We start from the raw sequence: 71378 nt of genomic DNA, 5'->3' as shown, positions 1-71378 counted from the left end.
TTAAGCTGTCTACATAAGTTATGTTAGGAAATGCACTAGTCAAAATATAAATTTTGTACAAATAAATATTTTTTGCTTTAGTCTCACACATAAGTTAAAACTTTTAAATATTAATTACCATCTATTTTCAGCACCCTGCAGTAATGACATTCCTTGGTTCTTCCTCGTGCAAAAAATTTTTTAAATTTGTACATTTAGTCACTATCATTATATACTCTAAGCATTCCTAGGTTATACCATCTCAGTTTTTATCGTCTATCTTTCTTTCTGATTTCATTTGTGCCCCCAGCCCTCCTCCCTCTATCATTCTCACATTCAACCTCATTCAGCATTTATACCATTTTTAAGAGTGCACTTCAGCAGTATTAATTCACAGTGTTGTGCTAAAATTACCACCATCAATTACCAAGACCTTTTCATGACCTCAAACCCCAAACCAGTACCCATTAAGCAATAACTCTCTATTCTCCCTTTTCCCCAGCTTCTGATAACCTTTAATCTACTTTCTGTCTCTGTGCATTTGCTTGTCTAGATATTTCATGTAAGTGGAATCAGACAATTTTTACCCCTTTGCATCTGACTTAGTTCACTCAGCACGATATCTTCAAAGCTCATGCAGGCAGAGTTTTATTGTTAAACCAATCACAAGCCACCAATAAATTCCTACCTCTGGTATCAAGGCCTGCATTAGCTGCTCCCTCGTCACCTCCAAGACTTCGACCCTTACCACCTGCTCTCTACGCTCTGGCCACATGGGTCTCTGCCGCTCCTCAGAGCGTTTGCCCTCCTGTTTGCTCAGCCTGTGCTTCCACCAGATCTTCATTTGTCTCCCTTCCCCATGTCGTTTAAGTCTCTGATCAAACATCGCCTCCTCAGAACAGTCGGCGTTGTCCACTTCATGGAAAGTCTACTTGAACCCCCTCTGCCCTTACCCTGGCTTATTTCTCTTCATAGAATTGATGACTATCTATATTTAGAAATCATATATTTATGCATTTGAATGTAAATATACTCTTGTCTCTCTCCCCTGTGAGGCTCCAGGATTTCAAGGGCTTTGTTATCTCATTTGTAACAAGCTCTCGGTAAAGCTCTGTTGAGTGCATGAAAGAATGCATGAATGAGAAAATGAATGAAGGGGACTGGCTGATGCGTTTCCCATCTCCGGTCCCTAACACTGAGCTGCACAGGCCAAGAAGGGAGGAAAAGGGTCGGGGATTGAGACTGGGGCCAGACTCCAGGTCTGAGAGGGGAAACAGCCAGACTCCAGAACTCACGCGCAACCACCAGATCACCCCAGTGGAATCTGGTCCCTGCCCACCTCTGCCACCCAATCACCCACCACTCCCCCCCACTCTGACTCTTTATGTTCCAGCTACAGTCGCCTCCTTTCTTTTCCTCAAACACACTCTGCTTAAACCTTCCACCAGGCCACTGCTTCTGCTTGGAATGCGTTTTCCTTCTCTTTTTTTTTGCATGACTGGCTTCCTCTCACCCTTCAGGTCTCAGCTCAAATGTTTTTGAAGTCCCTGCTCTACCAGGGAACGTCACTCTCCCTCCCATCGCCTTGTTTCATTTCCTAGCATGCATGCTCTCTGAAGTCATCTTGTCCCCTTATTTGCTTACTTTGGAAGTTGCAGCTTGGCAGTCTGCAGACCAGTGGTGGCCAAGAGATGTCCTTTATTTAGTGGGCAACGTTTAAAGAGTTCCCTGAGCCAATATTTGAAGATTGAGAGCATTCCCATGAAAATAATAATAACAAACATTCTGACTAGTCTCGAAAAAATTCAGAAGATCTGGGAATGTGTGGCCCCCTTTTTCTAAAGGTCTGCAGTCAACTGACGCCATGTTGGCTGTCCCTTGCCACAGTCCCTGATGAACCTGCCTGCTTCATTTGTGCATACTTTCTCATCATCCTTACAGGCACTTGAGTTTCACAGTCTCTGGTTCACCTGCTTAGCATCTGATGAGCTAAGGACAGGGCCTTTATCTCGTTGCTTCTTTATCTCCAGTTTCCCAAATACTGCCTGCTGTACAGTGTATGCTTAGTAGGTGTTTATTGAAGGAATGAGTGAGTGTCATGGGGTCCTTTGGGTTTCTTGTTTGATGGGGTGTGTTGGGGAGATGCTCCGAGCCGAGCTGAGATGCCCAGGGCTGCGTCTTCTCCCCCACAGGCCTGCTGCTTCTGGCAAGCCTGGAGGTGTTCCGCCTCTCCGTGAGAGCCCTGCTGGAGAGAGTCAGCCCTGAGCCGGTCCCGGACCTGACCTACGAATATTCCTGGTCTCTGGCCTGTGGAGTGGCTGCCAGCCTGGTCCTGCTGCTGGGAGGAGGCTGCTTGCTGCTGCTCACGCTGCCTCCCTGGCCCTGGGGGACACTCTGTCCCAGGCAGGGCCACGGGGGCTCCTAGGGACAGACTGTGCTTTCACTGAGCTCCAGCCCAAGCCTCCTCCCCAAGGCTCCCCTCAAAATCTTCTGCCCCATCTCCAGGAGAAACTGTTTCCTTCCTGGGGCCCACCTTGTTTTCACCAATGTGCCTCTTGCTCCCTCGTCTTCTCCCTCTATAAATATGTTTTTCTCAATGGCCGAGTGTGGGTCGCTTGGGGGTGGGGTGGAAAGAGCCTTTTTTTTTCTTCCCTAACGAGGGTCCCCTGGAAGACTGGCGGGGGCCTGATGGGGTAACTGGGGTGGAAGATGAGGGCGGGGTCTTGGAAGGGAATTGGGCCTCTTCATTTCCCAGGTCTGGATTGATTCACTTGGGCAAGAGACTTCTTAGGACTAATCTGCAAATGGGGGTTGGGTTAGGGTTGATAAGGGATGGGGAGAAACTCTGGGTCTGACCACCCCATGGTCTGATTTGGGATTAAAGGTTCGGAAATTTAAAAACCTTGATTTGGAGTCCATTTGTGGTTGGTTGAGCACTCTGGGGTATTCCACTTATCAGTCTCAGGAGTCACTTGTAAATGAACCCATGGAAAGGACGCAACAGTTTAGAAACACAGACATTAAGGTGGAATAGCAGCAATGCTAACAGTTATTGCGAAATGAGGACTTTGTTTCTGGTCTGTGAGTCCCTTGGGCAAAAGAGAAGGCTGGCTTAAACCTACCCACACACCTGCTGTGCTTAAAATTCATCATCGTTCTCAAATATCACAGCACCGCTTAGCAGCCAATGGTGCAGGTAGGCTCATTTGACTGATACAAACCTGGAGGCTCAAGGAAGTCAAGTGAGCTTCTCAAAGAATAGAGAAGGCAGACTTCAAATCCAGGTAAAGATACAAACATAAATACGAACATATTGATACTCTGAGCTTAAGCCTCTTAAACATTTCCACATTTAATTATGTCATTCCATGATTGAGACAAATAATTATGTCATCTAGGAAATGTGGGGGACCCTTTCTCAATGAACTGAGATTGTACCCTATCTCAGATCCGGTGGAGTTCAGTGGTGTGTTCTTTGGCACTGCACATTTTCTGCGCTCCATTTCTTATTGAACTTCTAATCCACATTGTAAGGAGGTGGGTGGGCACCAAAGTGGGTTAATTCAGGGTTCTCCAGAGAAACAGAACCAACAGGATATATCTCTATCTCTATATTATCTAATCTAGCTATGAACAGATTTACTACAAGGAATTTGCTCTTATGACTATGGGTGCGGGCAGGTCTGAACTGAGAAGGGCAGCCCACAAGCTGGAAACACCGACGTCCTCAATCTGAATTCAGCAAGGGAAGCTGGCTGGAAGTTCTGGCAGAAGCCAAGGCAGAAGCTGAAACCAAATCCTTCTTCTGACCTCTAAAATCTGCAGTTCTGGTTTTTAAGACCTCCAAGTCATGGAATGAGGAGACTCCCTGGCAGTGCTGAGGGCAATCTCCTTTGTTGGTCTGAGTTGCAATGAACTGATTATACATGCAAATCCCTTCTTGGAATGTCCTCACATTAACAAGCAGGCCAGCACTTGGCTTAACAACTGGACACCCATAATCTAGATGCATTGACACATGAGGGAAGGAGCTGGGGCTATGCATTCCCTTCTTTCAGCAAGTAGGCTAAGTGTTGGGAAATGGCTGAGGGTGTGGGCCCTGGAGCCAGCCCGGCTGGAAACCCTGGCTCCACCGCTTAGTAAGCTTGAGCAATTTGCTTACCCTCTTTGTGTGTCCCTTTCTTCAGCTCTGAGGGTGGCTTGTAACAGTACTTACCTCATGGGGTCACCGCAAGGAGCAAATGAGGTAACAGTTGGCAGAGGCTCCTAGCAGAGTGTCTGGCCCATGGCCAGCGCCATGGGAGTCCTCGCCGTAGTCATCATTTATGGAATGGCACTTTGAGCTCCAAACTCAGGGGAGGGTCAGCGGGGCCCTCAAGGAGCCGACAGTCTGGAGATGGAAATGGACATTGATCACACAATTATACTAATGAAGGTGTTAATTGTAAGCTGAGATAAGTACTAGGAGAAGAGATCATCGACATTTCTTTCCTATTTGACTTCGTGCCCAGCCGGGTGGGGGAAGCCCTAATAGATGGCTGCTTTAGGATGGGGGGTGGGGGGCTCTGGGTTTAGGGGACTGACCCTTTGCCCAGTGGGGGTCTTCATTTTGCACCCTCCTTCCGGCATGTGACAAGGCCTGAGCTAGAAGAGAAAAAGGGACTATTAACCTCTCTCTGACCCACTCCAGGGGAGAGAGGAGAGGGAGGCCAGGAACTCAGAAGTGGGAGAAGGAAATGAAACCTTCAAAGACAAGTAACCGTTGGAGTCACGTCGTACCACATGGTAATGTAACGACTTAGTTACACTAGTCTGTATGTCTTCACCCTGTGTTTTCCCCTTCTCCCATTCTAAATAGGCAGCCTGCACATCAGTGTTTCTTTGCATCCGAAATCTTTGAATGGAGGAAAATAGAAGCTGCTAAGAAGTCTACAACCCTTCCTTCTTGTCCTTTTTTTGCATAACATTTGTCACTCTTTTTGAACCTAATTTTTAACTTGCAGAAAAGTTGCAAGAGTAAAAATCGTGCAGAGAAGACACATAAGCCTTTTGCTCAGATTCACCCCTATTGTTAACAGTTCTCCTAGATCCACTTGTGTCTTTTAAAAATTCAGCAAAAATTTCTGTTTGAAATGTGAAATAGGTTATACATGCAAGAGCGTATAAAAACTCAGCATCCATATGAAGAATGAAAAGAAAACAAGTGCTCATTTTCGCAGAGCCCAGGGTGAGAGATAGGACTTGTATCTGGACGCTCCTGGGTTGTCCTGGGGTGTGACCCTCTTAGAGGCAACCAATCAACCCGAATTCTAAACAAATAACCCCCCTGCTTTTCTTTATAGTGTTGCAAACTATCATTCTACCCTTAGAACAGATTTTATTTTTTTTCAGGTTTGCCTATTTTGAGCGTCATATAAATGGCATCTCATTGTACCTATTTTGTGTGTGTATTCTCTTCTCTCTTTTTTTAAGTCCAAAGCAGAGGGATCAAACTTAAGGCCAGATATGTGATATTCGACCTTCATATAGTCAAAAAATTTTGAATTAGTTCCCCACTTATAAATACCACAAGATAAAAGAAAATCTGGGTCCAGCCTCTGTGGAACTGTGGGTGTCCTGGGACCCTGGGCTGAGCCGAGAAGGGGCTGCCCCCTCCAGGCGGACTGGCTGAACTGCAGCTCAGTGCAACCCACCGCTCAGGGTTTGCCGTTTGTGTTTGCAATGGTAGGTTCAGTGTGTCTGGCGTCTCTCTTGCCTTCTTGGTTCTTGCAAGTATCTAGTTTCTGACCCCATGCACACTGAAGAGTAGTGTATGTTGCTTCCAGAGAGGAAGGGCAGAGAAGAAGTGCATTTGAAGGCAAGGAGAAGGATGGCGGCTATTTCCTGGGGCTGAACAGGGTGGGGGGACCCGAGTGCTATTTGGGGGTTGTGCTGCCAGGAGGAGGATAGGCTCAGGGAGGCTGGGTTCCAGGTGCAAGGATTCCTGTGCTCTTTGATGACCCAGAAAAAGCAGGGCGGTCAGACCCAGCGAGGTCACTCAGTGCTGGGACAGCAGCTGTCCCTGGGAAGAAACCCAAGCCCGAGCAGTGTCTCTGATGCCTTATTCTTGCCCCCGGAACTTTGCACAACCCACCAGAGAAGGCGCACCACGAAGACCAATGCTGAGTTTCCCACTAGCCCCACTTGCCCTAGCTGGGCACTTGGGATCAATTTTTAAGTTGATTAATGAAAGTACATGATGTTTCTCGCTCATCTGAGCTCAGGAACCATGATTGACAAGATTCGTGTCGGCTGTAATAATAATGAAGGCGACAACCACAGATACTTGCCAAAGTCACATTTGATAACTATGCACACGTGTGTGTGCTTATATATGTGTGTGTGTATGTACTTGATTCTCACAAAATCCCTGACGTAGGTGCTGTCTCCAGTTTACATAAGACCCAGTCTCTGACCCAAATGCTAACCCACAGGTTCCTGCCTCCCACGGGAGGGTGTTAGAAAACCTTGACCCCATCTCCGTGGCCACCGCCCACTTGCAGCATGACCTGGAAAATTCTTTCCCCTCTCTGAGACCTGCTTCCGTCTCTGTAAAAAGAGGGAACCACAAGGGAAACTGAACCCTGCAAAGGATAGGTCAAGCCTACTTAAAATTAGGCCTAAGAGTCACCCCCAAGAGAGCCTCTTTTGTTGCTCAGATGTGGTCTCTCTCTCCAGCCAACACAACAAACAAACTCACCACCCTCCCCCTGTTTACGTGGGACATGACTCCCAGGGGTGTGGACCTTCCTGGCACCGTGGGACAGAAATCCTAGAATGAGCTGAGACTCAGCATCAAGGGATTGAGAAAACTTTCTGGACCAAAAGGGGGAAGAATGAAATGAGACAAAATGTCAATGGCTGAGAGATTCCAAACAGAGTCGAGAGGTTATCCTGGAGGTTATTCTTACGCATTAAGTAGATATCACCTTGTTATTCAAGATGTAATGGAGAGGCTGGAGGGAACTGCCTGAAAATGTAGAGCTGTGTTGCAGTAGCCAAGTTTCTTGAGGATGATTGAATAATGATATAGCTTTCACAATGTGACTGTGTGATTGTGAAAACCTTGTGTCTGATGCTCCTTTTAGCTACCTTATCAACAGATGAGTAGAACATATGGAAAAAAATAAATAATAGGGGAAACAAAAATAAAAAATAAAGAGGGAACGAGAGCTAGGATGCTGGTCCTCAGGAAATCAACAGGGATGTTTAGAAAGATGTGGCCAGAAAGATGTTCACAGTGGAATTGTTTATAAGGGCAAACACCAGACAAAAAACTGGAATAGCCATCACAGCGTCAAAGCAAACAAAAACATCCACACATCTAGCAGCAGGGGAGTGGTTAAATCCATCACACCCAGAGAGGTATTTATGTACCAACACAGAAAGGGAGTCTGCATTCTGTTGTTAAATGGGGGGGGGGGGGGGAGCACACATTGCAGGAGAGAATGTAGCATTCAGTCCTGTTTTAATAACAAATATTATGGAAATATGTTTATGATTTTTGAAAAGCCTGAAATGCTATATGCCTTACAAATAACTTTAATTCCCCCCAGGAGATTTTTAAAAAATATTTTTATTGAGAAATATGCACGCATATACAGTCCAACCACAATATACAATCAGTGGCTCACAATCTCATCACATCGTTGTGTGTTCATCACCATGATCATTTTAGAACATCTGCACCACTCCAGAAGAAGAAATACAAAGGGAAAAAAAGAACTCATCCATTCCCATGCCCCTTGCCCCTTCCTCTCGTTGGCCCACAGTCTTTCAATCTACCCAATTTTTCCCTTCATCCCTCCCTCTTCTTTCTTTATTTTTTTTTCCCATATTTTTTTTACTCACCTGTCCATTCCCTGTGTGGAAGGAGCATGAGAGACAAGATTTTCACAGTCACATGTTCCCAGTGTAAAAGTTAATATCTTTATACAGTCATCTTCAAGAATCAAGGCTACTGGAACACAGCTCAACAGCTTCAGATACTTCCCCCCAGCCACTGCAATACACCATACACTAAAAAGGGATATCTATATAATGCATAAGAATAACCTCTAGGAGAACCTCTCGACTCTGTTTGAAATCTCCAGCCACTGAAACTTTATTTTGTCTCGTTTCTCTTTCCCCTTCTGGTCAAGAAAGTTTTCTCAATTCCTTGATGCTAGGGCCTGGCTCATCCCAGGAATCTTGTCCCACGTTGCCTGGGAGATTTACACCCCTGGGAGTCGTGTCCCACGTAGGGGGGAAGGGCAGTGAGCTCACCTGCCGAGCTGGCTGAGAGAGAGGCCACATTAACAAAAGAGGGTCTCTGGGGGTGACCCAGCCATAATTTTCAGTAGGTTTAGCTGTCTCCCCAGGACAGTTTTAGTGGGGCCTCTTGTAGTTTTTGTGAGATGCTATAGTGAGTGTTAAGGAGCCTGGCTCCTGCGTGTGATCTTTCAGCCCCAGTGGGAGGCAATTACAGGGTCCACCTGTCAGACCTCGGACAAGACACTTTCTCCGCTTTGGTTCACTTTCCCACTCCTGACCTTTCCTCCTCTCTTCCTCCTGGCCCACTGGCCCCATAAAAAGGCAAACTCTTTTATCTGAGCCCCACACAACCACCTGGCCCTCCGGGGAGCTGTTTCTTGGGGAAAAGCAGAACCCTGAGCAACCAACGCCAGTTTTTGCCTCTCGCTCGCGCTGTCACATAAGTGAACAAGGCCTTGAGGGTCGTTTTCAGTTTGCCTTGTTGACCTCAGTGACCACCTTGAAACCTGATATATGTCATCAGGCAGAAATATTTAAAAAAAAAATTTTTTTTAAAGCAAACACAGTATTTGCATTCTGGTTTTGTTTCGTCATGTGAGCTGCCATGCTGGAGGGGTTCCCCTCATGATGGAAAGGGTTTCCGGGATGCCCGGCAACTTTATTAGACCCCCTCGAGCTTTGTACAACCTGACAAACGGCCCTGTGATGACCCTATGCATTTCCCACCAGCCCTGCCTGCCTGGGGTGGGGCTCACGAGACAGACTGTTTTATACTTTGCTTTTTTACTGTAAAATTGCTCCCGTGTCAATGGTGGCAGCCCACCTCCAAGATGGTCCCTGGTGGTGTCTGGTGGTCCCCAGTGATCCCAGGTATTCCCTGGTGGTCTCTGTTGGTCTCCGGTGGTCCCTGGTGGTCCCTGGTGGTCCCCAGTAGTCCCCAGTGATCCCAGGTATTCCCTGGTGATCTCCGGTGGTCTCTGTTGGTCTCCGGTGGTCCCTGGTGGTCCCTGGTGGTCCCCAGTGGTCCCAGGTATTCCCTGGTGATCTCCGGTGGTCTCTGTTGGTCTCTGGTGGTCCCTGGTGGTCCCTGGTGGTCCCCAGTGGTCCCAGGTATTCCCTGGTGATCTCCGGTGGTCTCTGTTGGTCTCCGGTGGTCCCTGGTGGTCTCCAGTGATCCCAGGTATTCCCTGGTGGTCTCTGTTGGTCTCCGGTGGTCCCTGGTGGTTCCTGGTGGTCCCCAGTGATCCCAGGTATTCCCTGGTGGTCTCTGTTGGTCTCCGGTGGTCCCTGGTGGTCCCTGGTGGTCCCCAGTGATCCCAGGTATTCCCTGGTGGTCTCTGTTGGTCTCCGGTGGTCCCTGGTGGTCCCCAGTGATCCCAGGTATTCCCTGGTGGTCTCTGTTGGTCTCCGGTGGTCCCTGGTGGTCACTGGTGGTCCCCAGTGGTCCCCAGTGATCCCAGGTATTCCCTGGTGATCTCTGTTGGTCTCTGTTGGTCTCCGGTGGTCCCTGGTGGTCCCTGGTGGTCCCCAGTGGTGCCAGGTATTCCCTGGTGATCTCCGGTGGTCTCTGTTGGTCTCTGGTGGTCCCTGGTGGTCCCTGGTGGTCCCCAGTGGTCCCAGGTATTCCCTGGTGATCTCCGGTGGTCTCTGTTGGTCTCCGGTGGTCCCTGGTGGTCCCCAGTGATCCCAGGTATTCCCTGGTGGTCTCTGTTGGTCTCCGGTGGTCCCTGGTGGTCCCTGGTGGTCCCCAGTGATCCCAGGTATTCCCTGGTGGTCTCTGTTGGTCTCCGGTGGTCCCTGGTGGTCCCTGGTGGTCCCCAGTGATCCCAGGTATTCCCTGGTGGTCTCTGTTGGTCTCCGGTGGTCCCTGGTGGTCACTGGTGGTCCCCAGTGATCCCAGGTATTCCCTGGTGATCTCCGGTGGTCTCTGTTGGTCTCCGGTGGTCCCTGGTGGTCCCCAGTGATCCCAGGTATTCCCTGGTGGTCTCTGTTGGTCTCCGGTGGTCCTGGTGGTCCCTGGTGGTCCCCAGTGGTCTCTGATGGTTTCCGGTGGTCTACACTGGTCCCAGGTGGTCCCTTGTGCTCTGTCTCCCAAACTGGATTACCCCGTGCTTCCACCTCCGCCCCCGTGGAGAGGCCCACTCTGGGGGGAACAGAAGCGTCCTGCTGTCCGCTCGGAAGCTGAGCCCCAGCCCCAGTCGACCCCCAGAGCCGCAGCCCTGGCCACCAGCTCCACCGAGACCCTGTGCCAGACCCCCAGCTAAGCCTCACCGAAAGCCGAAAACCCCAGTCTTGGCTCGTAGGCGGTACAAACACGGGCTGCGGGCTGGATGTGGCCCGCAGCCATAGTTTGCCGATCTCGGGTCTGGCTCCCAGAGGCTGACGCTTGGGAGATGACCGCGACGGCCTCATCCTGCTCCCAGCCCTACCCGGGCCGGTCCTGGACAGAAGCCACCTCTGTCACCGCTGCAGTTGTCCCAAGGCTGGACTCATGTTTCGCTGTACACGCGCTGTCTGTGTGTGCGGACCTGCATGTGCGTGCACAGTTCTCTGCGTCTGTGCGTCTGTGCGTGTTTGTGTGATGCCGTGGGTGTGCCATGCTGTACCTTGTCCAGGGCTCCCTGTGTGCGTCTGTGTGCGTGTGTCCCGTGGAGGTCTGTCTGTCTCCACGTAACCGAATTCATCTGAGCCACAGTGTTTGTGTCTGTCCCGGCACATCTGTTTCCTTGTCAAAATCAATTTGTGCACGCCCTTCTCTGTGCTGGGGGCCTCTGAGCATGTGTGGCTCTCTGTATTCACGCCCCTGTTTGTACAGTCACGTCTGTATGTGTGGGTTTTGAGTACGTGTGCCTGTTTCTGTGCGCCTGCGTTTGTGGGTGCATTTGTGAGATTCCTGGGTGCAGGTGCGTGGGGGTCCCTGTGAGGGCGTGTGTGCATCTTTTGGTGGGTGTCTGTGCATGAGCCTTTGAATTCGTGTCTGGGGTAGGTGTGTGCCTTTGTTTGTGTTTGCTGAGTCTAAGCGATCTGTGTGAACTCTCCATGCCTGTTAATCTGTGTCAATTCCCCTGTGTTTCTTCACAACTTGGAAAGAGGGGACAGCTTCTCTCTCACAGTCACCTTGGCGGGGCAGGAAAGGGGAAGTGGTGGGGCTTCTGGTGAGGAAAGGAGAGGAACTGGTGTCCTGCCAATGAGTCACTTCCTAGCTGTGTGACCTCAGATAAGTTGCTTCACCTTTCTGTGCCTCCATTTCCTCATCTGCTCAGTTGAGATAACATCCCCTACTTTCCAGGGTTGTTGGAAAGATGAACGAGTCAACCCATGAGGGATGCTTAGCACAGACCCTGTCCTATGGTGAGTGTCAATAAATGTTCGCCGTTAACGGTGATGGTGAGACACAGAGCTGCACAGGAGTACTCGTTCCACAGCCAGTAGTTCATTAAGCAGTAGTAGTGGTTTCCAAATTTCTCATTTAACCTCTCTTACCTCACCCTGTTCTCCAAGGGTTCTGACAAGCACCAGACTTTAGCCAGGGCTGGACAGAGGCCTTACGCTCCGCAGGGCCAGGGAGCTGGAGATGTGGTAGCAGGATGTTTGGAAACAGAGGAATTAGTTCAGCAATTTCCTAGGAGAAGGGTCGAACCAGGGGGCAAGGCAGGAGGTGACAGCTGCAGCCCAGATAATCCGCCTGTGGGTTTACATCAGCCCTGCTTCCCAAAGCCTCTGGATGCAGCCCATCCCTCTCTCCCTCCCTCCTTCTCGTCTCCTCCTCTTCCTTCTCTCCTACTCTACACCTATTTCCTTCCTTCTCCTCCTTCTCCCTCATCTGCTCTTAATGTTACTATTGATATCAAGAACAGTTACACTCATGTTTATTAAGTGCCTGGACTTAAACACAACTTAATAAACTTAACTGTCCTACATGTTCTGCATGATTGAGCACATTTAAGCATCCAAACCCTACGAGACACCATTGCTGTTGTGTCATTCAACACATGAGGGAAACCGAGGCACAGGGGCTTCAAGTGAGTTGGCCCAGTCGCCCCAGCTCGGCGGCGTCAGAGCCGCACGCCAAGGACTCCCAAAGCTTTCAAGTGTCCCAAGCATGCGCCTTCCTGGAAACCCCTCTGGCTTGGGTTCTCATCTGCAGACACCTCTGGGCCCCTTTGCCGGGCTTGGTCCCACCGTGTGCAGAGCTTTCAGTGTCAAGGTGCTGCTGGTGAGCCTGGAGAGAGCAGTGGAGCAGGAACCAGGAAAATATCTACTGCTCCTCAGAGGCAATGACTCTGGACAGTTGTCTGAGTCTGCGTCCTCCCCTGCCTGTGCTCCCTACTGCACACCTGCTCTCTCTCCTTCCTGATGGCCTCCCTGTGTCCAGGCAGGGGTGGGTCCTGCCTGCGTGGATGACTCGTCGAAGCCCGTCTTCGCAACGCCACTTCCCTTTCCACATCTAAGCGTGGTTTCTACTTCCTCCTTCCAGTTTTTGTGAAATAGTGTCCAAGTTCTCTTTTTTAAACAGCCCACAAATTAGCCCAGCCTACCAAATACAACCTTATGCTTCCTTGTTTTCCATTTGTTTGTTCGCCTGCTGTTTTCTGTTTGGGTAAACTTTTTTGAAGGCAACTTAAAGTTTTCTTGAACTGTTTCTCTGCGGGAACTTCAGCACAGCTTGACTTTTCAGAGAGGCTGGAATTTGGATGAGAGATGGAAAGAGAGATGAAGCGACAGAGGCTCTTTCACTCAATCTTCCTGGGGACAGCAGGATCCAGAGGTGTCTCGTTTCTCCCACACATTCCACCCCGGATCCCGGCTTGTGCCATCCAGGGACTGTCTCAGCCGGGAAGAGAGCTGCCCTCACCACGCAGCTGGGACTGGGGGGTCCTTCCATGGAAAAACGCGCCATTTTTGCCTTTTCTTCCTTTTACCCCTAGTCTTACCTGAAAGATATTTCTTGGGTGGTGGAAATAAAATCTAAAATTGTGATTATTTAAAATAGAGGAATGGCATTGCTTATACTTGCATTCCCTATGAGGGCTGGACATTTTGCAGAGTCCACTGAACTTTGAACACCCCTGTATTTATCACTCTCGTTCACTTATACGTCTGCACGCCTTTCGAAGGAGGGGACAGCAGCCACCACACATAATGCCGAGCGTCACTTTGGCATGCCTCTTTACAAAATGCCATCCTTCCTTCCTATGTGGGGCTGTGTGTGCATGGCTGAGGGTTGGTTTTGGTGCTGAAGCCTTTGAACAACTCTTTAGAAAGGAGCTTTCCTTAACTGTGATTCAATCGAGAACATAGGAACAGAAATGACTTAGCCTCTTCCATTCCTTGTCCCGAGAGAATGAGTCAACACCACGAAAAGCCCCCAAAAGTTGACCTTTCTTGGAATGAGTATGATGCGTGCCTGTCACATGCATCATTTACTAACCATTATATTCAGCTCATTTTATTGTACAGTTGATTTTTTTTATAGAAGAGTCTATCCACATAATTTTAAAAATAATTGAAGTTACTTGCCTTTCTAACCATTTTGCATATGTCTATTCGTGAACTTCTGCTTTTTGATGGAAATGGTTTCGTGCTACCCATGCTGCCTCACCACCAGCTCATGTACAGTAGTCCCAATGCTTTGCACACATGCACGATAGAACGTTACAGCAGAATCACCGCAATTTCAGTTTTGCTCCAGCCCAGAGGCTATCGTGACAAAGGAGGCCAGATTCCAAAGTCACAGTACCCAGGCGTCACTTCAAAAGACCTCTTAGCTTCAGGGTGTGAATCTCCCTGGCAACATGGGGCCTGACCCCTTGGGATGAGCCAGGACCTGGCAGTATGGGAATGAGGAAGCCTTCTTGACTGGGTAAGTGTGCAAGCTGCTGGAATGCGATATACCAGAACTGGAATGGCTTTTAAAAAGGGGAATCTAATAAGTTACAAATTTACAGTTCTAAGCCTATGAAAATGTCCAAACAAAGGCATCTAGGGAAAAATACCTTAATTTAAGAAAGGCTGTTGCGTCTGGAACTTATGTCAGTTAGGAGGCACGTAGCTGGCATCTGCTGGTCCGTTGCTCCTGGGCTCCATTGCTTTCAGCCTCTGTTCCTTGGGGGCTCCTCACTTTTCTTCTCTAGGGCTGGCTTTCATCTCTTGGCTTCCCCTGGCTCTCTCCAGGTTCTGACTTGCTTAACATCTCACGGTGATGTCTGCTGGGCTCCAAACATCTCCATACATCTGTGTCTCTGTCCTCCAAGTGTTGTCATCTGTGTCAGCTCTGCTCTGAAGTTTCTGTCAGCTCTCTCTCTGTCGGCTCTGAGGTTTCTGTCATTTCTGGCTTTCTCCAAAATGTTTCTTCTTTTAAAGGATTCCAGTAAACTAATCAAGACCCACCTGGAATGGGTGGAGTCCCATTTCCATCTAATCGAAGGTCATACCCACAGTTGGGCGTGCCACATCTCCGTGGACATAATCTCATGAAAAGTTTCCAACCTACAGTGTTGAATCAGGACTAAGAGAAACAGCTGTTCCTACAAGATTGACTCAAGACTATAACATGGCTTCTCTGGGATACATAATACTTTCATGTCAGCACATTGACCAAAGGGGGAAGAGAGAAATGAGACAAAATAAAAGTGTCAGTGGCTGAGAAATTTCAAAGAGAGATGAGAGGTTACACTAGAGGTTATTCCTATGCATTATATAGATAACCCTTTTTAGTTTATGATGTAGTGGAGTGGCTGGAGGGAAGTATCTGAGAATGATGAGCTGTGTTCCAGTAGCCTCGATTCTTGAGGAAGACTGTATAACCATTTAGCTTTTACAAGGTGACTGTGTGATTGTGAAATCCCTGTGTCTGATGCCCCTTTTATCCAGGGTGTGGACAGATGAGTTTTTTAAAAAAAAAAAAGCTAAAAATTAAATAAATAATAGGGGGGATAAAGGGTAAAAATTGGGTAGACTGAAATACTGTGGGTTAATGAGAAGGAAGGGTAAGGGGTGTGGGATATATGAGTTCTTCTTTTTTCCCTTTTTATTTCTTTTTCTGGAGTGAAGCAAATGTTCTAAAAAGATCACGGTGAAGAATACACGACTCTGCGATGATATTGTGAGCCATCAATTATATAATATGGTTGGACTGAATGTGTGTGGATATTTCTCAATAAAAATTAAAAATATGCCTGAAGCCCAATTACTCCGTCCCTGGTCCCTTGTCTACCCAAAAGTCCAAAAGCAAGGTTGGATGAGAAAAGACTTGTTTTTGTTGTTTGTTCACGTGTGAGGGCCGGGCGTGCAGGGGGAGCCACCTCCTTGCACTGCAGGGGCACGGCAGAGAAAAAGTGTCCCTCGCTTCACCCAAGAAGGGCTTCAACCGGACCACGGAGAGTTCTAGATGCGAGTGAGGGGCAGGGGCCAGAGAGCAGCTGCATCGGAGTCAAATGCGGAAAATCTCCAGGCTCCAGGTTGTAGTCAAGGGCGCTGAGCACAGAGCAAAGGAAGACAGCTGCACGGGGGTAGGCATGTGGGAGGTTCCTTGAGACCAAATGCAGCCTGTGTGTGTGTGTGTGTAAGGGGGCACAGATCAGGAGGAGTTGTCTCAGTATGTGTGTGTGTGTGTGTGTGTGTGTGTGTGTGTGTGTGTTTGTGTAAGGGGTGCATGAACCAGGAGGCGTTGTCCTATATCTTTTCCAAGAGCACCACCTGGAGATGGGAGAAAGCACAGATCAGAAAGCGGATCAGAACCCTGCAGAGAGAAGCTGGAAATGTACTGACGGACCCCCAGGGACCCCCAGGGATCCGGGACAGTGTCCTTGCGTGACAGAAGGAGGCAGGTGCATTTGACCGGCCTCGGGGGGACTGCAGGTTAGGGAGCGGCAGCTTGTGAGGGGGGAGGAGGAGACGCGCCAGGTGAAGAAATAAAGAAAAAGCTGACCTTGTCCACCCCGAAACTGCAAGCGAACTGCCACAAGCATTTCAATGACTTTGGACTTACTTTTTTTTTTTTTTGCATGTGACAAAATAATTAAATTAAGATTAATTAAAAAATTAAAAAAATAAAATAGTAAGCAGAAGTCTTTATTACCTAAGATGACTATAAAGCTCGTGACCCTTGCCTTAGATGTAAGAATTAGACCTACGCAGGAGATGAGACGGACAGCGGGGGAAAGGAATAAGTTGTTTTGTGATTCGATGTAATAATCACACCAATGTTTACTACCAGGCTTAACAGTAGGGAGACTAACTCCTCCTGATTTGTCCAGGACTTCCTTAGCTTTAGCCCTGAAATTCCTGAGTCCTGGGAAGCTCCTCATTCCTTTTAAAACAAAAAGCTTCCCACATCCTGGGAACCCCTCAGTGCCACGAAAACTGAGTTGGGCCATCACACTACTTACAGCAACCCTATTAGATTTCTACCTCTCTATTTGAGAACTTGGAGACACAGAGACACTAGGAAATCTTTCCAAATTCACACATACTGAACTTGTCTGACGACAAAAGTCTCTTTCAATAATTACAGACATTTTCCTCCAGCAGGTTCTAAGTGGAAGATAAAAGTTAAGAAAATAAAACTGGCCAAAACTTCCTACTGCATTTTCATTTTTAGAAAATAAACCGTCAGGAATTAAAATTCATTAAAATCATCAATGCAATAGGAAAACAGTCAAAGATGAAAAGAATTGTTCTTCTGATCCATATCAAGTTGAATTTTGTAGGGATTAACTACAACTAAAACCTCAAGCTTATTAATTGATCTTTCATATCCAGTCAGATAACTTGAAATTTTCTTATTAGCAATTGAATTATGACTCATATGATCAATTGAGCAATGCTTCCAAAGAATCGAAATATCTGTCTTTAATGTCTGTTCTAGTTTGCTACCTGCTGGAATGCGATATACCAGAAACAGAATGGCTTTTAAAAGGGGGAATTTATTAAGTTGCAAGTTTACAGTCCTAAGGCTGCAAAATGTCCCAATTAGAGCAAGGATATAGAAATGTCCAATCTAATCCCTGGTTCAAGAAAGATTTATGAAGTTCACGGGTTCTCTCTCAACTGGAAAGGCACATGGCAAACATGGCGACGTCTTCTAGTTTTCTCTCCAGGCTTCTTGTTTCAAGAAGCTCCCTCAGGGGCATTTTCCTTCTTCATCTCCAAAGGTCTCTGGCTGCATGGGCTCTGGTGGTTCTTGTGGCTCTCTTGCTCTCTCCAAAATGCTTCCTCATTTAAAGGATTCCAATAAACTAATCAAGACCCACCTGGAATGGGTGGAGTCCAATCTCCCTCTAATCAAAGGTTAATACCCGCAATTAGGTGAGTCACATCTCTGTGGAGATAACCTAATCAACTTTCCAACCTACAGTGCTGAATAGGAATTAAAAGAAAAGGCAGACTCCGCAAGATGGATCAGGGTTTAAAATATAGCTTTTCTAGGGCACATAATACTTTCAAATTGGCACAATGTTCATAACAGAAAATTTAAATATTAAATGTATAGCACTATAAGAATTCTTATCATCCTTTAGAAAATACTATTGGTTGCCTTTGGAACATAAGCTAGTGTATAAGGAAGCTGAGGACATTTGCTTTGGATTTATTTTTAACGGTATGGATTATAATGTGTAAAGGATGTCTACCATCCTTTCAGGGGAAACTCCATTTTCTGATCTGTGCTTTCTCTGAATTAAAAGAGTCCTATATTTCTTTCTGACATCAGGAAGGGACTCAGCTACTCAAACTCTGCTTAAGAAGCTATGAAATCCCATATGCCTACCCCTAAGCTGTTTGGGCAGGCTTGTGTCAATGCCCATCCCTGTAGCTCCACCGAAACTGAGCACCTCTAGGAAATTCTGGAAAATGTTATCAGAAGAAGGGGAGAGAGATGCTGGGAGGGCAAAAGCAAAGAGCATTCACAACCAGCTCTCTCTATATATATCATTTCCAGACTGATGAGACTTAGCAGGGTCTATGCATCAAACACTTCACTAAAGAAAGATAGAGATCTTTAAAAAATGCCAAAAGATTTTGTCCATCTCTTCTACTTAGAATGGAAAATTGAGGTCTTTTAGCTATTAAAAAATAGCCTTTGTCATAAGATTATTATGTATAAGCATGGTGTAGTGGTTTGAAGCTGTGTGTACCCCAAAAAAGCATGTTCTTAAACTTTATTCATTCTTGTGTGTATGAACCCATTGTCAGTAGGACGTTTTGATGAGGTGACTTCAGTTAAAGCGAGGCCCAGGGTGGGTATTAATCCTATTACTGGAGTCCTTTATAGGAGAAGGAAATGCAGACAGAGAGAGAAGCCATGGAAGAAGCTGTACATCAGGGGAATCCAGAAGGGAAGGGAGGGACCAGCAGACGCCGCCATGTGCCTCGGCGCGTGGCCGAGGAGCCACAGATTGCTGGCACCCAGTCTTTGGGAAGAAGCCATCGCCTTGATTTTGGACATTTTTCCACCCTCAAACCGTGAGCAAACAAGTTCCCATTGTTTAATCCAACCCATGTCATGGCATTTGCTTCGAGCAGCCCAGGAAATGAAAACACATGATTTCTTAAGCAGAGAATCTTGAACCTGAATCAAATATTTGATGTTTCAAACTGAATGTCCTTGAACCTCAGTGTTCTCACCCATAAAAATGGGATAATGATGTAATCAGATTTGTCTCTGACATATTTTCCCACCACCTTTTTGTCAGGAGTGTTCTTCGGTTGCTTTCAATTTGCCGAAGACTTTAGGGCACTATTTTCCCTTGTGTGCGTGTGTTGGGTTGGGTTGTGGATATTCAAGGTGATCAGATAAGTGAACTCTATGTGTCACCATAAAACTAAACCCCAACGGGGCTGTTTTTATACCCCCTTGGCTCTCGTGACACCGTCTCCTCTCTGTCAGCCTCGTCTCCCCTCAGCTCTACCTTCTACAAAGGATTCCCTAAAGCCAACAAGTATAGCGGCTGGCTTCCGCGGCAGTCTCCCGGAAACTCATCTCCAGCCCCCCACCCACTCCCCCAGAGTCCATTCTTGAGTTTCCCCCTCTCTTCCATAGCTTAGGAATCTGGCAGGCTGCCGTCCTTGGCCGACTCTGGCCAGTGCATCGGTGTTGCACCCTCAAGAAGAACATGTTGAACAGAGAATGAGGTGGGTGGGGCTGGGGTCTGCTCAGGTCCAATGTCCCCCATGATTCCTCAGCTCCCACCCTCGTCCTTCCTCCCACTGTCCGATAATTCCTTCTCCCCACAATACAATGCTGGGCCAAGAGAAAGTGTTTTCCTTTTCCCAGCAGGAAAGTGAGAATTCCCCCCAGACTGCCTCCCCCCAACGCCTTCCAGATTCACGCAGAAACTTGATCCATCAGCAACAGTCTGGAGGTCTTGCCCAGGCCACATGCTGGGGTGACCCGCTTTCTTTTTGGTCTTGCTTAGTATACGCCCTGCCTTCTGGTTATAGGGTGGAGACCTCCACTGACCTTCAAGGTTAGACCAGCCTTTACTTAATGTCCATTTTCCAGGGACCCAGGGTGGTCTCTAGAGCACAGAGGAGCCACAAAGCGAATTAAAGTCCTGCCCAGAGCCTCCCCATAGCGCCTTGTCCTTTTTCCCACTGCCCAACACAAATGGCAGCTTTAAGCCATCCAACTCATCTTCTAGCTGATGGGTAAGAATAGACGCTTGGAATAGGAAATACTTCCCAGCCGTTCCATAGTTAAGTCCTAAAGTCACAAAAGCCAGGACCAGTCTTGGTTCAGAATTCCATATAAAGAAATGTGATCCAGCATCCAAAGGTAATATGCAATAATGCAAACACTAATGTGCAAGTCTACAAATAGTCAACAGAGGTTTTGGTATTCCCTGAATTTGCTTTATCTCAATCGCTGGCTCGCACATGCCCAACACACCTCAAAATCTCCCTGTCTTCAAGCTCCTCTGATTATCAAAACTTCTCTCAAAAATCAATGAACAGGGCAGGCCATGGTGGCACAGCAGGTAAAGTTCTTGCCTGCCATGCCAGAGACCCGGGTTTGTTTGCCAGTGCCTGCCCATGTAAAAGAAAATAAATCAATGAACATGGTTCTTCTTTATCCTACTTCTCTCCAATTCTTTAAAAAAACTTATGCTATTAAAATGCTATATATTTCTATAAGCAATTAAAAACCTATTTTAAACTGCAGGAAATGGTACAGTGAATCCCCACACACTCAACAACAAGGTTCAAAGTTACCAGTTCATGAACCAGTCTTCTTTCATCTCTGTCTCCACCCCTTCTACTTTACATTATCCAAGCACCATGGTTTAGAGATAAACTGCGAATTTATCTCTAAAATATACAGACTCAAAAAGTAAATCAATATCAACATCACATCTTAAAAATTAATGATATTTTTGCTTATGTTATTCGTTTTTAAAATTAGAACAATAATTTAAAAATATCAACAAATATGCAGTTAGTGTTCACAGTTCCCTATTATCTTAAGATGATTTATTTTTATAATTTATTTTTTGAATAGCAATTCAATTAAGGTCTATGCAATAGTGCTTAGTTGATATGTCTTTTCACTGTGTAGAAATACATAAAGCACCCATCCTACCCCATATCCTCTTTTCTCTCTTCTCTCTCTCTCTCTCTCTACAACTTTTGGACCAAGGTATCAGGTTATTTGTCTCATAGATTTTTCCAGTCTGAATTTGGTTGATTGCATCCTGGTAGTGTTATTTAACGTGTCCCCACTGTACTGTCTGTACATTGTGGAGAATTTATCAGTCAGGTTCAGTTATTTTGGCACAAGTGCCTCATAATTGGGCTGTGAACTTCCGTCAGGAGCTAGGGGACCCATGAATAGTCACTCCCCATTCCCCCCAGACCAGTCTCCGGAAACTATTAATCTACTTTCTGCCTAGATAGATTTGTCCATCCTGGACTTTTCATGTAATCAGAATCATGCAATATGTGACCTTTTTTATGTCTGGTTTTTTCTACTTGGGATGATGTTTTCAAGGGTTTGTCCATGTTGCAGCATATAACAGTACTTCATTCCTTCTAATAGCCGAATAATATTCCATTGTTTGGATAACCACTGAATTCTATACAGTAAGCAATGGGCTAAACCTATAAAAATCATGTAGATGAATCTCAAAAGCAGAATGGTGAGGGCAGAATTATAATATATATAATATTACAATATATATGTACATATGATTAATACATATTAATTATATTATATATAATTATATAATTGTATATTAAAATATAATACATACATACATATATAAGCTAGTAACATAAAATATTGTCATGTATTGATCATCAAAATATACGCCTATTTAGTAGAAGCATGAAAAATACATACGGAAAAATCTATGTTACTTTGGAGGGTATTTACCTCTGAGGAAGGAGGAAGGAGAATAGATTGGGAGTGGTAGAAGTAAAAAAATAGTAAAATGTTGATATCTAGAAAACCAGATCAGTGTATATATTTCCGTTTATAGTATTTGGTGTTTTTCTTTATGGTCGAAGTATTTCATAATTAAACACGTTTTAAAAAAACAATTTTAATAAAAATAATCCAGCATATGCTTATGAGTTAAGTATATATTTACACATTCAAACTCTTTACACTGTCATTCAATACATACTAAGAAAAGACTTTCAAATCTAATCCAATGGCATAACCTGGTAAGCTTCTGGTTGCTCATAAGTGATAATTTGGTACTACTGTAACAAAAAAAATTCACATTCAGAAAAGTCCTCACAACTATATATTACCATAAATTAATTAAATTATATAGGCACAAAGTGACAAAATTCATATATATTCTATGTCTAGTCCCAATGCATCCTTTAGGTTTTTCGAAGTTGTAAGAAAATGGCAACATACAAGGTCTTCATTATTTAACAAAAATTTAGGAAAAAGGGGGAGGATTTTTCTCTTTAGGAAAGAGGAATTTGGATTCCAATTTCAACACTTGAGCCCTAAATTTCACTCTTCTTTGGGGCTCTCCCCATAGCGTTTTTCTCCTAGCCTGGCCTGACCCCATGGAAAGATGAGTGAAGAATGCATTCAGTGGGAAACCTGAGACCTTGTTGCCTACATGGTCACAGGTCAGAGAGCCAAACACAGCCTCTGCCTCCTGCCCATAGCAAGACACACCTGTGTTAATTAGGAGACAAAGACTCTATTCCAGAAATCAAAGCTACTCATGCCCCTAAACTTCCCGTGACTCTCCAACAGATTCTGAGAAGCTGGCTGGTGCCGGTACTCAGGATGTGATTTTACGTGGCGTGTGGCTGGTCTACCAGGAAAAGGGAGATCACTAATAAATAGCACAAACAGAAGTGTAAATCCACTAAGAAAACGCTCACACTCATGTTGGAGAGGGAACCACTCCTGACTTGAGACCAGCATAGCTTGAGGAATCATTAACCAACAACATTTAGCTGCTTACCTGGGGGAAAGCTAGACTTTGGGTTCCAATTGTTAGCTCACAGTTGAATGTGACCTTTAGTTTTTTTTAAATCATTGTGAGGGTTTGCCTCATCTGACCTGCACTCACAAGGACTTCTCTGGAGGACAATTTCTTCTAAGTGCTAACTTCTCAGAAGAATATTATGATTGCCACCAGCCTCAATATTTTAAAACTTATATTCTTAGCCTATGTTTTAAGTCATATCATCCTAAACTCATACTCCAGAGCTCGTGAAAATGGACCCAGTCATTTCTGAGAGGTGTGGAAACAAAATGAGAGAAACTTAACTTTATTAGTGAGGGCTGTGAGTGAGGGACACAGGGTCATCTGGATTTCCACATTTCCAGTCACCTTGGCCACCTGAATCCAGTCACTCCTTCCCACAGAAGAAACCCTTCTGCCACCGGCTCCTGCTAGCCAACTCCTACACGTTCAGGACTGCAAGCTCGCAGGACTCTGGGAGCTCCTCGGGGGACACAGAAGCTGCCTCAGTCCTTGCTTTTGTGTTCGGCTCGGCACTGGTCACTCCCTGGAGATCTGCGGCCTTTGGGGAAGAGAGGCCCAGATGGGCTGTTGGAGTTGTGCAGTCCAAGATGGTGGCCGCCAGCCACACGGAGAACTTACGTTTAAATTTGGGTCCTCAGTCACATCAGCCACATTTCAGGTGTGCAAAAGCCATACCTTGCCAATGTCTCTGCTATTGGATAGCACAGACACGGGACACTTCAATCACTGCGGAAAATTCTGTTGCCAGCTCTGTTTTAGAAAGACTACCCTTGAGGGAGGAGAAGGCTTTCAACCAAGGTAAAGTAAAACAATATCAGTCACCAATCGTAGCTGGGGTTCGTAGTAATTAATGTGAATGTTTGGTTTTGAGAATAAGAACTACCAACATATAAGAAAAGCTGATGCAGTTGTCACGTTGTTGTATTATATTCGTATAACATTTTTCATTATCAACAAATGAACCCATACCATTCATAATACACCAGGTCAGCAGTTTGTTAATCAATGCTTATAATTTAACACTTGATGTTGGCCAGATACTCTGATAAGTTATTTTGTTTTAATTTTTTTAATTTGATAAAAGTTCTTTTTTTTTTAATTAGAGAAGTTGTAGTTTTCAAAAAATTCGTGCATAAAATACAGATTCTCCACATACCAACTTGCATTGGGGTGGTACAATTGATGAAGGAATATTTTTGAAATTGCGTTATTAACTATGATCCGTCATCTACATTAGGGCCTACAGCCTGAGTTGTACAGTCCTATGCTTGTTCTTTTAAAAATATTTATTCCAGTGACATATATATTAGCTAAAATTTCCCCTTTTAACCACATTCAAATATATAATTCAGTACTGTTAATTACTTTTAAAATGTGTTACTCTCAGCACCATCCATTACCAAAACTTTTCCATCAACCCAAACAGAAACTCTGCACAATTTAAGCACTAACTCCCTATCCCGTACCCCTATACCGTCTCCTGGCGACCCACGTTCTAGTTTCTGACTCTATGAATTTGCGTATTCTAAGTATTTCATGACAGTAAGATCATATAATATTTGCCATTTTCTGTCTGCTTATTTCATTGAACGTGATGTCTTCAGGGCTCACCCATGTTGTTGCACATATCATAATTTCATTTCCTTTTGCAGCTGAATAATAGTCCATTGTATGTTTATATCACATTTTGTTTATCCATTTACCTATTGATGGGAACTTGGGTTGTTCCCATCTTTTGGCAATTGTGAGTAATGTCACTATGAGTATCTATGTGAGAACTATTTTCCTTTTTTTTTTTTTGAAATTTTCAATTCTATCTGGAAGTGGGATTTCCCGGTCATATGGTAATTCTATACTTAGATTTTTAGTGAACCACAGACTGCCTTCCACAGTGGCTGCACCTTTTTATATTCCCACCAGCAATGGGTGAGTGTTCCTGTTGATAAATTCTTTGTATTCATTGTACCCCTTAATTCCCACAACAAAACCTTTTTAAATAGGAGCTTTACGCCTGGTCGGAAATGAAGTGACTGCAGGGGTTTAGTACTTGTCTAAGACCACGGAGATGATAAATAGTAGGCGCTGGGAACTGGAATCCAGCCACTCCAAGTTCATAGTACACATTCGTAACCACTGTGCTAACACACCTATGCCAACTGTAGGTGTAGGAGGCATAGATAAAACTCAGAGGCCAGAGTACGGACAAAACCAGGGAGGCAGCCACGATGAGTCTATGGTGATAAGGGAGCCCTTGTGAGAATTCCTGAAGGGAGACTCACCGAGAGGGATGTCCTTTCCTGCTTGGATAAAGCACCATCTGAGAGAGAAAGGGAGAGAAAAAAAAAAATCAGTTCCCAGGTTGCAGAATCAGATCTTGCTCCTTCCAAGCCATGATTCTCCCTTAATTTCTTCCTTTGTCAGTGACCTCTTGCCTCCCACTTGGGAAGTTTGGAATGGCTGGCTCTGAGAGAGAAAAATACATTAAGGTTTGGAATCTGGAGATGTTAGGGCAAGAATAAGGGGATTGGAGAGGTGGAAAGGAGAGGGGCAAGAGCACAGCAAGGCTGGGAGGTCAGGGTGAGGGCCACGGTGGGGCTGGGTGTGGGGTGCACTCGTGGCGTGGGACTTAGGGGGGCCCGAATGTGGCCTCTTGGTGGATTTGTCATGTGCTGAATCTCGAAGAAGATGGGGAGGAATTTAAGGAGAAAGTCCATCCTTCTACTTCTCCCCTTCCCGGAGCTGTTCCTCTATTCTCCGCACTCACCAGGCTTAAAGCGTCTGTAGATGAGGAGCACCGAGAGGAAGAGGAGGATGATGACGAGGCAGCTGAAGGTCATGAGGAAGATGACTCTGGAGTCTAGGGGGAGAGGAGCAGGTCAGCGAGTCCGTTTGGATCCTGAAACGCACGGAGACAGCTTGGCCGAACAGCCGAGAGAAGTCTGACTGCCTGGGTTGAAATCTCGGCTCTGCCACTTCGGAGCTGGGGCTTCCAACCACCTTAGAGAACTTACCTAACCTCCCTGCACTCATTCCCCACCTGTGAAATGAAGTTATCAATGGTACCTACCTTATTAGATGGTCAGGGGTCAATACGTTCATGCCGATGCGTTTACAGAAGGTTAGAAAAATGCCTCACACTTGGGAAATTCCCAACAAGTCTTTAACCAATAGCAAAAATACTGATCATATGCTGAGAGCTGACGCTGCAATACCTGCCTCCTAAACACTCTTTCTCATCCTGACAAGACGCAAGCAAGATGGATTTATCATCCCCATTTTATTCATAAAATAAATTCCAAGACTTAAAGCGAATGGCCCAAAGTTGCACCCCAGGTTGGATTTGACCCTGAGTGTGCCCAGCTTTGTAAGAAGAGTCGCCCATGAGGTCTGTGTTGGGCACGGGGTATGGAAATATGAGATAAATGATATTCTGAAATGTTCCAGGTAACTCCCTAATCCAGTGTGCCAGTTTGAAAGGATGTATGTACATCCTTTAATCCTAATCCTATTTTGTAAAGTCAGCCATTTCTTCTAATCCCTATTCAGTACTGTATGTTTGAAACTTTAATTAGACCATCTCCCTGGAGATGTGATGCAATCAAGAGTTGTTGTTAAACTGGATTAGGTGGAAGACATGTCCCCACCCATTCTGGGTGCATCTTGATTAGTTTACTGGAATCCTATAAAAGAGATTCAGAGAGAGCAGAGAAGGGTGACAGAATGCCACGAGAACCATGGAACAGAGAGTCCACCAGCCAGCGAATTTTGGAGATGTAGAAGGAAGAAGGAAGAAGAAAGAAGTCCCAGGGAGCCGGAGAGGAAGCTAGCAGATGATGCCGTGTTTGCCATGTGCCCTTCCAGCCGAGACAGAAACCCTGCCCATGTTTGCCATGTGCCTTTCCACTTGGGTGAGAGACCCTAAACTTCATCAGCCTTCTTGAATCAAGGTATCTTTCCCTGGATACCTTAGATTGAACATTTCTATATCTTGCTTTAATTGGGATATTTCCACAGCCTAACACCTGTTAACTTGCAACTTACTAAATTCCCTTTTTTAAAAGACATTGTTTCTGGTATATTGTGTTCCAGCAGCTAGCAAACTAGAACATCCAGTGAGATAAACATTTGCATAATTAACTGTAAAGCTAGAGATTGAAAAGGCTAATAATAGATTAAAGTCCAAACTCCCACTCAGATTCAAGGATTGTTTTCTCTCCTTCTGAACTCAAAATGACACATTGAATCCATTCATTTACTTCTCTCCACCCCCCCCCCCCCAATCCTACTAATATTAGGAAAAAATGTGCTATACGTGCTGGTCAGATAATGAAGTGGACATATTAACCGTTCTAGCTGAAAATAACTGAAATTCTTAGCTAAAATGTTTTCTGAGTTTACGTAAATGCAGCGATGGTCTGTCAATAAAGTCAGAAATTCATGGAGGAAAAATTGGTCGAAGGCATGAGACCGGACAACAGAGCAGAGCCCCAGTTTACTGTGGCCACGAAGACATTGCCACTGCTTCTGTGTCATGACTTCACAGGGCACGGGGAATTTTGTCGATAAAAAAGTTGGTGGAAATTTGTTTCCTTAGCTCTCATCACATAAGTGCACCCCATATCCTCAGGTGTGTCGCTTGGCTCACAGAACTAAAATATTTACCATGTGGTCCATAACAGAAAGTTTGCTGAACCAAGAGTTAACAAACTTACCGACATCAGCATCTATTGTTTCTAGTCAGAACTGAGAAAATGGCTTTTTCTCTTCTGAGTCTTTAATGTCTAAACTCCTACCCAAAGTAGAGATAATCGTAACTTTTATCATAACCAATGAATCGATAGGACTAATAACCACCAATCACTATTTGCTTCCTGCTTTACATATCTTGTCTTGCTACACGTATGTCATCTCCTTAAATCCACACAAACAACTGCGTAAAGTCAGATTTTTCATTTCTTCTGCAAAGAGAAGATTGAATGGGTTCAGAGAGGTGAGATAATTTTGCTGACGGTCACTCAGAAGAGAAATGAGATATAGAACCTAAGATGATCTGATTCTAAAGCCCATTTTTTTTTAAAGTAGCAATTGTCCCAGTGAGACTAAGAAGCAGGGATTCTATCTCAGCCCGGATTGCACAGTTTATTTCAGGACGCTTCACATTTCCTCTTAGACCCGATGTCATTACCTTGCTTTGAGGATATGATGCTCCCTCCTTTATCTCCATCTAGAAAAGAGATTACGTTAGAATGCTTTCACGACAGGACGTGAATATCTAAAAGGATGCTCCCTGTATTGCTTATAGACCCATGAAATGGAAAGGAAAATCCTCTATTTTCTTAGTGGTTTCCGTTGAAACTAGGTTCAGGTCAGCATCATGGATTCCCTGGTATGAGACTAAGGCAGGTGAAGAGGGGAACAGGAGGAAGGAGGATGATGAAAGGAAAGGGAAATGAAAGAAGGAGAGGAAGAAATTTTAGGAGGGAGTGGAGACATTTTTCAAGGAATTTGTATGTATTCTGCAAGACAGGCTCTTTATTTTTATTTATTTATTTTTTTAAATCTTAATCCATGTAATTACTCTAATTGGCTAATGGGAGTCTTTTCTCAAAGCAGACAATTCTTTGCAGTTTACAGGCACGTGTTTACATTTCAAAAGGATTCAGTTGATGGGGTTCACATTTCTGCTTCTGACTTCATGGACGAGCAGAAAACATGGCTCAAAGTCGTGGCAAACAGATTCAGCCCTTGAATTTTCCTCAAAACAACTTATTTGTCTTAAGTTTCCACTCCACTTATTTGGTGAGATGACGAAGACAGGTTCTTTACTGATGAATTTAAAGACTTAGGATGGCAATGAGCTTGTCCAACCCCATAATCTGCCAAGAGATTTTAGATCCCGCCTGACCTTACAAGGAGATCTCTGAGACATTGCCAGAAAAAGCATCCAGGGATTTCCAAACTGTGCTACATAGACGTGACACATGTAATCCCAGTTTTGTCTGAAACTCCCAGGGCTGAAAAGAAATTGAGACTTTTCCAGGTCAGATTTGTGGGTCCCATAAACTCCTCCTCTCCACACCATTCACAGAAAACAGAAGGCTTTGAGGAATCTCCAGAAAATGGGTATTCATGACCTCTCCATCTCACAGTCTGCCCCATTCTGACACACAAACTTTTGGCCAAGAAGGCAAGCCACAAAGAGTGCTTCACAGCAGTGCTAAAACACAGGGAGCAAATTCCCGAGGGCCTCCTTTATTCTAATTTCCCCTGCTCTCTTCAGTCCTTGTGTATTTTTCATAACAGGTACTCTTATGTGTTGCATTGTGTCCCTGAGACAGACAGGTTGAAGTCCTACCCCCACCATCCCAGAATGTGACTGACTGGCAAACAGGGTCATTGTCAATGGAATTGGTTAAGATTAATCTGATATAACTGGGGGCCTCATGAGAAAAGGGAAGGAGACGTAGACAAGAGAGAAACATGGTCATGGGGAGACAGAGGCAGAGATTGGGGAGTTGCATCAACAAACCGGGGAAAGCAAAGATTGCTGGCAAACATCAGAAGCCAAAAGAAGGAAGCGAGGAAGGATTTCAGAGGGACATGGCTCGGCCGACACTTTGATTTTGGAGTTTTAGCCTCCAGAACTGTGAGATACAACACAGTTTTGTTGTTTTAAGCCATGTCATTTGTGGCCATGTTCTTGGGTGCACAGTCTAGGAAACTAAGACAGGTGGTACAACTCTGATTTGTCAGGAGATTCATGAGATTAGCTCAGACCCCTGGAGGAGGAGAGTCCTCCCTATCTTCCTCATCCCCAATATCTAAAGTGACTTTTGTTGTCAACTTCCCATACCCCACGCTCTTCCTCTTATTTTCACAGGTTTCCATTCCATCATCCTGGGGGCTGGCTCCATCCTGACCCTCATAAATGGTTCATCCATCTCCACCACTCTGAAGGGAGTTTTCCCCCAAGCTGCTCTCACTCAGGACTGGTTCCATAGTTCCAGTTCCCACTTCTGTACAACTCCAAGCTCATTTTCAAGTCCTTTCTCACCCTTACTTGCCACTACAATCTCCAGGTTGTCACTGGGACGTGACACCCAAGTCGGGGATGTCACGCAATAAACACAACTGTAGTTTCCAGCTTCCTTGGCTGTCATTGACTCGAGTAGAAAGGTAGCCTGACTACTTGAGAGACTCTAGTGTTATAATGACCCCAGGCTACCATCCATCAGGAGACAAATTCCATAGCATGGAATATGTGAGACAGAAGTGGGCACTGGAGAACCACATTCTCTCTTAGAGACAAATTGGAATCTGTCAAAGCAGAGAGGGTGGGTTTCTCATGTGTTCCTGGAAGAAAATGAAACATCAGAGTTAAAGATGTGGAGATCCTCTTCTGCCCTGATTTTCTTTGAGGGACTCTCAAAAAAGGGATGACTAATGCCCCCTGTACTCTCTGATCTTCTAGAACAGAGTAGAGAAGTCTTTCTACAGTGCTTACCGATTTCATTTCTGTTCTTCCTGAGACACACACAGAAGGGAGTGCCATCTCTCCTTTTGTCTTTCATTCCTCCCTACTTCCCAAGTAAATTTTGGAGAGGGAAACTTTAGCATGTGTTGGGGATTGAATCATGTCTCCCGTAAAGATGTCTTCAGGTCTTAATCTGTGTTCCTGTGGGTGTAAACCCACTTGCAAATAGGACCTTTGAGGATATTATTATCTGTGAAGGTGTGGACTCACTTGTGAACAGGAGCTTCAAAGATCCTATTTAGATGATGCCAAATTGAATCAGGATGGCCCTTAATCCATATGCTAAAGTCTTATAAGGAGAGGAAATCCAGACAGGGAAACAGACAACTGAGCAGGAAAAGTAGAGGCCAGAAGGAGAAGCCTTGTGGTGGGGGAAGAGAAGCAAGCCAAGGAACCCCAAGGAACGGTGGCAAGCCAGCAACAGGATGCTACAGACTGGATGAGAGCATGACCTGTCGAGACCTTGATTTTGGACTTGTGGTTTTTAAAACCCGGAGACAATAAATTCCTGTTGTCGAAGCCACCACTTTGCTTGGTGTTTGTCCTAGCAGCCCTCACAGACAAAAGCAGCATGTGAGAATGAGGCTCACGCTGAAACATCTGTTGCTCACCTGTAACCACGAGCTGCAGGGACTCGCTGTACTCTGACCAGAGGACGCTCTCCTTCTTTAGATAATGGACACAGGTGTAGTTATGCGCATCTTTGGGATTTAGGTCTTGGAATAAGAAGTCTGCATGATTTCCTGCTGGCCTCTGTTGCTGCAAGACCTCTAAGTACCCCACCTTCCCCAGGACAAAAGTGGCACCCTGCTGCGAAGAGTGACATTGGAGAGTCACCTGACTCCCCGGAGCCACAACTGAGCTGGGCGAGGCACTGAGGGAGGGCCGGGGAAGCAAATCTGAAAACAAGCAGAGCCACAGTTAGGGTTGAATCTCACCGTACTGATGATGTAGTCCGTCCCACAGAACTGGAGGGAGAGGAAAAGGCATAAGTAAGACTGAATGGGTAGGTTCTATTTGGAGAAACCCACATGGCATTTTGACTCTGATTTAAGATCCATAAAGGAAGGAACCATAGAGGAAGGAACCAACTCAATCCCAGTGAGCTCTATTTTGTCCTGGGTCCCAGCCCTGAACTCTAAGGGAGCATCTGAGCATCTATTGTTGAAGGCAGATCTCCTTTGAATAGACTTGTAAGCATTTCTGTGGGCCCCACGATTTCATTAACGTCCCCTGTCTTACATACTCTTATCATTTAAAAACAGGAAGTAAGAAGGACAAGACCCCTTACTTTGATGGACAACTGACCTACACCTCTCTGGCAAGATTCTTTCGGATCCTTCTCCTAAGCATACCTTCTACGTCCTAAATTATAGTCCCTACATAGACTCCCTGGGGACGAACATTAGCAAAACTTTGAAGAGAACATAAGAAAAAGATAACAGGGTTTGATTCTAGGCTTTGGCCCTGACTTTCATTGTAGCCCCAGGTGGGTCCTCTATCATAGCACTTGGGATAGACCAAACTCCTGTTCTGACTCAGACGTGGGACTCCTCAAGAGGGTACTTTCAAAAACCCTGCAAAGGTTCACCCATATTGTAGCATGGATGGTACTTCACTTCTTTTTTGGACTGAATAGTATCCCACTGTATGCACATGCCACAGTTTTTCATCCATCCGTCAATGGACATTTGGGTTGTTTGTGCAGATTGGTGACTGAGGATGGTGCTGCTAGGAGCATTCAGGTCCAAGTCTCCGTCTGGACATCTATCCTCAGTTCTTTAGGGCGTACACTAAGGAGGGGACTGCTTAATGGGAATAGGGTTTCAGTTTGGGGGAAAGGTTCTGGACACAGATACTGGTGATGGTTGCACAAGATGATGCGTGTACTTAATGCGACTGAGTTACACTTTAAAATGCTTGAAAGAACTTCTACGTTATATGCATTTTCCCACAGTTACAAAAACACTACAAAGGGCTGGCCAGTTTTCTAGGCTGGCACTCTTCCTCGTTCTCCCGATGGACCCCACACCACACATAGACCCAATCAGTTCATATAAAGAGGGCTTTGCGACTGAAGTCAGTCCCCAGATGGAAACGTGACGGTGGGGTCATCCCTACCTCTGGTCACACTTGTCATATCCTACTGCACGTGGAGAGCATGGCCTCAGCTCTTGCTTCAAACACATTTCATTGGGATCGCTGTTGCTTGGTAATGAACAGGAGTGACCTAGGCAAGGAGGCCATTCAGGGTGGGGTAGGTGGGGTTCTCCGAAGGAGGAGATGGAATACCTGTCCCTCCTCAGTGAGAAGGGGCCAGCTGGGAGAACTCGGGGAGGGTTTCTGATGACATCAGTGTTAGTCTGGGATAGAGAAGAATGTCTAAAACCAGAAAGCATCATTCTCGTGGGATAGAATTCCCACCAATAGAAGGAATTAGCTATTTGGCAACACTTATGTGCAAAACTACATCAAAACTACATCTAGGTCTTAAAAACACTGTTCCCATCGCCTTGCTGAGGGACATACATGCGTGAGTCCTGGGATTGCAAGCCAGAATTGTATCCAAAGCTCAGTGTTCTACCTTAACGCAAGCAAAATGTAATAAAGGCTTCCCAGTAGCTTCCATACTATCCCCTCTCTTTGCTTTTCCTGATTCCTCAGACTGAAGAAACACAACCTTGAGGAGTAGGAGGCATGGAGAGAAGCGATTAAAGACAAAGGCTCATTAACCATAGAAGCACTTACTCAGACCCTCACTGCCTTTGCTCCTGAACTTCAGGTCTTAGAATTTTCCCCAGATACATGAAGATCCTGCATTGCAGAGAGCCAGGTCTGAGGCTCTTAACAGCATTTCATCCTTTCAACTTAGATTCTTTCCACTTGGTCCCACCAATATCTACATATCTACATTTTTTATATCTATGTCTATGTCTTTTTCTATCAATCAATCAATCAATCAATCAATCAATCTATCTATCTATCTATCTATCTATATCTATCTATCTATCTATCTATCTATCTCTGGAATAGTTCTTTATCTGTAACTCTGAAATGAGGCACTCTCTTAATTGACCATGCTGGAGTAGAGAATGCATAGTAAGATATATTTGTATTCTAGTACTGGGTCTCCCACTTATATACTTTAAAAACATCCCTTCCTTTTCTGGGATAGGTTATTATTTGGTTAAATTAAAAGGGTAGGGAAGGAGATAATAATACTCGAGTTGAAGAGTTAGGTAATGATAAAAAACACTGGCTTTAAAATACCCCGTCTAGAATGTGATTCATTTTGTAGAATAATGAGATCACAGTCACGCCAAGAATCATTTTTTCACCCGATATGCCGCCCACACTGATCTCCCTCTGCAATAGACGCTATCAGTGTTCCACCTCTACCGTTTTTATGCAACTTTAAATCATGGTTGTTTCCACTTCCCAGATGCACATGTGCGTCTCCTTGTTGGGGACTGCCTGGGAGGAGCCAAAGCGTCTCAGAATTTACGTGACCCGAGGACACCCCCCTGCCCGTGACTGCTGTTCGTGGGCGTATGAACGCTTTGAGTCCCTTGCCTCCCCGAGCGAGTCTCCAGCATTCCTCTGCAGGGTTGAGCAGAGGATATCATCCCAGGTACTTTGAAATCCGACCTTTGTTTGGTCTCCTTTCCTACCCAATTCTGCTTCCCTGAGCCCCTGAAACGTCAGTTTCACACTAACCCTTATTTAAGGGTCTGCTTCCGGGGAAACCAAATCCAAGAAACCCTGCAAACCGCAATTCTATCAGTGCAGCCCCTTGGATGCACGAAAGCTGGGAGGCACGGGCGTCCCTGGACTATCTGGGTTTCTTGATGGAAGCAGAGAAGTAGCAGCTTTGCCTGTCCTTTCAGCTCCCCCTCTTCTAGCCCACAGATCCCTCTGCATAGAAATTCTATAGATAGAAGTGGATTCTTGCAACATTATCCTCTTCTTACTGCTCCTGACCCATTGAACCTGGCTCATCCTGTGACGTCCACACAGCCTGGCCAAGTTTTACACCACTGTTAATAAATTGCCAAAACAAATTACAAAAAAGCTAAGATCTTGGCGTGAAGGAATCAGGCTGAACAATGGGATACAGTTTGATGTGGGACAGAAATGAAGTCTCTGGCACCACCAAGGAAGCCTAACCTTGTGTGAGAGACAGGAGATGAAACTCATCATTCATCTCTCATAGCAATTGAGTTTGGGGTCTGCTTCTCGTTAGCTTCAAGGAATACAAATACAGGCTGGGGACATCATGCCTGTGCTTAAGACATTTTATTCTATTAGGATTGCGGTAGTGCAAATCTGAACTCAGAAAGTAGGTTTTAAGAAATGATACACACACCCACTAGGATGGCTATAAAAAATAATTGGAAAATGACAAATGTTGGCAAGGATGTGGAGATATTGGAACACATGTATATTACCAGTGCGAGTGTAAAATGGTACAGCCACTTTGGAAAATAATTTGGCAGTTCCCCAAAACTTAAACATAGAATGACCATACAGTCCAGCCATTCCACCCTTAGGCATATGCCCAAAAGAACGTAATGCTCATCACAGCATTATTCATAGGAGCCCAAATGCACGACAACCCAAGTGTCCCTCAACTAATGAATGGAAAAACAAAATGTGGTCTATCCAGGCAAGGGGATTTTATTCAGTTATGAAAAGGAATAGGTTCATATACATGTTACAACATGGGTAAATTTTGAAAATATTATACTAAGTGAAAGAAGCCAGTCACAGAAGACCACATGATTCCTTTTATATGAAATTTCCAGGGTAGGCAATTCATAGAGATGGAAAGTAAATCAATGTTCCTAGGGCTGGGGCCATGGAAAGTGGGGGGAAATGAGCAGTGACTGCTAAAGGGCGCCGGGTTTTATTGTTGGTGTGATGAAAACATCACAGAAGTAGCTAGAGGTGACGATTATACAACTTGGTGAATATACTGAAGGACACTGAGTTGCATACTTTAAAAGGGTGCATTATATCTCTATTTAAAGATAAAGAAAGTTAATTATACAAGAGCTCAAAATAGAAAAGCATCTCTTCCTTTTCTTTCTCACACCTCACTAGATCTTCTACCTCATTTCTGATACATCCTTGCTCATCTTAAATGATCAGATTTCAGATCATTCCAAGAAAAACTTCCTGGTGTGAATTCTGTCCATAGAACTGTAGCAGCAGTCATTTCCTATTAATTAACTTTCACTTTGGCATGCTTTTTATAAAGCTAATTATGCCAACATAGGCTCAAATAACAAACCTTTCCTTTAACAATTTTGGCTCTTTGGAGTAGATTACAGGAAAAGTATGAGTTGCTGAAAGAAGGGAGGATTATAGATGCCAATTTAGATGCTCGGATTGGCCACTCAAGTCCGGATGAGCTCTTGTTTCATTCATAGCTGCTAGAAGCTCTAATATTTATGGGAATTCAAGTACAGAATCTCATGTAATTCTTCATGGGAGAGCAACATCAGAAAAAGAATTTTAATAATCACCTGTTTTTGGAGAAGCTTAAAATTTTAGTAAGTCTCTGATCAGACATCTTCCCAGAGTAAGTAGACTCCCCAAACCAATTACACAAAGTCCCCCCACTTTTCATACAGTTTTTCATTATGTGAAATGGTAGGTGATACAACCTCTGCTGTTTCTTCAGAATCAGATTGACTCACCAACTTCTTCGGGATCTGGAAATGCATTAGAGGTAATCTCCTGACAAGGAAGTATTACCCTCCTAATAGCACTGAAAAACATGGGCTTTAAGATGCCATGAGTCCCATAATTACACAGAATCTTGAATAGGGCATGAGGTCTTGTTGGTTTGTACAGGCTAGTGCGATGCCCCAATATATCCCAGAGTAACTTGGGCAGAGAATAAAAATGTATTTGCAAAGTCCCCTTGGGGGACTGGGGAGAAAAAAGGAAATATTAAACTTCCCCATCTGGGGAAACCCTGATATTCTCACAAGCACTGGGGACAACAATCCATAGGCTGAGCCCTCAGCCTTGGGGTTCACCCGTATGAAACCTATTCTTGCAAAGGAGAAGCTAAGCTTACTCATAATTATGTCTAATTCTTACCCCCAGAGAACCTCTTTTGTTGCTCAGGCGTGGCCTATCTCTCTAAACCAACTCTGCAGGTGAACTCACTGCCCACCCCACCCCCCACGTGGGATATGACTCCCAGGGGTGTAAATCTCCCTGGTAACATTTGACAAAACTCCCAGGATGAGCTGGGACCTGACATCATAGGATTAAGAAAGCCTTCTTGACCAAAAGGTCAGAAGAGGGAAGTGAGACAAAATAAAATTTCAGTGGCTGAGAGATTTCAGTGGCTGAAATGCATAAGAATAACCTCCAGGAACAACCTCTCCTGGAGGTTATTCTTATGCATTATATAGATATCCGTTTTTAGTTTATGGTGTATTGGAGTGGCTGGAGGGAAGTACCTGAAACTGTTGAGCTGTGTTCCAGTAGCCTTGATTCTTGAAGAAGATTGTATGACTATACAGCTTTTACAATGTGACCATGTGATAGTGAAAACCCTGTGTCTGATGCTTCTTTTATCCAAGGTATGGACAGATGACCCCCCCCCAAAAAAGGGCAAAAATAAATAAACAATAAGGGGGATTAAAGGATTAGAAAAATTGGGTAGGTTCAAATACTAGTGTTCAATGAGAGGGAGGGTAAGGGCATGGGATGTATGAGTTTTTTCTTTTTGTTTCTTTTTCTGAAGTGAAGCCAGTATTCTAAAAATCATCATGGTGATGAATACACAACTATGTGATGATATTGTGAGCCATTGACTGTATAATGTGGCTGAACTGTATGTGTGTGAACATTTCTCAATAAAAATATATAAAAACAAAAGAGAGAGAGATTGTATGCGTGCACATGAAGCAAAAGGAGCCCCCATCCCATGAGGCAGGCCATGCTCTGACCACATAAGTGAGGAAATCACCCACTTTCTAATTTTCTCACCTGCTTTTTTAATTAAGGGAGCTCCATGTCCTTTCTTGTCACCTAGGAAACAAGATGCAAGAAAAGGAGTCGTGATGATGATAAGGGAAGCCTGGGGGCACAATTCCTGGTGCCCACTCATCATCTACACGTCCCGTGGGTGCTGCAGAGGAGAGACTGTGTTTTCCGTCCCCTGGATGCTCCTGGCTCTCCAGACCAAAGTCAGAACTTCAGATTGTTTTACTTAATACTCCTCAATTTTTTTTTGCTTGGACAGGCACCGGGAATTGAACTTGGGTCTCTAGCATGGCAGGCGAGAACTCTGCCTGCTGAGCCACTGGGGTCCACCCAGTGCTCGTGGATTTTGATACTATTTTCCATGACACTGTTAATTTCACCTTCCAATCCTGTTCCTTCCCAATCTTCCCCAACTTAGCAAAGAGCACTATCATTTACCCATATTCTAAATTCAAAATCTAGGAGCAATGATTTATATCTTCCTTCCCTTCGTCACTACATTCAGCCCATTACCAATACCAATGAGTTCTATCTCAAAAATGTACCTCAAAATGCATCTAAAAATCAATCCCTATCCGTAGCTCCCCAGTGACAACATTTAGTTCAAATTAAAATACCCTGTTGCCTGGAGTGCCACAAGTGCTGTCCCTTTGCGCCACAGCAATTCCCTATATTCTAAAAGCAACCACAAGGATCCTTTAAGCACATCAATAGACTCACACCACTTTCCTCATCAGTGGCTCCTTGTTCTTTTAGGGGACGATACAAGGCTTTTTCTAATGCATACTCTGAGCCTTCTCTACTGTGCTGGTTTGAAAGGATGTATGCCCCCAGAAAAGCCATGTTTTAATCAAAATCCCATTTTATAAAGGCATAATTATTCCTATTGAATACTGTATGTTTGAAACTGTAATCAGATCATCTTCCTGGATGATGTGATTTAATCAAGAGTGGTCGTTAAACTGGATTAGGTGACAACATGTTTCCACCCATTTGGGTGGGTCTTGACTGGTTTATTGGAGTCCTATAAAAGAGGAAACATTCTGGAGAATGGGAGATTCAGAGAGAGCAGAGAATGCTGCAGCACCATGAGGGAGAGAGCCCATGAGCCAGCAACCTTTGGAGATTAAGAAGCAAAATGCCTCCCGGGGAGCTTCATGAAACTGGAAGCCAGAAGAGAAAGTTAGCAGATGACACTGTGTTCACCGTGTGCCCTTCCAGCTGAGAGAGAAGCCCTGACTGTGTTCGCCATGTGCCTTCTCACATGAGAGAGAAACCCTGAACTTCACTGGTCTTCCTGAACCAAGGTATCTTTCCCTGGATGGATGCCTTTGATTGGACATTTCTATAGACTTGTTTTCATTGGGACATTTTCTCGGCCTTAGAACTGTAAACCAGCAGCTCATTAAATCCCCCTTTTAAAAAGTCATTCCATTTCTGGTATATTGCATTCCGGCAGCTAGCAAACTAGAACATCTACCATCCCAGCTTCTCTCATTCCGCTCTCCTCCGTCTGCCTTTCTCTGTCATACCAGGGACACTCATGCGTCTGGGACGCTGCATTTGTCATTCTTCTCCTGGAGGGCACTTCCCCAAATCTTCATCATCCTTCATGGCTGTGGTGGACAGACCCAAGGTGGCCCTCGGGACTCCCCTGCCTTGGTGTCCGTGCCCTTGTGTAATCATCTTCCTTTGAGTCTAAGGGGGGGACCCACAACTTGCTTTCACCAGTAGATTATTGCACAGGTGATGGGATGCCATTCCTGTGATTTTGTTGTTATGTAAGACTCCATTTTGCTAGCAGACTCACTAAAGACTCGCTCATCTTGTGAGCTCTGAGAAAGGAGCTGCCCTAAATCCTACAACTGCGAGGACTCGACCAGTGTGGACAACGCTGGGGGTGGAGCAGTGGATGCTTACCCAGTTGAGCTTGCAGATGAAACCCAGCCCCAGCTGACACCTGGCTTGCAACCTCATGAAACCCAAAGTAGAAGACTCAACTAAGCATACCATGTTGTTCACAGTTATTCTCCATCTCAAATGGGTCTTTATTAATCTGATATATTATTCTTGTTTATTTCTGTCTTTTACAGTGAGTGTGTAAGCATCTACTATCCACAGACCTGGCTTGCCTCAGTCACTACAGTATGCCCATGACATAGCAAAATACCCAGATTTGAAGGGGAGATGGACAGACATTTTCTGAAGATGCTTGCAATTGTTTTCCTTCCACAAAAAAAGGATTCATATCCCCATTTTGCAGTAAGTACTAAGTAGAATAATAAAATGATTTGCAAATAAGAGTATTCTCAATATGTGGTAACTGATCTGGAAAATGAACAATTGACACCATAGCCTATCTTCTGAAATGGTATAACTGAAATAGAAGTGAAGAATTCGGGGAAAATGCGAAACTAGATAATCCCCCAGAGTATGTGCTCAGGAAGTGACTTCTCATCACTAGCTTTTTTTTTCCCCCCTAAACTGTGGGTAACACAATTCTTAAGGCAGCAATAAAAAATTACTGGGAAAATGATGGGGAATCAATGTTGATTACATTTTTGAAGTATAATTGATGGGATTGTGAGCTTCAGCAAGAGGGTAATCAGAGGTGAAATATTATTGAGAACTCATTTCTCACCATTCCCCAAGCCCAGGGTAAGCCGCTGATGCTGGCACGTGTTGACTTCCACACAACACTAACGATTGTGGGGTTTCCTTGGGATTTTCCATGACACAGCCAGTTTGACCCTCTGGAAGCAACTTTAGGCAACTGGAAGATTTTGTTGAGTAATTAATGGATGAAAAGATGGATGGGTGGATGACAGTAGTGGGAAATGATCCCTTATTCTACTTCTCTGTGATCTCAGGTCACTTCCATAATAGGTCTTCCCACATGCATCTTCTCTCCCGTTTCTTTATTATTTTCCTTTTCAGCTATCTGCACCATGCTCTCATCACTGTCCCAACCAACAAATCCTCTTACCCCCATATTCCATTACTCGCCTTCCCTGCAACACTCATAGAGTGCTGGCCACTCTTCCTGATTCTTCTCTTGTAGCATAAACAGGAAGTGATTTTACATTGATGTTTGAACACCAAACGGGAGGCAATTCTATTTGTGGCATCGGGGAGGTCTCTTAATCTCCGTATACCCCAGTTTCATCATCTCCAAGAAAGGTTTAGGGATAGAACCATCCTCACAGGAAGCTCCTCATAGTCACTAATGGGGGGTGGGGGAGTAAATTACTTATCATGAAGACTGTAATGTAGAAAATTCTGGATAAATGTCAAAAGCTAGTGCTATTCTATACCCTCACCTGTGACCCAGATCTCCAGGCTGTTGCTGGGGAAGGAGCCCAAGTGTGGTAGACTCCACTGGTAATATACACAGCTGTAGTTTCCGGAGTCATTGCTTGTCAGCGTTGAGAGCATGAAATCAGCTTGGTTTTTCCTTATTCCCTCAACTTGTAATGGCTTTGGAAAGCCAGATTTCAGCAGAGCAATGGCCATATGTTCAGTTCCATGGTACGGGATCAGACACTGGAGTATCACACTCTGACCTGGCGTCATCTCAGGGTCCATGCTGACCGAGAGGGAAGGTTTCAGGAGTGATCCTGGAAGGGACAAGGTGATGGAGGTAAAGGAAAAACTAGGGTTTCCCAGCCTCCACAGACCCTGGGAACTCACCCATCCATTCTTCCATAGTCATGCCATTGAAACCCACTCAGAATCCCCAAAGAGGGCTTTGTTTCCAGATTCTGCTCCTATTTCCCCAGGTTCCTACACTGCAGTTGTTGCACCTGCCCTTTTGTTCCCTGGATTCTTTCTTCCCCAGCCAGGAAACATTGCAGGAAAGTATATGCGTGAGTCAGAGAACAAACATGAGGCTGCCCCCTCACCTGTGACCACCAACTGCAGGTATTCACTCTTTTCTGACCACTTATGGGAGGTGATTGTGTTGTAGGTACAAAAGTACCTCCCAGCATCCTTAGGCTCCAGGTCACTGAGATGGAACTCAGCATCGTCTCCTGCTGAGCTCTGCTGTTTGAACCCAGAGTCATGCAACTTCTCCAGCACGAACGTAGCATTCTGGACAGGAGACTGGCACTTGAGAGTCACGTTGCTCTTGGGTTCTACCACTGAGCTGGGCCAGGCAATGAGAGAGGGCTTGGGAAATTTCTCTGGAAAGAATCCAGAATTAATTAGATTCTTTATCTAGATGGAGCCCCTTCTAGAATTCAGAGGATTAAGGGGAAAATGTCAAGAGGGTTGGGATGCATGAAGAAATAGAGTTGAAGTGGGAGAAAACTCACCATTCTTTTTCTCATCTTCATAGCCCAGACAGAGCCCTGTAATGGAAACCTCAGTGAGAAGTGAATTGTGCACCTGTCTTTGAGAAAACATGACTAATTTAAGATTCAACCCATTCCTTATAGATATTTTCCAGATTTCTCTTTTACCTTTTACTTTTGTCCCATTATTTAGCATCCAGAAGTTATCATGTTTATGTAGAAAATTCCTAACAATCTTTTCTGATTTATTCTGTTGCTTTCACCACGAAGCCTTTCATCTAGATTTCCATTTAGAAATCCTTCAGATTTCCCTACATTTTCTTCTCACATTTTCTGTGATTTCAGTTTTTGCCTTTTCCCCTTAAATAATGGAAATGTTACTTTACTATGGCGTGTGGGGGAAGAGTTTCCTCCATCATTCAGATGCAGAAAAATTTCTCTCCCTGACCAGGTCTTTCTTCTTCTCCCAAATAATTCCATACATTTTTCTGGGCCCAAACGTTGCCCTTGCATACAACTTTGATCTCTCCATTTTTCAGCCTGCCTCCCCTTCTGCTGTAGTCTGAGCTCTGGTCTTTAAATACCCTTCCACTACAAACCTGTGGGACGAGTGGGACACCAGCCTTGGGTTTTGTTTTTCAGGGAAGCTCCTGAAATCCTCCGGAGAACCGAGTGTCTCAGGACGTCTGTGCCTTGCTATGGCGCAGTTATCCATGCAGAGCATGGATCCCCCAAGATGGGAGCTTGGAAATGAACAGAGACCCTGTTCTTGGCTGAGGATTGATAGGCAGGTGTGCTGGTTTGAAAGGATGTATGTCCCCTAGAAAAGCCATGTTTTAATCAAAATCCCATTCCTTATTCAATACTGTATGTTTGAAACAGTAATCAGATCATCTCCCTGGATGAAGTGATTTAGTCAAGAGTGGTTGTTAAACTGGATTAAGCGACGACATGTCTCTACCCACCTGGGTGGGTCTTGATAAGTTTCTGGAGTCCTGTAAAGGAGGAAACATTTTGGAGAATGGAAGAGATTCGGAGACAGCAGAGAATGCTGCAGCACCACGAGGCAGAGAGACCACGAGCCAGCGACCTTTGGTGATGAAGAAGGAAAAGGCCTCCCAGGGAGCTTCATGAAACCGGAAGCCAGGAGAGAAAGCTAGCAGATGACACGGTGTTCACCATGTGTCCTTCCAGCTGAGAGAGAAGCCCTGACTGTGTTCACCATGTGCCTTCTCACTTGAGAGAGAAACCCTGAACTTCATCGGCCTTCTTGAACCAAGGTGTCTTTCCCTGGATGCCTTAGATTGGACATTTCTATAGACTTGTTTTAATTGGGACATTTTCTCGGCCTTAGAACTGTAAACTAGCAACTCATTAAATTCCCCTTTTAAAAAGCCATTCCATTTCTGGTATATTGCATTCCGGCAGCTAGCAAACTAGAACAGCAGGTAAACCTCTCCTGGAGGTCCCGGTGTCCCAGGTCTCATGACCTCCTTTCAGATCCCCACCTCCATCCCGCACCCTCCTGCTTTTAGACTCATGTCACCTCAGCTTTGCTACTAACCACTTTCTGTTTAAATGCTAAATCCCCTTATTATTTTTTTAAATTAATTAAAAAATGTTTTTAAATGTGACAATAAAGAAACACAAACATTCTTAACATATGATCATTCCATTCTACATATATGGTAAATGTTAAAGTAATTCGCAATATCATCACATAGTTGCATATTCATCATCATGATCATTTCTTAGAACATTTGCATCGATTCAGAAAAAGAAATAAAAAGGCAACCAAAAAAATTCATACATACCATACCCCTTGCCCCTCCTTTTCTTTTTTTAATTTATTTATTCTTTATTTATGATACATAACCACATACAAACACAAGCATTCTTATCATATGAGCATTCCATGCTTGTTATATAATCAATAACTCACACTATCATCACATAGTTGTATATTCATCATCATGATCATTTCCTAGAACATCTGCATCAATTCAGCAAAAGCAATAAAAAGAAAACAGAAAAAAAGTCATGCATACCATACCCCTTACCCCTCCCTTTCATTGATCACTAGCATTTCAATCTAAATTTATTTTAACATTTGTTCCCCCTATTATTTATTTTTATTCCATATGTTTTACTTGTCCATCGTAAATCCCATTATTCTTAGCAAAGAGCCACGTTTGACCTGGGAAAAGAGGACTGGCTGTCCTGTGCAAAGAGACCCATGCCCTACAAGCACACAGGATCTCATCGACAAGCACAGAATAAAGGTGAGCATGGGAGCTCTTTGGGAGTATTAGTAGAAACATGAGGTGTGGAGGAGAGGATGTTGGGAACCCTATTTCTCAGTAAATAATTAGAGCTTAAAAACTACCAATTAGCAAGTATGTACCATTTAACAGATCCTTCCATACAGCTACCATCTTTATGCATATTTTCCGATTACCATACTTTTAAAATTTAGCATATTCTTTCCATGTATCTTTATATACATCAAATGGAGAGCTGTAAAATTTCCACGCTACGTAGGTGCTATTATCTTCAACTGAGACAGGGAGGAGTGGGTGGCGTTAGAAACCATAGTTCCTAGAAAAGACTGCTAGGTATCTACAACTGAACAGATCCTTTCAAACACATCAACTAGAAAGCTTAAAATTTTTATGTAAGATATTATGCAGCCATAAAAAGAAATGAGGTAATACACACTACAATGTGCATGAACCTTGAAAACATGATGCTGAGTGGAAAGAAGCTAGGTACAAAAGGTCACAGATCGCATGATTTCATTTATACAAAATGTCCAGAATAGGCAAATCCACAGAGACAGAATGCAGACTAATGGTTTCCAGGATGAGGGAAAGGAGAAAGTGAGATGGCTGTTTTAATGGGTGCAGGGTTTCCTTGTGGGCGTGAGGAAATGTTTAGAAACCATGTAGAGATAATGTTTGCACAACAACTGTGAATGTGCTAAATGCCACAGGGTTGCACACTTTAAAATGTTGAAAAAAAAATTTGTGTCCAAGTTTTACCTCAATAAATTAAAAAAAAATTATGTTAGGTACTTTTGCCCTCTGTAACCAAGATGTATACAGACACAAATATCAAAGGTTCATCTGAAATAAGTTTAAAGACAATGAATGATTAAAAGTATTAGCTCCTGTTAGCAACCTCAAAATGTGCTATAGTATATCTGCTCTCCAGAACACTTGATTCAGGGATTGAATGTCGCCAGGATGTTTTCTCTAAGCTTTCATGAATAGCGTTCTCTGAATATTGGCTGGACAGGACCTGGGACCTTTCTGACATCTTCAGAAGACCATATCCCAGAGAACAGAACTTCCATCTTGATGCCAGTTTCTCAGCAACTTCCCCAAAGAATTGGACTCGAGCTCCTTGTGTGGCAGATCATTCCCCAAAAACAATGGTCACGAAAGGGTGAGAGGGGAGAAGAGGTCATTCCCTTACTCACTCAGTATCATAATCCAGATTTTTCTTTTTCACAGTCTGACATCTATTTGATTACATTATGTCCAATTAATAAGGGTTAAAACTGACTTCAGAGTATGGCTGAGCAGAAAAATTTCCTTCTTATTCTTCGTCCTCGGACCTAGCTCTTCTCTGCATGCCTTGTGCCCAAACCCAAAGCTTCACACCCTTCAGACATCTCAGTCTTGCCCTACTGATATTCTAGTGCAGCGCTCACAGCAAGGTGGTCGTGTCGGGAGGATACGGGCTTGTAGTTCTCGTCTTAGTTGTGTGTTTCTCAGCCATGTTGGCCTCTGTATGTTGGGTTCCTCACCTCTCAGGTGTGAACACCAGGATTAGTGAATGCACGTGACAACCACATCCCACGGACCCTGACACACAGTGAACCTTCAATCGAGGAGGCCAGCCTTTCTGTATCCGCCATCCTTCCCACCTTAAACTCCCACTTCATCGTGACTTTTCTCAACAATCCCAACCCATTTGTCCCCGTCCTGGAGACTCACCAAGGCAAAGCAGGGATAGGAAGTCTGTGAGCATAGCGTCCCTTTTGCTCGAGCCAAATCCTGTCTTCAGCTTTGCAGATCAAAGAGCAGGGGCGATTGCAGCCCTCCTCCTGCCCTCTTTGTCCCCGAGATATGAGGGTCGAGGTTTCTCTCTCCCACTTCGGTTCATTGCACTGTGTGGTGCACAGTTCCCTTTGCATAACTATCTCAGGAACCAAGATGCCATTGATGACAACATCTTCCTCTTAAGCCATAAATCATCAGACTGCAGGACTCCACCCACCTTGAGATCTGCCCTTTGCCCCATGTGAAGTGCTGATGAAGACACGTTTAAACGTTACTTCTCTAAAATTTTATTGTGGTACTATATAAGTGATTTTTCTTTTGAAACAGTTACAGGCCCCTGAGAAGTTGCAAAAATAGCACAGAAGAGTCCGTGTGTCCATCACCCAGCTTCCCGTGTGACAGCAGCTTACATCACTATGGTGCATGATCCAAACCAAGGAACCGACATTGGCGCAGTAAACTGACTAGACCACAGACCTTTCTCAGACCTCCCCAGCATTTGTGCATTCCCATTTTTGTTAGTATGTTTATGCCATTTTATCGTCTCTCTGGATTTGCATAACCACCATGCCAAGTAGGGCACAGAGCTGTTCCACCACTGCCAAGGAAATCCTCATGCTACCCCTTTACACTCAACTCTCCTCACGCCAGTCCTGAGATCGCGGCGTCCAACACGTCCCGGTTCCTCACCTATAACTATGTCATTTGGAGAAGGTCATACAAATACAGTCATATGTTATGTAGCCTTTTGAGCGTGTCCTTTTTCACCCGACATTATCCCTCTGAGAGCCTGCACGGTGTGTAGCAATAGTGCATTTCTTTTTATTCGTGGGTGATATTCCATTGTACAGACATACCACGGTTTCTTTATCCATTCATTTCTTGAAGGATATCTGAGTTGTTTTCAGTTTGGAGCTATTATAAATAAAGCTACTATGAACATTCGGTTGTATGCACTTCTGAGTGAACATAAGCTTTCATTTCTCTGGATAATTGTCCAGGAGTGTAATTGCTGGGTCATATGAGTAAGAAATGCTTAATTGATACAGGGTTTTTGTTTGGGGTGATGGAAAAGAGTGTTGATGGAAGCACAATATTGTGAATGTAATGAATAACAATTATATATTTCAATGTGTGGTAAAGGGGGAAATTTTAGGTTGTTTATATGTCACCAGAATAAAAAAAAACACACAACACAAGTAGTGAACCCTAAATTATACCATGGAGTGTAGCCAATGGTACAATTATAAGGATGTGTTCTCATCAATTGTAACAAATGTACCACACCAGTGCAAGACGTTAATAATAGGGTGGTATAGGTATTTTATGTACAATTTTTCTGTAAAATCACAACTTTTCTAATGAAAAAAAAAAAAGATTCCCATGAGCGTTTATTTGTCCACCTGAGAAGATGTACTAGGCAACACCTTAACTTATCCAAGGTCCTAAAAAAAATAGTGTTACCATCACATCCATCTTTGATTTTTACTTTGCTCTGAAACCAAATCTTAATTTGAAAAGCTTTTACTAGCTTGGAATACTAAAGTTTATTTCTCAATCAAGCAAGTTTTGTATCACCTATCTATTCTGTACATTTGATTTTAAACTGACCATTTCTTTCTGAACTTTTCTCTTTCTTATATTGTCATATGCAGCTAAAAGCGAGTAGCCTATACTTTCAACATCGTGCCTGGAACACAACTATCACATGTTCAGGAGACCATTATGTATATTTTCTATCTTCCAAGTTATTTCAGGTAATAGTTTTACCAAATGTGTTACACAACATTGCATGAGTTGCCATTTACAAAATCTCTTATAATAATTTCATCATAATTTCTTTCGAGACCCCGTTAAGTTTCTCCACTGCCTGCTATCCAGTCTCAAAGACATTGACACTTTATTTTGTCTCATTTCTCTCTTCCCCCTTTCGGTCGAGAAGGTTTTCTCAATCCCTTGGTGCTGAGTCCTAGCTCATTCTAGGATTTCTGTCCCACATTGCCAGGAAGGTCCACACCCCTGGGAGTCATGTCCCACGTAGAGAGGGGGCAGGGCAATGAGTTTCCTTGTCATGTTGGCTGAGAGAGAGAGGCCACATCTGAGCCACAATAGAGATTCTCTTGGGAGTGACTCTTAGGCTTAATTTTAAGGAGGTTTGACCTATCCTTTGTGGGGTTAAGTTTCATATGAACTAAACCCAAGATCACAGGCTCAGCTTATTGCATTGTTTGTCCCCACTGCTTGTGAGAATATTAAGAATTCTCCACTTGGGGAAGTTGAATTTTCCCCCTTTCTCACCATTCCCCCAAGGGGACTTTGCAAATACTTTTTTATTCCCTGTTCAAATCCTTCTGGGACTTATCGAGGCATCACTCTGGACAAACCTACAAAACTTCATGCCCTACTCAAGGTTCCAAGTACTTATGGTGTTCAATTAATCTGTCCACTTAAGTTACGCTAGGAAATGCATTAGTCAAAATATAAATTTTGCACCCAATATATTTCGCTTTAGTCTCACACATAAGTTACAGTTTTAAAGTATTAATTACCATCTATTTTCAACACCCTGCAGTATTGACATTCCTTTGTTCTTCCTCATGCAAAACATTTTTAAATTTGTGCATTTAGTCACTATCATTATACACTTTAGGCATTCCTAGATTATACCATTTCAGTCTTTATCGTCTATCTTTTCTTCTGATTTCATTTGTGTCCCCAGTCCTCCTCCCTCTATCATTCTGACATTAAGCTTTATTCAATATTCTAACATTATTGTGCTACAATCAGGTAGTATTGTACTATCTGTTTCTGAATTTTTACAATCAGTCCCGTTGCACAATCTGTATCCCTTCAGTTCCAATTACCCAACATCTACCTTTTTTTCTATTTCCTGATGACCTCTGTTCTTAACTGAAATTCACCAAGTTCATTCGCTAATGTCAGTTCATATCAATGAGGTCATACAGTATTTGTTCTTTTGTTCCTGGCTAATCTCACTCAGCATAATGTCCTTAAAGTCCATCCATGTTGTTACATACTTCATAACTTTATTTTGTCTTAAAGCTGCATAATATTCCATTGTATATTTATACCACAGCTTGTTTAGCCACTCATCTGTTGATGGACATTTGGGCTGTTTCCATCTCTTGGCAATTGTAAATAATGCTGCTATAAACATTGGTGTGCAAATGTCCGTTTGTGTCTTTGCCCTTATATCCTTTGAGTACATACCTAGCAATGGTATTGCCAGATCATATGGCAATTCTATACTTAGCTTCCTGAGGACCCACCAAACTGCTTTCCACAGTGGTTGTACCATTTGACATTCCCACCAACAGTGGATAAGTGTGCCTCTTTCTCCACATCATCTCCAGCACTTGTCATTTTCTGTTTTATTGATAATGGCCATTCCGGTGGGTGTGAGATGATATCTCATTGCTGTTTGATTTGCATTTCCCTAATAGCCAGGGAAGTTGAGCATCTTTTCATGTGCCTTTTGGCCATTTGTATTTCCTCTTCTAAGAAGTGTCTGTTCAAGTCTTCGCCCATTTTGTAATTGCATTGTCTGTCTTTTTGTTGTTGAGTTGAAAAATTTCTTTAGATATTCTGAACACTAGACCTTTGTCTGATATATCATTTCCAAATATTGTCTCCCATTGTGTAGGCTGTCTTTTTACTTTCTTGATGAAGTTCTTTGATGCACAAAAGTGTTTAATTTTGAGGAGTTCCCATTTCTCTCTTTTTTCAATGCTCGTGCTTTGGGTGTAAGGTGTAGGAAACCACCTCCTATTTTAATATTTAAAAGATATTTCCCTACATTTTCTTCCAACAGTTTTATGGTAGGGATTTAATGTTTAAGTGTTTGATCCATTTTGAATTAATTTTTGTATAGGGTGTGAGATATGGATCCTCTTTCATTCTTTTGCATGTGGATATAAAGTTCGCTAGGCACCATTTATTGAAGAGACTGTTCTGTTCCAGGAGAGTTGACTTGACTGCCTTATCAAAGATCAATTGTCCATGGATGAGAAGGTCTATATCTGAACACTCTATTTGATTCCATTGGTCAGTATATCTAGCTTCATGCCAGTACCATGATGTTTTGACCATTGTAGCTTTGTAATACACCTTAAAGTCAGGTAGCGTGAGACCTCCGACTTCATATTTCTTTCTAAGGATACGTTTAGCTATTCGGGGCACCCTGCCCTTCCAGATAAATTTAGTTACTGGTTTTTCTATTCTGAAAAGTAATTTTTTGGGTTCTTAACTGGTATTGCATTGAATCTGTAAATCAATTTAGGTAGAATTGACATCTTAACTATATTTAGCCTTCTGATCCATGAACACGGTATGCCCTTCCATTTATTTAGGTCTTCTGTGATTTCTTTTAACAATTTAGTATAGTTTTCTCTATATAGGTCTTTTGTCTCTTTAATTAAATTTATTCCTAAATATTTTATTCTTTTGGTTGCAATTGTAAATTGAAATTTTTTCATGATTTCCCCCTCAGATTGTTCATTATTAGTGTATAGAAACACAACAGATATTTTGAGTGTTGATCTTGTAACCTGCCATTTTGCTGTACTTATTTATTAGCTCTAGTAGTTTTGCTGTGGATTTTTCGGGGTTTTTGATATATAGTATCATATCATCTGCAAACAGTGACAGTTTTACTTCTTCCTTTCCAATTTTGATGCCTTGTATTTTTTTTTCTTGTCTAATTGTTCTGGCTAGAACTTCCAATACAATGTTGAATAACAGTGGTGATAGTGGACATCCTTGTCTTGTTCCTGATCTCAGGGGGAAAGTTTTCAGTTTTTCCCCATTGAGGATGATGTTAACTGTGGGTTTTTCATATATTCCCTTTATCATGTTTAGTAGTTCCCTTCTATTTCTATCCTTGGAGTGTTTTCAACAGGAAAGGATGCTAAAGTTTGTCAAATGCCTTTTCTGCATCAATCAAGATGATCATGTGGTTTTTCTGCTTTGATTTGTTCATATGGTTATTACATTAATTGATTTTCTTATGTTGAACCATCCTTGCACACCTGGGATGAATCCTACTTGGTCATGGTGTATAATTTTTTTATATGCTGCTGGACTCAATTTGCAAGAATTTTGTTGAGGATTTTTGCATCTATATTTACAAGAAAGATTGGTCTGTAGTTTTCTTTTTTTGTAATATCTTTATCTGGCCTTGGTATGAGGGTGATGTTGGCTTTGTAGAATGAGTTAGGTAGCTTTCCCTCCTCTTCTATTTCTTTTTTTGAAGAGTATTTTTTTTGAAGAGTAATTCTTTCTGGAATGTTTGGTAGAATTCACATGTAAAGCCTTCTGGTCCTGGACTTTACTTTTTGGGGAGCTTCTTAATGACTTATTCAATTTCTTGTGATGGTTTGTTGAGGTCATCTATTTGTTCTTGAGTCAATGTTGGTTGTTCATGCATTTCTAGGAAATTGTCCATTTCACCTACATTGTCAAATTTATTAGAATAAAGTTGTTCATATTATCCTCTCATTACTGCCTTTATTTCTGTGGGGTCAGTGGTTATGTCTCCTCTTCCATTTCTGATTTTATTTATTTGCATCCCCTCTGTTATTCTTTTTGTCCATCAATCTTACTGATTTTCTCATAGAGCCAACTTCTGGTTTTGTTGACTTTCTTGATTGTCTTCATGTTCTCAATTTCATTTATTTCTGCTCTAATCTTCATTATTTCTTTACTTTTGCTTGCTTTGGGGTTAGTTTGCTGTTCTTTCTCTAGTTCTCCCAAGTGAACAGTTAATTCCTTGATTTTTGCTCTTTCTTTTTTTTGATACAGGCATTTAGAGCAATAAATTTCCCTCTAAGCACTGCCTTTGCTGCATCCCATAAATTTTGATATGTCATGCTTTCATTTTCATTTGCCTTGATATATTTACTGATTTCTCTTGTAATTTCTTCCTTGACTCACTGTTTGTTTAAGAGTGTGTTGTTGAGCCTCCATATATTTGTGAATTTTCTGGCACTCTGCCTATTATTCATTTCCAAATTCATTCCTTTATGATCTGAGGAAGTGTTTTGTATGATTCAATCTTTTTAAATTTATGGAGACTTGCTTTGTGACCCAGCATATGGTCTATCCTTGACAATGATCCATGAGCACTTGAGAAAAAGGTATATCCTGCTGTTATGGGGTGTAATGTTCTATAACTGTCTGTTAAGTCTAGCTCATTTATTGTATTATTCAAATTCTCTGTTTCTTTATTGATCCTCTGTATAGAAGTTCTGTCCATTGATGAGAGTGTAGAATTGTCTCCAACTATTATGGCCAATGTGTCTATTTCTCTTTGCAGTGTTTTCACTATTTGCTTTATGTATTTTGGAACATTCTGGTTAGGTGTATAAATATTTATGATTGTTATGTCTTCTTGTTGAGTTATTCCTTTTATTAATACATAGTGACCTTCTTTGTCTTTTTTGACTGTTTTACATTTGAAGTCTAATTTGTTGGATATTACTATAGCTACTCCTGCTCTTTTCTGATTGTTATTTGCATGAAATATCTTTTCCCAACCTTTCACTTTCAACCTCTGTTTATCCTTGGGTCTAAGATGCGTTTCCTGCAGACAGCATATAGATGGGTCCTGTTTTTTAATCCATTCTGTCAGTCTATGTCTTTTGAGTGGGGAGTTTAATCCATTAACATTTAGTGTTATTACTGTACAGGCAATACTTTCTTCTACCATTTTGCTGTTTGGATTTTATGTCACATCTAATTTTCCTATGTCACATCTAATTTTCCTTCTTTTTGCCTTTACTGATAGTCATCATTTCTACACTCTTTTCTACACCTCTCTCTCCTGTCTTTTCATATCTGTCTCTAGTGCTCCTTTTAGTATTTCTTGCAGAGGCCACAAATTCTCTCAGTGATTTTTTGTAGGAAAATGTTTTAATTTCTCCCCATTTCTGAAGGACAATTTTGCTGGATATAGAATTCTTGTTTGGCAGTTTTTCTCTTTTAGTAATTTTAATTTATCATCTCACTGTATTCTCATCTCCAAAGTTTCTGCTGAGAAATCTATGTATAGCCTTATTGGGCTTCCCTTGTATGTGATGGATTGTTTTCTTTTGCTTTCAAGATTCTCTCTTTCTCTTTGACATCTGATATTCTGACTGGTAAGTGTCTTGGAGTCTATTTGGATCTATTTTGTTTGAGGTATGCTGCACTTCTTGGATCTGTAATTTTTAGTCTTTCATGAGAGTTGGGAAATTTTCAGTGATAATTTCCTCCATTCATTTTTCTCTTTTCCATTCTCTTCTCCTTCTGGGACACCCACAACATGTACATTCATGCATTCATGTTGTCATTCAGTTCCCTGAGTTCCTGCTCATATTTTTTCATTCTTTTCCCCATACTTTCTTTTGCTTGTTGGATTTCAGATGTCCCGTCCTCCAGTTCACTAATCCTATCTTCTGCCTCTTGAAATCTGACATTGTAGATTTTTTCATTTCTTCCACTGTGCCTTTCATTCCCATAAGTTCTGTGATTTGTTTTTTCAGACTTTCAATTTCTTCTTTTTGTTCATTCCATGCCTTCTCTAAATCCTCCCTGAATTCACTGATTTGATTTTTGATGGGGTTTTCCATGTCTGTTTGAACATTCTGAATTAATTTTTTCAACTCCTGTATCTCATTTGAACTGTCGGTTTGTTCCTTTGACTGGGCCATATCTTCAATTTTCCTAGTGTGATTCATTACTTTTTGCTGGTGTATAGGCATTTAATTATCTTAATTAGTTTATTCTGGAGATTTCTTTTCACTTTTTTTTTACCAAGGATTTTCTTGCTGGATGGCTTTGTTGTCTCTCTGTTCTTTGACATTCAGTTCATCTATCTGGACCTCTAGCTGAGGTTTTGTTTAACAGATCAGAATTTTTCAGTTCTTGTTTTCTTGTTTCTTGCCCTGCCTGTATGGTGCCTTCCCCTCCCCACCCCGCACCCTTAGGAGGGTCTACTTAGGTATTATAGACCCCAGCCGAATTTTCCCAGACCAAACTGGCCTTCTATCAGGAGGAAAGAGTCACCTGCATCAGTTTTCCCTGAGGGTGAGACCCAGCAGGTTGAAAGACTTTCCTGTGAAGTCTCTGGACTCTGTTTTTCTTAACTTGCCCAGTGTGTGGCACTTGTCTGCCTGCAGGTCCCACCAGCATGAGGTGATGCAGTACCTTTAACTTTGGCAGACTCTCCCTGCTGGGAGCATGGCGGAGACAGAGGAGAGGTTGTAGGCTGGTTTTAATGGCTTCAAATTACCAAGCCCTGGGGTCTGAATTCCTTGAGGGAGGGATTTCACCTGAGCTGGGCCCCACCCCTCTCCTGGGGAAGGCACAGGCTCCAGACAAACACTCAAGCAAGCTCAATTCTGCCTATGTCTGGGGCAGTGGAGCCCGAGAAGACTTGCAGCTGTATCCAGAGAGGAGTCAAGCCATAGAAGCACAGACACCAAAATGAAAGAGAAAAATCCTTTTCAGAGCAGGACCCCTGTTCCTCAGGTTTGCCAGTCAAGAGCTTACGTTGGTATATTGCTCTGTGTATCTCCAGGTCCTATCTGCCCCCTCTTTTCCTTCAGGGCCCAGACCTTTTCAGATCCAAAAAAATGTCTGTTTTTTTTTTTTTTTCCATCAGCCCTGCCGCCTCTGTGAGGGGGGCAAAACTAGAAACCTCCGCTTTTACTCGAGGTTCAGCTGAGCTGGGGGCCTATTTTTAGTAGTCAGAATTTGTTCATTATTTCCACAATTGGCATTTGGTTGTGCTCAGCCTCTGCTGCTGGTAAACTCTCTTTCCTGTCCCCTCTGGAAAGCAGCCTGTTGGGGAGGGGCACTGGCTGCCGTGACTTGGGGAACTCATTGTTCTGGGGGGGCTCGCAGCTGGTCCAGTTGGTCCAGACTAGGGTACGCTGTGTGTCCACTCACCAACATGGCCCCAGCAGTTGTTCTGTACTGTTCCTGGCTGTTTATTAACTTCTCTGAGGACAGACTAAATCCCACACCTTGCTAAGCCGCCATCTTGGCCCAACCCCTTCGTTTCCTGATTGTTCATTTTGCTTGGAAGGAAAACTGGTCAGAGGTGCATTTGTATGCTGACCCATGGGCTGTTGCTAATGGTTTGGCTGGGTGATCAGGAACTTGGAAAGACCATAATTGGAAAATTGGTGACAAAGAGGTCTGGGGAAGAAGTACGTGGATAGACCATTCTGAGTGGGCTAAAAACATGAAGATATTTGTGTTGCATGTGAATGCACACCAGAGGGTGACTTCAGCAGAGGAAGGTTTTAATAATCAAGTGGATAAGATGACCTGTTCTGTGGATACCAGTCAGCCTCTTTCCCCAGCAACTCCTGTCATTGCCCAATGGGCTCATGAACAAAGTGGTCATGGTGGTAGGGATGGAGGATATGCATGGGCTCAGCAACATGGACTTCCACTCACCAAGGCTGACTTGGCTACAGCCACTGCTGAGTGCCCAATCTGCCAGCAGCAGAGACCTACACTCAGCCACTGATATGGCACCATTCCCCCAGGTGATCAGCCAGCTACATGGTGGCAGGTTGATTACATTGGACCACTCCCTTCATGGAAGGGGCAGCGATTTGTTCTAACTGGAATAGACACATACTCTGGATATGGGTTTGCTTTCCCTGTATGCAATGCTTGTGCCAAAGCCACCATCTGTGGGCTTACAGAATGCCTTATCCATCATCATGGTATTCCACATAGCATTGCTTCTGATCTGGGAGCACACTTCACAGCAAATGAAGTGCGGGAATGGGCACATGCTCATTGTATTATCTGGTCTTACCATGTTCCCCATCATCCAGAAGCAACTGGATTGATAGAAGGGTGGAATGGTCTTTTGAAAACTCAATTATGGTGCCAACTTGGTGGCAATACCTTGAAGGGCTGGGGTAACGTTGTCCAGGAAGCTGTATATGCTCTGAATCAGCGTCCGCTGTATGGTGCTGTCTCTCCCATAGCCAGCATCCATGGGTCCAGGAGCCGAGGGTGGAAATGAGAGTGTTACCACTCACTATTACCCCTAGTGATCTGCTAGGAAAATTTTTGCTTCCTGTCCCTGCGACCCTGTGCTCTTCTGGTCTACAGGTTTTAGTTCCAAAAGGGGGAGTGCTTCCTCCAGGAGAAACAACAATGATTCCACTGAACTGGAAGTTAAGACTGCCACCCAGTCACTTTGGGCAACTTATGCCATTGGATCAACAAGCCAAGAAGGGGATTACATTACTGGCTGGTGTGATTGACCCTGACTATCAGGGGGAAATAGAACTGTAACTACATAATGGGGGTCAAGAAGAGTTTTCTTGGAATATAGGAGATCCCCTAGGGTACCTTTTAGTACTACCATGCCCTGTGATTAAAATCAGTGGAAAACTGCAACAACACAATCCAGGCAGGACTACCAGTGGATCTAAAACTTCAAGAATGAAAGTTTGGGTCACCCCACCAGGCAAAGAACCACGACTAACTGAAGTGCTTGCTGAGGGTAAAGGGAACATGGAATGAGTAGTGGAAGAAGGTAGTGATAAATATGACCTACGACCACATGATCATTTATAGAAACGACGACTGTAATGCTGTTTTGTTCATGTTATACTATTGAGTTGTAAGATATCATGTTTAAGAATGAATATTACCCAAGGACTTGCACCCTATTCTGAAGAGATTTCATATGTTTCCAGTTATATGCAGGGCAGCTGAGTATTGTTGGGTGAGAAAAAAAATGTACCTTTTATTTTTTCCTATTTAGAAATCAGGTATGGTTTAAGGTGATGAGTATAGCTGCCAAGGTGGTGACAAGGGTGGACTGTCATGGTCAGGTTCATGTGTCAACTTGGCCAAGTGGTGGTGCCTGTTTGTCTGGTTGGGCAAGTGCTGGCCTGTCTGTTGCATGAGGACATTTCATAGAATTAAATCATGATCACGTCTGCTGCATCCACAGCTGATTCAGTTTGTAATTAGCCAAGGGGTGTGTCGTCTTTAATGAGTGATGCTTAATTTAATCACTGGAAGCCTTTTAAGGAGGATTCAGAAGAGACAGGTTCTCTTTCTGCTTGGCTGGTGAGCCTCTCCTGTGGAGTTCTTCTAGACCCTCCACTGGAATCATCAGCTTCACAGCCGGCCCTGCGGATTCTCTACTCTACATTCCCACAGTTACGTGAGACAATTTTATAAATTTTATATTTATGAATATTTCACATTGATTCTGTTTCTGTAGAGAATCTTAACTAATACATCTACCTTTTGGCAATTGCGAATAATGCTGCCATAAACACTGGTGTACAAATATCTGTTTGAGTCCCTGCTTTCAATTATTTGGGTATATTCCAGGAAATGGGATTGCTTGGTCATATGGAAATTCTATATTCAATTTTCTGAGGAACTGCCAAACCGATTTCCACAGTGGCTGCACTGTTTTCTGATGCCCCAACAATGTGTAAGTGTTCTGATTTCTCCCTGTACTTACAAAACACCTGTTATTTTCTGCTTTTTAGGTAATAGCCATCCTAGTAAAGATGAAGTGATATCTTGTTGTGGTTTTGATTTACGTTTCCCTAATGACTAATGACGATGAGCATCTTTTCATGGACATACTGGTTTCTGTATATTTTCTTGGAGGAAATGTCTGTTGGAGTTCTGTGTCCCTTGTTAAATTGGGTTGTCAGTCTTTTTGTTGTTGAGTTGTAGGAGTTCACTGCCTGCAATGACTTTTTATGACCATGATCTCCGCAATTAAAATGGCTTTAGTCTCCTGAATATTTCGAATGTGACTTGTAGTTCTTGGCCAATGGGGCTTCAAAATAAAATGATCAGTAATCACAAATCTGTAAGCTTCTGCTTTTCTGGGCTCTATATCAGTTACTGAGCCAACCTCACTAATTTTGTGAATAGGTAGGAAAATATTTACATCTTTGCAACTGAAAAATGCAAATCTTAACTAAATATTAACCAAATTACAAACTTCCCGATAAAGGTGAGCCACAGTGTTTCTTGCCAAATTGTATTTAATAACATTTCTTTGGACCATGCTAACTGGAGATTTTAGTTGAGATCAGCAAGGCAGAGGCCTTTACCCAGGGATACAGAACAGACAAAGGGCATGTAGAGAAATCGGAGCCCATGTGTGTCTGTATCAAAAGTCCATTCCCTTTCTAGGACCCACTGCAAGGTTCCCCCATCTCACCCCTGCAGAGTAAAGGTGCTTCCTCTGTCTCAACTCTCATTCTTTGAATAGTGGGACAGAAGAGTCGTGTGAGTGTATTACTTATCCATTGCTGTATAATAATATTACCATAAATGGAGTGGGTTTAACAACTCATCTTTAATATTACACAGTTTCTGTGAGGCAAAAAGTGGGGTATGGCTTAGCAGACTTCTGCTCTAGGACCCCTAGTGGAAGTTTTGGGCAGTGTACAGCCAGGGCTGGGGCTGGTCAGAAAGCTCTGCTCCAGAAGGGGTGAATTCTAACCTCACGTGCCCATTGGCAGAACTTGGTTCTTTGAAGGCCTTAGGTCCTTTGTCTTGTGGAATCTCCCACAGGCCAACTGGCCTTGTCATCACACTGGACAAGCTGAGAAGGCATGAGCGGTCTACAAGCTGGATGAAACTTACAATGTCATACAACGTAGTCATTAAGATGGCATCCCATCACCGCTTCCTGTTGAACTGACTAGAAGGATGTCAGGCTGCACCCATACTCAAGTAAAAGGCAGTGGAAACCAGGAGGTGGTCGTTGGAATAATTGTAGGATCTGTCTGCCACAGTGAGTGCTAACACAGCCCCTCTCAAACCCGACATCCAAGTTGTATGAAGTCATAGGTTGGTTCCATGGTTCCATGAAGAAGAGGAAATGAAAACAGGAGATTGGCAATCACGAAGGGTATGGTAGTTAGATTCAGTTGTCAACTTGGCCAGGTGAAGGCACCTAGTTCTGTTACTATGGACTTGAGCCAATGGTACGTGAACCTCATCTGTTGCTGATTTACATCTGCAGTCAGCTAGGAGGCGTGCCTGCTGTAATGAAGGACGTTTGACTTAATTGGCTGGTGCTTAAATGAGAGACCTCAACATAGCACAGCCCAAGCAGCTTGGCATTCCTTATCTCAGCACTTGCAGCTCAGCCCAGGCCTTTGGAGATGCAGAAAGAAGTCACCCCTGGGAAAGTTGTTGGAACCCAGAGGCCTGGAGAGAAGGCCATCAGAGACCATCTTGTGCCTTCCCATGTAAGAAAGAACCTCAGTGTAAAGTTAGCTGCCTTTCTTCTGAAGAACTAACAAAATAAATCCCCTTTTATTAAAAGCCAATCCATTTCTGGTGTGTTGCATTCCGGCAGCTAGCAAACTAGAACAAAGGGCACTGAGAGAGAGAAAAAAAGAAGGGCACTAAGCACAATTCAAGAAGGAAACGGGAAATGATACAACCAATTTGGAAAACTGTTTTGAAGGTGAAATTAAGCTTGTACCTGCCTGTAACATAGTGATTTTACTCCTAGTTATAAATTCAATAGAAAGGATTCTATATGTGCATTAAAAGACATCAATAAGATTGTACATGCCAGCTTTATTCATAAAAGCCCCAGAATGCAAACATCCCAAATATCCATCCCTGGCAGAATGGATACACAAATTGTGGTGTAATCAAAGAATGGAGTAACACTTGGCAATAAAAAGGAACAAAAAACAGTGCATGCAACATTGGGATTAAATCTCATAAGCAACATGCTGACTGAAAGAAGCCAGACATAAAAGAAAATACACTCAAATGCTATTTATATGAAGTTCAAGAATTGGCAAAACTTATCTATGGTGATAAACTTTAGAAAAAGGATTTATCTCAGGAGAAGTTAGCCTGAAGGGGATCCCAAGGGACTCTTCTGGAGTGCTGGAAAATTCTAGATTTTGACCTCAGTGGTGGTTACATCAATGGATACATGCATTTTTTAAATCACTGAACTGTACACTTAAGATCTGTGCATTTTAACCCATGTAAATGATATTTTTAAGTGTATAAAATTTTAAAGAAGGAAACAAGTCTTCACTGGGGATCTGGGAAAGGGGTTCCCACATCGCATTTTTTTGCAGGGGAGTTCATCCTTCCTGGGACCCGGTTCTACTCCAGGCTACATCTTCTGCCCACTGCACAGAGGCTGCAGGAGGACCTTGGTGAGGTCTGGAGGGCCACTCCAGGTCAACGTAACTCACTCCATCCAGTTCTGCAGCTCCTGAGGCCTGGAGTCTTCAGTCTGAAGGTAAGCGAGGAGCAAAGGGTCAGGTCCAGGGAAGCATGTCTGTAAAGAGCCAAGGCTGTGCCGGGCAGCCTTTGAAGTGGAGCCCAGGGACCCAGCCTCCTTGTGGCAGCGCAGGACCGGCTGGTGGTATCCCCTCCCCTGGGCGCTGGTTGCACCTAGCCCCGTGCATTTAACCAACAGGATGTAAGGGCCTGGATGCCACTTCCAAGATTGGTCTGGGAAAGGCTGGGGCCTCCCTTGCGCTCCTACTTCTCTGTTTCTCTCTATTGATGGGCTGCCTACAAGCTAGGGGGACATGTCCAGCCCACCACGGCGAGGACCTGCAGCCCCCAGTCCCGGGTCCCAAGCGGCACTGGGCTCTGCCCCCTACTGCAGTGGGTGTGGAATGGGTCTTTCCGCGTGGGGCTCTCCAAGAGGCAGCTGGGCGGAGACCTTTATCCCCCAGCCCAGGACGCCCGCGAGCCACACCCAGACCCCTCACCACCCGCGTAGTGAGCAGCTCCAGTTCTGAGGTCGTTTGTTACTCATGATAGGCAATTAGTAGAAACCGTTACCAAAATAGTAGCGAGTTGACACTGCCCAAGCGGGCCCTGCTGGGTGCGCCTTCGGGTGCTCTGCGGGGGTGGGGGGTTGGGGGGTTGGGGGGTTGGGGGCTCGCACCGCGCGCTCCGCCCACACCTCGGGCGGTGTCAACTGCCCCCTGACCGGGTGACCGACTGAGGTCGCAGAGGGGAACCGCAGAGGGGAACCGCAGAGGGGAACCGCAGAGGGGAACTGAATGCCCGCACTGCGCCTGCCCCCCAGGAATCTGTTCTGTGGCTGTCAGCGCCTTAAACCTCCCATTAGTCCTGGGAAGGAGGGGGGCCTTCCCCTCCCGCATGGGAAATGTGCTCAGACAGGAGGAGACGCCGGCGGACAGTCCCCCGGCCAGGGAAGGGCAGAGAGGAGCTCAGGCCATTTCTCCTGCGACGTGGAGGAAAGCTGGGGAGGGTGAAAGCTGAGGCCCAAATCATGGCCAGAACTGGAGTGGGTGTGATGGAAAGCGAGCACTGAGCGAGGGGCTGAAAAGGAAACCCACCTAGGCGACGAGACCGCTCTCCATTGCTGAAGGTACATCTGTGGGGAAAGGTTCTGTCATTGCTTCAACTTAGGCTCCAGGGTTCAGGCTACACACACACACACACACACACACACACACACACAGGTGTGCTCACACTCGCATGTATACTCACCATCTGCAAACTCACATGCACACACCTACAAACACACTGCAAACATGCATGCACACATATAGAATACACATATGCACACTAACACAGAGAAAAGTGCACACACAACCACGTGCACACGTGCCTACATGCATGTGCAAGTTACACATACAAGTAGTCACATGCACATGCACACACACCCCACTTACACACATAACTCACAATCACATGGCTCACTAGCCACCCCCACAAACATATGCACCTGCTCATGTATACCTACACACACGTGCATGCACATGATAATTACACAAATGCACAGCCACATGCACACACAAACACACATGACATACTCACATGTGTACACACACATACTCAGGGCAGACTCACCATCTCCCCATAAATATTCAGTACACACATGTACATACCTACACATGTGTGCACCCAACATGTTTGCATAAACACACAGCCATGCAAACACATGCCACACATTGCATCTATGTACATACACATGCACACATGCTGTGCCCCTTAAAATACACCCATGCAGAACACACATGCATGTACCCGCACCACTTACTCCCCAGGTTTCTTACCTGCCACCGCTTCTCCAAGTTCCTTGGAGCTGTGAGAGAAAACAGAGTAAAACATTGGAGACAAAATAAATTGGAGGAATGCAGACTGTCAACAATAAGGGTGTATGTGGGAAAGTTATATTTTTTACATGACTTTTTATAAACCTGCAACTTCTCCAATCTGAAAAAAATAACAATAGTTTTAAAAAAATGATAAGCTGAGTGAAAGAAACCAGGTACAAAGTACTACATAATGTATGATTCCATTTATATAAAATGTAAATATAAATAATTTTATAGAAACAGAATCAGATTTGTGGTTATCTAGGACTGCTAAGGGGTATGTGGCTTTTCTTTTCGAGGTAAAGAAAATGTTCTAAATTGACTGTGGGGATGAATGCACAGGTCTGTGGTTGTACTAAAAACCACTGATCTTACACTTTAAATGGATAGTATGATATGTGAATATATCTCAATAAAATTGCTTTACAACATAAAAAGAGAAACTGGAGGGATAAATCAAGACCACTGTGTAAAGGTAGGAATGGAATATAAGTCAAGGTCACCACAGAAGTTCATGTAAAGTGATTCTCTACCTATTCCTGCACATCAGCCCAACGCTAGGGTTTCCGTGTAATTTGGAGGCTCGCGAAGGTCTTGAGCTGGAGAGGAGGTGGTGCCTGGTGCAGTATGGTCCATGAAGAGAGAATCCCAAGACAGAACATGGAGTGAGAAGTGGTGAGTGATTGTAAAATATGGAATAGGGAGAGAAAACTAAGGTGGTTGTTGGAGCTGGTCTGCAGTGTATGACATGCTGAGGTAAGAAAGAAGCCCATACGTGGTCAAGCAAACGATGGAGGAAGAGAAGCATTTCGTGATGGGATTCTCTGAGCAGCCCTACCTTCCGGCCTTCTTGTCAGAAAATGCCCCTGGGGGATAAAAAGAAAAAAAGAGACTTAACCCATGAAATCAGTCCCACGTTCTGCTTCTCCCATTGCCTCAAATGGTTGACCCTGGTTTCCATGAACTCACCATACAGGATGCATTTGCAGCTGAAGATGGTCACAAAGAGGGCAGCAAGGGCGCAGATGACGATGAGGGTGATGTGAATGGGCGCTGGTGGGAGGGGAGTGGGAAAGAGGACCAGTTGGCTTCCTCAGACATGTTCTGATGCTTAATTGCCATCCTGTCATGCGCTGGACACCCGGCTACCTTTTCTCGTACTTACAAGCCTCTGGGAAGGACGATAGAATACGCCCATTCTACAGACAAGCAAGCTGAGATTGCAGGAGTGGAAGTGAGGTGTCCAGTCATCGCCTGGTGAGTAGTTGGAGCAGTGACTCTAACCCTACCCACCTCTAAAGACCTCACTTTTAACCACAGTCTTCAGATCACCAGAACACGGCCACACATCTTTGGAAACCTGCGCACACTGGTGGAGATCCTGCTGCTGTGCAAGGAAGCCTCCCAGACATTTTCTCTGTCTTGGGAAGTTCATTTCCTTACCTAGACTTACTCCTGTTGGGATAGGCTTTGTTTCTTCGGTTTCATCTAGAAGAAAAAAAAAAGTACTTAAGTTTCAGGGGAAAATCACAGCACTATGTCCTTATGCATAAATTTAAAAGTGTATATATCACACAACAGCATACTTATTGCAGTGACAGTATTAAAACATGCACAGAAATGATAAACACAGACTTCAGGATGGGAGTTTCTGCCAGGGTGTGGCAAAAAATGGGACCAGAGTTGGGAGGAAATAAAGATAACAATAAAAATTTTATCTTTATTTCAGAAATATATCATTTATTCAGAAAAAATATGGCTCAGTTCTGTTACTACCCTTTGCTTTCCTCTTCTCAGGATTACTGCCATGCCTTGCTTCCATGGCCAAGCTGATGACACCCTCATATCTCCCCAATTAATCCACTCAAGGGGTGGGTGCTCATGAGCTGTGAAATGGCCATGGCTGTTTGAATGTTCTCCTCCTCCTTCCCAGGTGTCTTACCTGTCTCCGGAGAGGACGTTGGACATCCCTCACATGGATCTAGAAAAAGAGTCACAGATGTGGGGAAGTTCCTGGGCACAGAAACTTCCTGCCTCACCCCTGGGCTCCATGAGCCCAGCATGGGGTAGAGAGAAAACTTCTCCTTTACCAGATGCCTGTGGTTTCCTCATCAGCCTTGGTATCTCGGTTGCTTTTTTCTGATTTTTTTGTCTGTAATTCCGTAGCAAACACATTTTTCTGCTGAACATATCTCCCCTTCACCAGAGAACAGCTCCCTCCCCTTAGGAGCTGCTCATTCCCCCTTTAAATTCAAGTCACCTTGGATGCAGCTGGGTTTTGCTTGCATGGTCCTGAGGCAGGGTTGCCAGTAAATGATGGAGAGGTTGCATTGAATGGGGGCAATCAGTCCTTCCCAAGGATTTTTTTTTTAAAACTGAAGTTTGAAAAGAGGGCCAGTCCCTCTCCAGGGGTGGAATTTGTGAGCTGTGAAATACAGCTCTAGAAAGCCATGTTCCCAGCCCAACAGAGCAATCCCTAATATCCTGGCACAACTCTGTCCTCCCCAAGTTGTTTCACAAGCTCCAGACCCTCCCTCCACTAGACACATGGAGGTCTCAGCACTGGCATTTAACTTTGCTCTAATCCTCAGGATGGCAAAGCTCTACCTGTCACTGTGAGCTCAAGCTCTTCGCTGAGGAATGAGGCCGAGTAAGGGAAGTTTGACTGGTAGTACACACAACTGTAGTTCCCCGTGGCACTGACTGTCACGGCCTGAAGGAGGAACAGGCCGCTGTTCTCCTCTGATGCCTGGCGCTGTATGGGTGTCGGATGCCCTGTCCTCAGTAGAGCAAACGTTACAGATTCGGTTGAATTGCCTGGCTTATCACACTGTAGAGTCACATCTTCTCCAGCAGTCACATTACCCTTTTGGTGGGAGTGGAGGGAAGGTTTGGGTAAAGCTCCTGTAAGAGAAGGAGAGACCTGAGTTAACATGGGAAGCCTTGGGTTCCCCCTCATGCTTGGCCTCCTGGGAGGATGTTCTCTTGGGGGTGGGTTAAATTAAAGATGCCTGATCATACCCTCTCCCAGTGCGACTCAGGAAGAGAGACTTTCTCCCCATCAGCCCTGGATAAAAACGAGGCATCCAAATCGGTTCCTCTACTCCTCGCCCCATTACAGGGGATCTGAGGCCCCGTTTGTCCCTCTCTTCCTCGGAGTCCGCCTATCCTGAGACCATGCATCATTGCAAAGACCCTCTTTCTCACCTGTCACCACGAGGAAGAGGACACTGCTGGGCTGTGACCTTATAAACGGGGCCCCTTTAAAGTAGTATTGACAGGCGTACTCCCCAGCATCGTGCTGCTGTAGGTCACTCAGGGGCAATTCGGTCCAGCCCGTGGCATTAGAAGGCAGGAGGCTCTCCAAAAGAATGCCGCCCCTTGTGAAAATAAGGGTCTTGCTGGTGGTAGGAGACGAGCACTGCAGCGTCACTTTGCTCCTGAGAGGTACTACCGTGCTAGGCCAGGCACTGAGGGTGGGATTGGGAAGGAGCCCTGGGAGGAGAGAAAAGCTCACAGCTCAGCAGGAGTCACTCATTTCGGTCCCAGGGGGTCCAGGGGAAGAAGAGGAAGAGAAAGCAGGGACATCGGGATGAAAATATCAAGGGAATTAAATGGAAGAAACACTCACCATCTGTTTCATCAAATTGTCCAGCACACAGCCCTGTAAAAGAATCCTCCGTAAGATAGAAGTGGTTTCCGTCTGCTCCCTTCATTTCTCTGCCCTGGTACATAGTCTCTTGCAGAGAACAAGAACCTTAGAAGTCGTACATGAATTCTACATGCCATTCTACAACTGAGAAGGGAATTGTCATTACGACTCAGAAGCCCAGACATGCTATCTCCTGGCTCTTAGGATATTCTGGGGTCGACAGACTTGAGAGCCTTCTTGATTCTGGCTCCTACTCCCTCAACCCCTTCCAGTCCTGGACCTGTGGACGCCTTTGAGGGAGGGCAGGTGTATCTTCAACTTCTCCCTTGCTCCGTTAACCATGTAGGAGCTGAGGGCTTTGCTGAGCTTAGCCGGAGGTACACGTTGATTGTATTTAGCCTTGGACTTAAAGGAAGTTAATTTAGGCACACACTTCTGGACCCCAGAACATCTCATCTCTGTCTGCAGCATTACTTACCCAAGTGACTTCGGGAAAGTCTGCTCAGAGGCCTCATTGCTTGGGAAAGTAACAGGGACCTATTATGCGAGTCCCGCTGTGTCTTGAGGACGTGGGTAGGGATGGATTAGCCTTCTCACTGAAGAGAGGGTGGAGAGGTCTCTGGAAGGAATTCCTAAGGGAATCTGTGCCTAGCCCAGTCAGAGCAACATAACAAGCAGGGTCATTGTTGAGCATTTGTGATGTGCCTCACCGCATGTGTGTGATAACCTCACTGCAAAGCTGACCCTGCGGGGTGGACATCAGCATCCCCATTTGGCAGATGAGAACACGGAAACTTTGATATTTTAGGCATCACTTCCTAAGACCCCTCAACTGGGGTGTGAAGAAGCCTGCAGACATCTGCTCTGTTTATTGCATCCTTCAATTCCCCTCCAACCACAATCAGAGTCTATTCCCAAGACTAGTCTTGGAAATAGAAAGAAAATTCTATTGACTAAGTGAAAGGAAAGCCCTTTTGACGAGTCTGAAGTCTTGGAGGTCAGAGACTTACCACTGTGACTGAGTGGAAATGAGGATGCTTTCGGTGCTAGACATTTCTGCGATGGAATTTGGCTTCCCGAGTTTCTACCTATGCAAACTGGGACAAGTCACTTTGCTTTGGAGACTCAGATTATATTTTTAAGCTTTAAGTGTCTATTAGATTTCTTCTTGAAGGTTTTTTTTTTTCTCTTTGAAGAATTAGAGGGAATTTCGCAATGTGTGAAATATGTACCAGAAGTGGTATGTATGCTAATTTTAGGTGGAGGTGGCATGATTAAAGCACACATCAGTGTATGAGAAAATATTATCTTAGGCAGTTATAGTGCATTTGATTACATAAAAAAGAAAGTCCCTATTTGTAGCTGGTTTCTGATATATCTGTCTCATAGTTCATTGCCTTTATAACAAAGAAATAACAGGTCTCAGGCTCAGAGCTTTGACCAAGAGTCAGAATCTCAAAAATGTTTTCATTATATTTGCTTTTGAGTAACATCCTATTTGTGGCTATTGATACTGGATTTTCATCTACAGTATTAATTAAAGGTTCTAATTCAAATATGTTTAGTTCAGAAAAAAAAACCCAGGGTGCCGATTAAGAAACATTGACCCAATAAGGTACACGCAGTCACAGCATTTGGCAAAAAATCATGGACTTGGGACTTAAATGACTGAAGTTTGTGAAACACAGATTGAGAGGTAACATGCACAGAACACTCAGCTCAATATGTGATGCATGATGTGTAATCTATGAAGGTGAAGCCACCGCTCCTAGTTCTATCCCCAGTCAAAATCTGTTGGTAATAAGATTTCTAGCCCCATGTGACTTACCAATGCAGAGCAGGGAAAGCAGTATCAGCATCATGTTGGCATCTCAGCCTGTCCAACACCCTGTATCAGTTTTGCAGTCCACCAAGGATCAAAAGGCAGAGCAGTTGCAGCCTCGCCCCTGATCCCAAGATAGAGCAATATCAGCTTTGCTCCTACCTTCAGCTCCCTCCTCCCAGATTCTGTTTCACAGTCACCTACAGGAAATATGTGGCTGTTGCTGGTTGTAACAGTTTCCTCTGATGCCAAACTTCCAGCCCTTTACTGACAGTCAGTTCTCATCTGGGACAGTCAGATTTCAGGCAGCCCACAGTCCATCAGCCAGATAACCCAAAAAGAACCCAAGGCTTGGGTTTGTAAGATTGGTACTGAGAAGTGAAGACACCTCACTATTGAGGAGACTGAAAACTACTGGAGATACAGCAAATGTGCCAGATCTTGAGTACAGAGTCCTTGCACCAATGCAGGAAATTAGACAGGGTCCAGTTGCTAAAGAAGACTCACCGAACGCAAAAGGACAACGTTGACCAATCTGCACCTTATTGCAATAATGGGGTACCATATCGCAACAAGGTAGCAGCAATGAAAGAACGCGTATCCCATCCAAAATGGACCCCAAAAGGCCAGCCACAAACCCTCACTCTTCTCCTGCTCTGAGGGCTGCATGATGTGCTTCCTCTCTGGGTCAGGAATCACTAAGGTGTGCACAGGTGCGCACCTGGTTTGGAACCAGGAGCCTAAGAGGGAGGCTGGGTTGTGGTTTCTGGTATGACGATGGTCTCATAACCTATCATTGCTATCTCACCAGCTCCGGTGCAGAGCCCTCTGGGATAGACACTCTGAGACCAGGAGTACGTCCTCACTGCCACAACCACCAGTGGACATTTGCTGGCAGGCTGTACAGACCTCCTGAGCTCCCCAGACAAATGGTCACAGAGCGCCACAGTCCATCGCTGTGTTTCCTGCTAGGGTGGGGGCACGGGGTCAGCATTAGGTGGGTCCATTTTTATGTCGGACAAGGTCGCGGGCCAATTTCAGGCCTGGGATTAACCCTCGCAATACAAGAATCCGAATGACCGTCATGCATGTGCGCTTGGCCGAGTCTTTGAGGATTGGCAGTGACTTTGTGGGACCACGGGCTCCTCACATAAAATCACTTTGCCTCCTGGAAATTTTGAATGGGACTCATAGGATTTTAGCCAGCGAGTCTCTCAACAATTAAACAATTAAATTACCGAGAGTGACGTCAACCAGAGGGCATCAAATCGAACAACAGTGTCATATGTTTAGGATGCGCAGCATAAGCTCTATGGTAACCAAAAAGAAAATATCTAAAAATTACACACACAAGGAAAAGAAAAGGGATTTTAAGTGATTTGCTGCAAAAGAACTCCTAAACACAGCTGTGGTCGATAGTGGGGAAATGAGCGTCAAAAAAGGTAGAAGACTTTCAAACACCAGATGGAAAAATGGCACAGGTAAGTCCTGCATTATCAGTAATTACTTTAATTCTAAACAGATTAAGCTCTCGATTCGAAGCCGATGAATAGAAGATTGGCCCTGCAATTGCACTCTTAGGTATATACCCTAAAATATTGAAATCAGGGATCCAAACCTGTATACACATTTCCATAGCAGCATTATTCACAGTAAGCAAAAGATGGAAACAACCCACATATATATATATATATTAAACTACAGTTTTAAAAAAAATCAAGTTATCAGGAATTCAAATCTATAACCTTTCATTTTTCTTGCTTCTGTATCCGGTTACTGAGCCACTCTTATTGGTTTTGTCTCTAGACCAGAAAATATTTATGTCCTTGCAACTTAAAAATATAAATCCTAATTTAACTAAATTAAAAAAAATTTTTATTGAAAAATCTTTGCACATGCATTCCATACATGGTGTACAATCAGTGGCTCACAATATCATCACATAGTTGTGTATTCAGAACCATGATCATTTTTTAGAACCTTTGTATCTCTCCATAAAAATAACAGCGTGGTAAGCAGCCTTCTGAGGTGGCTCTCAAGGCCCCTTCTTCCCGCCCCACACTCGGAGTGTTTTCTGGATCCAGTGACCTGCATCGATCAAACAGAATACAACAAAAGGGTAAGGATGTCATTCTCAAGGCTAAGTTATAAAACACCGTGATTTCCGTCTTACTCACTGAGATCATTTGAAGTACGCACTCCAAGAAAACGCATGTTCTTAAATGCACATTCCTGTGGTTGCTTGTAAATGGGACCTTGTGAAGATGTCATTTTCAGTTAAGGTGTGGCCACCTGAACCAGAGTGGGTGTTAATCCGTGTCACAGGAGGCCTTATAAAGAGAAGAAAATGGAAGTCAGGAGTCAGAGAAGGCCTCAGAGAGAAAGGAGAAGTCAGTGAAAGCTGAAAAGGACAGGCACGGGGAGGGAGAGGTTGACATGGGAGAGGAGGCAGAGAGATAAGCCAAGAAAGCCCAAGGACTGGGGCAAGCCAGTACCAGAATCTTGGAGCCTTTGGGGAGAAAACAATCCGTGCCAAAGCCTTGATTTTGGACGTCTAGCTTTTGAAACCAGGAGCCAGTAAATTCCTGTCGTTTGGCCAACTCTGTGATATCTGTGTCAGCAGCATGGCAAACTCAGATAACTTACAGATGGGAAATGTGCTCAGACAGGAGAAGACATGGGTTGATGGGCCCATGGCCAGGAAGAGGCACAAGAGTTCAAGCCATTTCTCCTGCAATGAGGAGGAAGGCTGGGAGTGGATGAAAGGCCCACACCATCGGCAAAACTGGAGGGGGGTGATGGAAAGCAAACACTGAGGGAGGGGCCAAAGAGGAAACCCCAAAGGAAACCCACCTAGGCATGGGGGCCATTCTTCATTGCTGTAGGTGCATCTGGTGGGGGGGCGGTTTCTGTCATTGCTTCATCCCTAGCCTCCAGGGTTCCAGCTACACACACACGCTCACACATGCACACACACACACACATATGCGTGCCCACATTCACACACACTCATACATACACACAAATACATATCTACACACATGTGCACCCATGCAACCACACACCTACACACATACACACCACCTCATATATACTCAACAACTTCGGGAAATTTACAGGAGAGAGGTTAAAAAAAAAATAGGAGAAGAGAAGGATGGTCATTTTATCTTTATTTGTGGAAAGAAAAGAACTTGGAGCAAATATGACTAAATGATATAATTAACATTCCGGGTGGTAGATGCATGACTATATACTCTTTTAATATTGCTTCTATTTTGGGATATTTTTCACATTTCTCAAAAGAATGGAAATTCTTAAAACTCCTTTTACTTGTTTGTGAAGGAGAGGTGTCCTGAATTTTTATTCTATCTGGAAACCAGAATGAAATAACATGAGACATAGAGAAAAGAGAGAAGAGTATAAAAAAAAGTTCTGATGCCACTTAAGGATTGCAAAACTCCAGTGTAAGGTGGACAGGAGAATTCTCTTGTTCGGCTATGGCTGAGGTCCCCAGAATGAAGGGAGGACGTTGGCCATTTTCTGCAGTATTTCCCGAAGAGTGATAGTAATAACCCAGATTTACGTGTATTGAGCTTTGACTCACACACTCAAAGGCAGCCGATGCTTCAAAATCTCATTGCCCGCATGGATCAAGACAGGGCAAGTGTTGTGGGGGGTTGTTTTTGTTTCTGTTTGTTTGTTTTTAGCCGATTAAGAAACGAAACCACGAAGAGGTTCTATGCCCATCTCACTAGCGCACAGCTCCCGAGTGGTAGGACCAAGGCTTGGGGGCAAGTCAGGCTGCAGAATCTGTGCCCTTAACATCAAGCATTGCTGACTTAAAACTCACCGTGGAAGTCTTCAAGGCTTCATCCACAATCACGTTGGCGCAATCTTTTGGAAGTTACCTAAGCAGAAAAAGTGCAATTTGCAGACTCTCTGGAGGCCCCCGACTTCAGCTTTGTGGTATTTCTTTCTGCCCTTCACTTCTCTGCACTACCAATCTTACTTTCCATCTCACAATCACAGTCAGGAAATTAGCTGCAATTTCATACAACCTCCTCCTCTCAGTCCAGCCCTCTGAGCCTCCCAGCTGCGTTCTGTCCAACCAGAGACCACACTGATGTT

At 44.1% G+C, this 71378-nt stretch overlaps 2 protein-coding genes and 3 long non-coding RNA genes across 6 annotated transcripts in view; 2 read left to right on the top strand and 3 right to left on the bottom strand.

The window, feature by feature from the left end:
* The window catches only part of CACNG6 (calcium voltage-gated channel auxiliary subunit gamma 6), a 13906-nt gene extending 11330 nt beyond the window's left edge, over window positions 1-2576 (top strand). The window contains exon 4 of the mRNA XM_077133549.1: window positions 2172-2576. Within this exon, the coding sequence (XP_076989664.1) occupies window positions 2172-2404 (233 nt within the window). The 3' untranslated portion in view covers window positions 2405-2576. The remainder of the gene's footprint in view (window positions 1-2171) is intronic.
* A 19256-nt stretch (window positions 2577-21832) lies between these two features.
* Window positions 21833-45813, bottom strand: VSTM1 (V-set and transmembrane domain containing 1). The gene is made up of 10 exons (XM_077130832.1): window positions 45572-45813; window positions 41592-41627; window positions 41178-41459; window positions 40596-40892; window positions 37279-37320; window positions 30879-31166; window positions 27919-27957; window positions 25498-25590; window positions 25013-25050; window positions 21833-23271 (listed from the first exon to the last, which is right to left on the bottom strand). The coding sequence occupies exons 1-10, from the start codon at window positions 45603-45605 to the stop codon at window positions 23152-23154; spliced, it is 1269 nt and encodes a 422-aa protein (XP_076986947.1). The 5' UTR covers window positions 45606-45813; the 3' UTR covers window positions 21833-23151.
* Window positions 22717-46401, top strand: LOC143658669 (uncharacterized). The gene is made up of 4 exons (XR_013163275.1): window positions 22717-23531; window positions 39369-39537; window positions 43750-43852; window positions 45965-46401. It is a non-coding gene; the product is annotated as an uncharacterized LOC143658669 (long non-coding RNA).
* Window positions 46402-59655: 13254 nt separating this feature from the next.
* On the bottom strand, window positions 59656-62770 carry LOC143658666 (uncharacterized). Of its 2 annotated transcripts, XR_013163273.1 has the most exons (5): window positions 62746-62770; window positions 62615-62642; window positions 61735-61763; window positions 61012-61049; window positions 59656-59927 (listed from the first exon to the last, which is right to left on the bottom strand). It is a non-coding gene; the product is annotated as an uncharacterized LOC143658666 (long non-coding RNA). The 2 variants fall into 2 exon arrangements; XR_013163272.1 differs by lacking the exons at window positions 61012-61049; window positions 61735-61763; window positions 62615-62642; window positions 62746-62770 and adding an exon at window positions 60488-60554.
* Window positions 62771-63219: 449 nt separating this feature from the next.
* Window positions 63220-64623, bottom strand: LOC143658667 (uncharacterized). Its single transcript, XR_013163274.1, has 3 exons — window positions 64384-64623; window positions 63719-63757; window positions 63220-63264 (listed from the first exon to the last, which is right to left on the bottom strand). It is a non-coding gene; the product is annotated as an uncharacterized LOC143658667 (long non-coding RNA).
* Between the last annotated feature and the right edge of the window lie 6755 nt (window positions 64624-71378).

This window comes from Tamandua tetradactyla, chromosome 16 (genome assembly GCF_023851605.1).
Source record: "Tamandua tetradactyla isolate mTamTet1 chromosome 16, mTamTet1.pri, whole genome shotgun sequence".
Classification (NCBI taxonomy): Eukaryota; Metazoa; Chordata; class Mammalia; order Pilosa; family Myrmecophagidae; genus Tamandua; species Tamandua tetradactyla.
Note: the sequence above shows the minus strand (reverse complement) of the source record. Positions and strands in the feature narration are given on the sequence as shown.

Excerpts from the sequence above, each read along its gene's own strand:
- VSTM1 (XM_077130832.1), bottom strand. The coding sequence starts at position 45,605 with ATGCTCACAGACTTCCTATCCCTGCTTTGCCTTG. Across the intron at positions 41,460-41,591 it reads TGAAGATGAGAAAAAGAATG|AGAAATTTCCCAAGCCCTCT; the intron begins GTGAGTTTTCTC and ends GATTCTTTCCAG. Across the intron at positions 25,051-25,497 it reads CTACAGACGCTTTAAGCCTG|ATGGTGCTTTATCCAAGCAG; the intron begins GTGAGTGCGGAG and ends TTTCTCTCTCAG.